The sequence below is a fragment of the Bos indicus genome, chromosome 2 (genome assembly GCF_029378745.1).
Source record: "Bos indicus isolate NIAB-ARS_2022 breed Sahiwal x Tharparkar chromosome 2, NIAB-ARS_B.indTharparkar_mat_pri_1.0, whole genome shotgun sequence".
Classification (NCBI taxonomy): Eukaryota; Metazoa; Chordata; class Mammalia; order Artiodactyla; family Bovidae; genus Bos; species Bos indicus.
This window is the reverse complement of record NC_091761.1, coordinates 81,282,562-81,354,650: the sequence shown is the minus strand read 5'-3', so window position 1 is coordinate 81,354,650 and position 72,089 is coordinate 81,282,562.

Below are 72,089 nucleotides of genomic sequence, written 5' to 3'. Positions count from 1 at the left end.
GGAGGCAGAGCATGGGGATCCATAGGACAAAGGGAAGGTGAGTCAGAAAAGCCAGTCTGCTGGTTACTGTATTCCTGTGGACAGTGACTGTAGCTGTGAAAACCACTATGGGTAGTGACTGCAGCCGTGAAATTAAAAGATGCCTGCTCCTTGGAAGGAAAGCTATGACAAACCTAGACAATATGTGAAAAAGCCAAGATATCTCTTTGCCAAGAAAGGTCAATATAGTCAGTTCAGTTCAGTCACTCAATAGTGTCCAACTCTTTGTGACTCATAGACAGCAGAACGGCAGTCTTCCCTGCCCATCACAAACCCCCAGAGCATGCTCAAACTCATGTACATCAAGTTAGTGATGCCATCCAAACAACTTATCTTCTATCATCCCTTTCTCCTCCTGCCTTCAATCTTTTCCAGCATCAGGGTCTTTTCCAGTGAGTTGGCTCCATCAAACGGCCAATGTACTGGAGCTTCAGCTTCAGCATCAGTCCTTCCAATGAATATTCAGGACTGATTTCCTTTAGGATTGACTGGTTTGATCTCCTTGCAGCCAAGGGACTCTCAAGAGTCTTCTCCAACACCACTGTTCAAAAGCATGAATTCTTTGGTGCTCAGCCTTCTTTATGGTCCAAATCTCACATCCATATATGACTACTGGAAAAACCATAGCTTTGACTGACAGACCTTTGCTGGCAAAGTAATGTCTCTGCTTTTTAATATGCTGTCTAGGTTGGTCACAGCTTTTATTCCAAGGAGTAAGCATCTTTTAATTTCATGGCTGCAATCACCATCTGCAGTGATTTTGGAGCCCCCCAAAAATAAAGTCTCTCACTGTTTCCACTGTTTCCCCACCTATTTGCCATGAAGTGATGGCACCAGATGCTATAATCTGTATGATTAGTGTTTTGACTGCTGAGTTTTAAGCCAACTTTTTCACTCTCCTCTTTCACTTTTATCAAGAAGCTCTTTAGTTCCTCTTCACTTTCTGCCATAAAGGTGGTGTCATCTGTGTTCTGAGGTTATTGATATTTCTCTCAGCAATCTTGTTTCCAGTTTGTGCTTCATCCAGGTGGCATTTCACATGATGTACTCTGCATGTAAGTTAAATAGCAGGGTGACAATACACAGCCTTGACGTACTCCTTTCCCAATTTTGAACCAATCCATTGTTCCATGTCCGGTTCTAAACATTGCTTCTTAACTTGAATACAGATACCTGTATAGTTAAAGCTATGGTTCTTCCTGTTGTCATGTACGGATGTGAGATTTGGACCATAAAGGATGGGCACTGAAGAACTGATGGTTTTGAACAACTCTCATGATATGCAAGAGCAAAGTAAGAATGTGTGGATAAAAAAAAAAAAAACCCTAATTCTTTATGGTATCTCAGATTCTATCATTTCAATACTCATTTTGCTACATATTTGAAATTCAGTTTTAAAACCAAATTACTCTCTTTGGAACTTTTCTTTTATCTATTTTTATCTACCTTCTTATTCTCATTAACTGGTCTTATTGTTCATTATCTCAGTTTTATCTGCATCTCATAATGGAGACTTGATGCCCTACTTAAAACTGTGAACTTGGCTCTTCTTGATATTTCTGGTTCCTTTCTTTAATAATGCTTTTCTTCTACTCACTTTGACTAGAATAGGAATCCCACTGTCCTACTGCCACCATTTCAAGAAAAACTCATGTTTCCCGAACATATGGAAATGTTCAAATTGAGGGATTTGAAAAAAAAAAAAAGACGTCAATTTCCAGGAGCCAAGTTAGTACAGAGATCATTTTTAAAAGGGCCTATATATTATTGAGTATTCAAATATGAATTATGAAACATTCACTATAATTCTTAATATTTCTGAGGAGATATAGAACAAAAGTAAATCATAAAAAATAATTATGTCATAAAAAGAAAGCATTTATTCACTCAGGGAAAAATATCTGAAAATGAGGATATATAATTATATTGCAGAACATAACACCCTAAAATAAATTTACTTTACTGAAAAAAATGAAGGTTTAGAGCTTTTTAAAAATGATTTTAAAAAGGCTGTAAATCACAAATCTGGAATACAGATGCAAGAATCCAGATGGCTCATGCAAACGATTGCACAGAATATACATGGTACCTGGAATCTAAGTTTCTGAGCTTTCCAAATAAGTGTAGTTGTAAACCACTCTTTATCACCTAAGTGTTTAGTTTTTAAAAGAGCAGCTATTACTTCTCCCTTAGAAATAATATGTTAAAAATAAAGGGATGTTTCCAATAGATGCATATATATTCCTATTTTACATAATTGTCCAGTCGCTAATGCATGTCTGACTCATGTGACCCATGGACTTCAGCACATTAGGTTTCCCTGTCTTTCACTATCTCCCTAAGTTTGTTCAAACTCATGTGCATTGAATCATGCCATCCAACCATCTAATCCCTTGTTGTCTCCTTCTCCTCTTGCTCTCAATCTTTCCCAGCATCAGGGTCTTTCCTAATGAGTCAGCTCTTTGCATCAGATGACCAAAGTATTGGAGATTCAGCATCAGTCTTTCCAATGTATATTAAGGGTGGATTTCCTTTAGGATTAACTAGTTTGATCCCCTTGCTGTCCAAGGGACTCTCAAGAGTCTCCAGAAATCTTCATTCTTTCTGGAGCTATATCTTTGCTTTTCCAAAGCAACATATGGACACCTACCAACCTGGGCGGCTCATCTCTCAGTGTCGTATCTTTGTGCCTTTTCACACTGTTCATGGGGTTCTTGAGGCAAGAATATTGAAGTGGTTTGCCATTCCCTTCTGCAATTATACACAGTATGTCAAACTAATAAGCTTATCTCAATTTATTCTATAGATTTGTATAATTTTATGTTTTTTCTGCTAGAATCTAATAAGAATAATAGTTTGCACTTTTATAACCCCTGCTATCTAACAAAAGCTCTTCTAAATGCTTCATATGCATTGACTAATTCAATCCTCATAACTTATTTAAGAAACTAGGTGCCACTGTTACTCTTTTCCAAAGGAAGAAACTGAGAAACAGATTAATCAACTGTAAAATCAAAATGGAGATAAAAGCTCCCCCATATTTGGCATTCTTTGTTGCTTTCTAGAAATCTTTGATCTAATTTAAATATAATTTAAATTATTTCAACAGGACATTAGAGGCAGGCTGGCATGAGGTTACAAACAAAAAGTATTCTCAAACTCGCATCTTAAATCAGAATTCAATAGCATATCTCACTTATATCAAGGTAACAGTATGTGTACAGTTCTCTATGTATTTCAGAACTTCCCCCCGTTTCAATACTTTCATAGACTGTTTGGAAGACAATTAGATTTTGAGATGTTGACTTGAAACCTGAGTTGTCATACCTAGAAGTTATGCAATAACTTTAATAACCTGTATAAAAAGCCAGTCACATGTTTCTAATCCATTATATGAAATAAAGGACGAATGATGTCTTTATTATGTATACACTATAACAATTATTTTCAAAGATTAAAGAGGTAAAGGAATATAAAGATGTAATAGTGGCTTGAAGCCATGCAATTCACTTTTAAACTTAGAGGTCATTTGCACTATCTGAGTCTATGATCTATGCATTCAATAAAGAAGAACATTTAATTTAGTTTCACAAATTAAAGGAAATAAAATAATGGATGTTAATGGCAAGTAATTTGCATACATATAACAATTATAAACCAAATACATAGAGAAGAATTAATTCCAAAACAGATTTTCAAGCCTGAAGTCTTAAATAAAAAGAAAAAAGAAATAATAATAATAAAGATTCTAGGAATATCATTTTTTTTGGCTGAAGATTAATTCTCACCCTACTCACAGAACAAATCCTATCAATCTTATTGGTAGTTTAAAATACCAGTGTTGTGGGTGGGAGAAAAAAAAGGTTGTCTAATATTACCAAAAATTCAGTTCAGTTCAGTCGCTCAGTTGTGTCTGACTCTGTGACCCCATGGACTGCAGCATGCCAGGCCTCCCTGTCCATCACCAGTTCCAGAGTTTACTCAAATTCATATCCATTGAATCACAGATGCCATCCAACTATCTCATCCTCTGTCATCCCCTTCTCCTCCCACTATCAATCTTTCTCAACATCAGGGTCTTTTCAAATGAGTCAATTCTTCCCATCAGGTGTCCAAAGTTTTGGAGTTTCACCTTCAGCATTAGTCCTTCCAATGAATATTCAAGACTGATTTTCTTTAGGATGGACTGGTTGGAACTCCTTGAAGTCCAAGGGACTCTCAAGAGTCTTTACCACACAACAGTTCAAAAGCATTAATTTTTCGGTGCTCAGCAGATGGTGACTGCAACCATGAAATTAAAATAAGATATACCCATTTGAATGCATAGTTCCAAAGAATAGCAAGAGAGATAAGAAGGCCTTCCTCAGTGATCAATGCAAAGAAATAGAGGAAAATAATAGAATGGGAAAGACTAGAGATCTCTTCAAGAAAATTAGAGATACCAAGGGAATAGTTTATGCAAAGATGGACTCAATAAAGAACAGAAATGGTATGGACCCAACAGAAGCATAAGATATTAAAAAGTGGTGTCAAGAATACACAGAAGAACTATCCAAAAAAAAAAAAAAAATCTTCACAACCCAGATAACCACTATGGTGTGATCACTCACCTAGAGCCAGACATCCTGGAATGTGAAGTCAAGTGGCTCTTAGGGAGCATCACTACAAATAAAGCTAGTGGAGGTGATGGAATTCCAGGTGAATTATTTCAAATCCTAAAAGATGTTGCTGTGAAAGTGCTACACTCAATATGCCAGCAAATTTAGAAAGCTCAGCAATAGCCACAGGACTGGAAAAGGTCAGTTTTCATTACCATCCCAAAGAAAGGCAATGTCAAAGAATGCTGAGCACTCTATGTCCATCAGATCTAATCCCTTGAATCTATTTGTCACTTCCACTGTATAATCGTAAGGGATTTGATTAGGACATACCTGAATGGTCTAGTGGTTTTCCCTACTTTCTTCAATTTAAGTCTGAATTTGGCAATAAGGAGTTCATGATCTGAGCCACAGTCAGCCTCTGGTCTCATTTTTGCTGATTGTATAGAGCTTCTCCGTCTTTGGCTGCAAAGAATATAATCAATCTGATTTCAATATTGACCATCTGGTGATGTCCATGTGTAGAGTCTTCTCTTGTGTGGTTGGAAGAGGGTGTTTGCTATCACCAGTGCGTTCTTTTGACAAAACTCTATTAGCTTTTGCCCTGCTTCATTCTTTACTCAAAAGGCCATAATTTCCCTGTTACTCCAGGTATTTCTTGACTTCCTCCTTTTGCATTCCAATAATGAAAAAGACATCTTCTTTGGGTGTTAGTTCTAGAAGGTTTTGTAGGTCTTCATAAAACTGTTCAACTTATTCAGCGTTACTGGTCAAGGCATAGATTTGGATTACAGTGATATTGAATGGTTTGCCTTGGAAACAAACAGAGATCATTCTGTTGTTCTTGAGATTGCAACCAAGTACTGCAGTCTGGACTCTTTTGTTGACTATGTTGGCTAATCCATTTCTTCTAAGGGATTCTTGCCCACAGTAGTAGATATAATGGTCATCTGAGGTAAAAGCCCCCATGTCAGTCCATTTTAGTTCACTGATTCCTAAAATGCTGATGTTCACTCTTGCCATCTCCTGTTTGACCGCTTCCAATTTGCCTTGATTCATGGACCTAATATGCCAGGTTCCTATGCAATATTGCTCTTTACAGCATAGGACCTTGCTTATATCACCAGTCACAACCACAACTGGGTTTTGGTTTTGCTTTGGCTCTGTCTCTTCATTTTTTCTAGAGTTATTTCTCCACTGATCTCCAGTAGCATATTGGGCACCTACTGATCTGGAGAGTTCATCTTTCAGTGTCCTATCTTTTTGCCTTTTCATACTGTTCATTGGGTTCCCAAGGCAAGAATACTGAAGTGGTTTGCCATTCCCTTTTCCTGTGGACCATGTTTTGCCAGAACTCTCCACCATGACCCATCCTTCTTGGGTGGCCCTACACAGCATGGCTCATAGTTTCACTAAGTTAGATAAGGCTGTGGTCCATGTGATCAGATTGGTTAGTTTTCTGCAAGTGTGGTTTTCTGTCTGTCTGCCGGCTTATGGAGAAGGATAAGAGGCTTATGGAAGCTTCCTAATGGGAGAGACTGACTGAGGGGAAAACTGGGTCTTGTTCTGATGGGCAAGGCCATTCTCAGTAAATCTTTAAACCAATTATATTTTATCAAAAATACTCATAAAAATAAATAGCTTTCAAAGTGCAGTGCATATCCAGACTTGATAGCAAGAAATAGATTTTTGGATTAAAATGATACTCAGAATTCAAGAATAAATATCTTCTTTACATATGTGACATATTAAGAGTATCTGGACTTACCTGGTGGCTCAGATGGTAAAGTGTCTGTCTACAATGTGAGAGACCTGGGTTCGATCCCTGGGTTGGGAAGATTCCCTGGAGAAGGAAATGGCAATGCACTCCAGTACTCTTGCCTTGAAATCCCATGGACAGAGGAGCTTGGTGCAGGCTACTATCCATGGGGTCACAAAGAGTCAGGCACAACTGAGCAACTTCACTTTCTGAATATTAATCCCTTTAACCAAAAATAAAAGTATGTTTTTTTTTTTCCCCAGACTTTCTGAACAGTCTCCATATTTAATAATTTCAAAAGTCAAAGATACCATAATATTTTATTTGTTAAAATAAGTTACACTCATGAATTGAATGGAGTTCTCACAGGCACCATAACAGGTTCTTTAAATATATTTTTTATTATTCATTCAGTTCATTTCAGTTCAGTTCAGTCACTCAGTCGTGTCTGACTCTTTGCAACCCCATGAATTGCAGCACGCCAGGCCTCCGTGTCCATCACCAACTCCCGGAGTTCACTCAAATTCATGTCCATCGAGTTGGTGATGCCATCCAGCCATCTCATCCTCTGTCGTCCCCTTCTCCTCCTGCCCCCAACCCCTCCCAGCATCAGAGTCTTTCCAAAGAGTCAACTCTTCGCATGAAGTGGCCAAAGTACTGGAGTTTCAGCTTTAGCATCATTTCTTCCAAAGAACACGCAGGACTGATCTCCTTTAGAATGGACTGGTTGGATGTCCTTGCAGTCCAAGGGACTCTCAAGAGTCTTCTCCAACACCACACTTCAAAAACATCAATTCTTTGTGCTCAACTTTCTTCACAGTCCAACTCTCACATCCATACATGAGCACTGGAAAAGCCATAGCCTTGACTAGACGAACCTTTGTTGGCAAAGTAATGTCTCTGCTTTTGAATATGCTATCTAGTTTGGTCATAACTTTCCTTCCAAGGAGTAAGCATCTTTTAATTTCATGGCTGCAGTCACCATCTGCAGTGATTTTGGAGCCCCCCAAAAAATAAAGTCTGACACTGTTTCCACTGTTTTCCCATCTATTTGCCACGAAGTGATAGGACCAGATGCCATGATCTTAGTTTTCTGAATGTTGAGCTTTATGCCACTTTTTCACTCTCCTCTTTCACTTTCATCAAGAAGATTTTTAGTTTCTCTTCACTTTCTGCCATAAGGGTGGTGTCATCTGCATATCTGAGGTTTTTGATATTTCTCCCGGCATACCAATAAAGCAACTGAAGGGAAAACACATCCATGGAAGGACAGGGAAAACACAAACTTTGCCACCCTTTTCCTTAATTCTAGGACCCTCAATGTGCAATTCTTAAGGAAGTTCTAAACAATGTTTTCTTTCAAACTGGATTCTTCTTTTATTATTTAATGCAACCACAGATCTACTAACGCTTGTTAAAACAAATCCTTAATACCAGTTTATTATCCAAACTTGATCTGACACTTATTCCATTTAATACTGTGAATACAAAATTTTTATGCCTTTGTCCTCTTCATTTTTTATTTTGTTCAATATCATATTCTAAACATAAATGCTTCCTACATTAACTTAATAAACATGTGTGGAGCACCATATACCAAGTTCTGAACCTGAATAAAGTATAGTGCTTTAACTAAAGAGCTACACCATTGTTTCATTCCTCCAATATAAAAGGTGGTTGAATGTTTCCATGAATGTTATTTGTGTTCAATTAACTTCAAGTGATGAGGACAATCAGAATACCTACTAAATCAGTGGTATGTTGCCTATTCCTTAAATAGAAGGTTAAATCTCATGAAAACCTGGAACAAATAGTGTCTGTGAAAGCTGGAATATAATTGAGAAAGTGGAATCTCAGCTCTAACACCTAAATTTAGATCCCTATTCTAGTAATCTTACTTTCAGCACGATTCAGATGCCCATAACTTTTCCCTCTTTCTCTGCCTCATACTCCATTTATAACCAGTTAGCCAGTTCTATGTTAATCTAGTCCAAACTCCTGAGAGGGAGAATCCAGTAAATGAATAACATTCTTCTTGTGCATACACTTGTGATTTAAGGATTTATTTTCAGGAAATTCCTTTGAATCATATTAACTTGTGAAGAATTCATTGCCTCAGCTTATCCAGGGCACTGTAGGAGATTTCATGCTTACAAATTCACGGCCAGTCCTGTATTTTCCAAAAGCCAAATATACCTATGTAATACTCTTTGACTAATTACTATTGAGATTTTTGTCCATTCTCCTCCAATATAAGCATAAATTTATTTACTTGTTTTGCATGACCCCCTAAAATCTATTACCATGCTCTTGGAAAGTGTTCATTTCAACAGTCAAGTTTTAATCAATAAATTATAAAGGTTTCCTGGTCATTTTCATTTATTAGCTCCAACTAGCCTTAAGTAAGTCATGGACTATTATATATGGGGAAAATAGGAAAATACACCTATACTATACATTACTCACACTATATAATCAGCCTTGGATAGCTGCCTCTTATTTCTTCTTTGATTGCAGTAAAACTACCAGGTAACTGGTACAGCTATATCTTCCAAAAAAAAGTTTACTATGAAAAGCTATATTTTAACAAAAAGTAATTGTTTAATGATTTGTTATTTGGTTTTTGGCAGAATTTGTGAGACAACTTGTTCTGAACTGAATGACAAACTGGTTACTAGAGTTACTTCCATTTTTTTCTCTTCAACTGCATTTCTCCAATGTTATATATAAGACAGAATTATTTGGTCAAAAATCCTTTGTACTGTGGTGAAAATAGATACTGTGAATAAAAGTGAAGAAAAAAATCCTAATGTGAGCATTCCAACAGCTGTCTGCATTATACAAAATCATAAAGTTAATCACTTAAGCAGGAATAAAATTCTATCCAAATAAGTCCCACAAAAATAAAATTTTAAGATGAATAACTGGCATATTTGTAATATGGAAACTGTTAGGACATAAACTATTGAGGTAAAAATAAGAGTCACAATAAATATAAAGACTATATTTTATACCTTTACAAAGTAATTTTAAAACAAGCTTCAATTTTTCCTCAAAAATTATCATATATCAAACTTCTGCATTTGATATCAAATTTGCTGCTATTTCCTCCAATTTTATAAATGCAGCTTGAACATCTGGAAGTTCTAGGTTGACAAACTATTGAAGCCTCACTTGGAGAATTTTGAGCATTACTTTGCTAGCATGTAAGATGAATGCAGTAGTGTGGTAGTTGGAACATTCTTTAGAATTGCCTTTCTTTGGGACTGGAATGAAAACTGACCTTTTCAGTTTTGTGGCCACTGCTGAGTTTTCCAAATTTGCTGGAATATCAAGTACAGCATTTTCACAGCACTATGTTTTAGGATTTGAATTAGCTCAGCAGAAATTCCATCACCTCCACTAACTTTGTTTGCAGTGATGCTTCCTAAGGCCCACTTGACTTTGCATTCCAGGATGTCTGGCTCTAGGGGAGTGATCACACCATTATGGTGTGATGAGATCACAGATGAGATGAGAGGAACCAGAGATCAAATTGCCAGTGTCTGTTGGATCACAGAAATAGCAAGAGAATTTCAGTAAAACATCTGCTTTATTGACTATGCAAAGCCTTTAACCGTGTGGATCACAACAAACTGTGGAAAATTCTTCAAGAGATGGGAATATCAGATCACCTTACCTGCCTCCTGAGAAATCTGTATGCAGGTCAAGAAACAACAGTTAGAAGTGGACATGGAACAACAGACTGGATCCAAATTAGGAAAGGAGTACATCAAGGTTATATATTGTCACCCTGCTATTTAGCACATGTATAGTACATCATGTGAAATGCCAAGCTGGAATCAAGATTGGTGGAAGAAATATCAATAACCTCAGATATGCAGATGACATCACCCTTATGGAAAAAAGTGAAGAGGAACTAAACAGCCTCTTGATGAAAGTGAAAGAGAAGAGTGAAAAAGTTGGCTTAAAACTTAACATTCAAAAAACTAAGATCATGGCATTCAACACCATCACTTCATGATGCAAATAGATGCAGAAACAATGGAAACAGTGATGGACTTTATTTTCTTGGGCTCCAAAATCATTGCCAATGGTGACTTCAGCCATGAAATTTAAAAACACTTGCTCCTTGGAAGAAAAACTATGACCAACATATCAGAAAGAAGAGACATTACTTCACTTACAAATGTCTATCTAGTCAAAGCTATGGTTTTTCCAGTAGTCATATATGGATGTGAAAGTTGGACCATAAAGAAAAGCTGAGCATGGAAGAATTGATGCTTTTGAACTGTGGTGTTGGAGAAGACTCTTGAGAATCCCTTGGACTCCAAGGAGGTCAAACTAGTCAATTCTACAGGAAACCAGTCCTGAAGACTGATGCTGAAGCTGAATCTCCAAAACTGTGCCCACCTGATGGGAAGAGCTGACTCATTGGAGAAGACCCTGATGCTGGGAAAGACTGAAGGCAGGAGGAGAAAAGGGACAACAGAGGATGAGATGGTTACGTGGCATCACCAACCTGATGGACATGAATTTGAGCAAGCTCAAGGAGTTTGTGTTGGACAGGGAACCCTGCCATGCTGCAGTCCATGGGGTCACAAAGAGTTCGACACACCTGAGCTACTGAACTGTACTGAACGTGTTGCTATTTCAAAAGGTGTGTTATGTCTCTGTCAAAAGTTGGTTGTAAATATGTCACTACAATGGCAGTGCTGTCTTAAATTAAGGGGATAATTGATTTAGTAATGATCTGAAATGAATTAAGTCTGAAGATATTATATCTCAAAACAAAGATAACTTATTTTGAATTCAGGCTAAAATGGGGGGAAAGTGAAAGTCGCTCAGTCGTGTCTGATTCTTTGTGACCCAAAGGTCTATAAAGTCCATGGAATTCTCCAGGCCAGAATCCTGGAGTGGGTAGCTTTTCCCTTCTCCAGAGGATCTTCCCAAGCCAGGGATCGAACCCAGGTCTCCCACATTGCAGGTGGATTCTTTACCAACTGAGTCACAAGGGAAGCCAAAGAATACCAGATTGGGTAGCCTATCCCTTTTCCGGCGGGTCTTCCTGCCCCAGAAATCAAACTGGGGTCTCCTGCATTGCAGGCGGATTCTTTACCAACTGAGCTATCAGGGAAGTCCTAAAATGGGGTGGGGGTGGGGGTTAGGTGGTATTAATATACCTTCTACCATTTAACTTTATAATTTTTTAAAATTTCTCTGAAACAATCCTGTAGCTATAGATAAGAAGCAAACGCTGATCTATTCTAAATTTATGCTTTCTGCATTTAGTTTTCTTTTCAAAGTTACTGGTCATAGACTTTTTTGAGACTGGGATAAAATTGTTTTTCCCTCACCACAGAAAAAATGCAAATAAGTATGCCTTCTCAAAATTTTGCCTGTAATTGATTAGGGTCATGTTGTAGACCATTATGCAGATCAATATACACTAGATTAATTATTCCTGCCCCAGAACTTTGTATTTAAGGATATAGCCATTCTGTTCCCACTGTAAATTTTTCTTTCATTGATTCAACATGCACTCAGTAAAAACATATTGCCTGTCTTCATATCAGTTAGGACTCTCATGGCAGAAAATCCAACTCAGTCTCTGAAAATTTCAAGGGCAGACTTTAGCCATAATCAGATGTAAGACCTCTAACGTTACAGGAGTTTTTCTCTCTATACCCTAACTCCTTTTCTCTCTGTAGAACTCCACTTTTACACAACTCTCTTCAAGGTAAAAGGTAGCATCAACAGCTTAATGCTTTCTACTCTCATTCTATTTTAATTCTAGAGAGAAAAAAGTGAAATGTTTTTTTCTCAGAAGTCACAGAAACATTCTAATGCATCCCACTGGCTCTGATTATAAACCATTTATTATAGTTATATCCTGATTTTCCAAGCCTGTGTACCCATCCTTTCTCCTATATATCCTCAAGATTAGGGAAAGAGCCAAATCCATCAGAAACACTTGAGAGAAATACATTAACACCTGCAGGTAATCTGGACTATGCTTTTCTGAAGAAAGAGTGAATGGCTATGTAAAGTAAAAAATAAATAAATATACTGATATTTACTCTCTGGCACATATGCCTTTAGGTGATAAATAAAATCCTAGGCCTCAAAGAGATCTCTGGTTTAGACTGAACATCCCATACACCATAAGTAGAACAAAAACAAACAAACACCTAGATAACAGGCCAGTGAATTCTCTTATCACTGCATAATTTCTTATACCTCCTAACTGGTGACCCTGCTCTTCAGTTAAAACTTTTCCAAATGTAATTTCTAGTGAAAAGTCTTCTTTATAAATCTAATCCAAATGATGTTAAAAAATAAAACACTTCCAATAAATATTAACTATTTGCATAAGCCTTACCTTTTAAAGTAAGAATAATCCTCCCAATAAATGCCACTTTTAAACGTCTTTACCTTTTTCTGACAGATTCCTCAAAGTTATTAATGAGAATCTTAAATAATTATGGTGCAATAATTATGGTTCATGTTCTGAAACCTCCAATTCCGCCTACTCTGAAAAAAACTTTTGATTTTCTGGACACCTTAGCCATTGAGCCACTTTATTTGTTCATTTACACATTTTTTCCCACTTTAATTTCCAGTACATGTTTATTGTTACTGAGACCTGTGCTTAAATCACAATTTCTCTTTCAGTAGATATGTGGTATGCATAACTTTTCTATTTCTTTATTTCTATAGTAAAAAATTACATTTGTCAATCTATAGAATCATTGCAATATTTATAAAAATATTGTATATGAAAGCAACATGTAAGTAATAGTTGCTTAGTCAATATTAGGGCTTCTTTGGTGCCTCAGTGATAAAGAATCTACCTGCCAATGCAAAAGACTTGGGTTTGAACACTGAGTCAGGAAGATCCCCAGAGAAGGACACGGTAACCCACTCCAGTATTCTTGCCTGGAAAACGCATGGACAGAGGAGCCTGGCATGCTACGGTCCATGGGATCACTAAAGAGTCAGACACGACTTAGCAACTAAACAACAATCAACATGAATTTTCATTTTCTCCTCATTTGTATTTGCATCAATGTCACTCTCTATTTTCATCAATTTATTGCCAACCACCTTACCTGCTTTGCTCAAGCAATCTTTTTAATGTATTCATGGCCATTCAGTCACCTTCTACTAATACTGTAAATCTTGACTTTTCAGATTTTTGTAGAGCTCATTTTATTTTATTTATTTATATTTTTTCTTTTTGAAACAACTGTAATTTACTTTTCCAAACAGACCCTACACTCCATAATTTTTAAAATGTTGATGAGAAAAGCTTAAAAAAAATAGGACCAAGCTTGGCACAGATCCAATAGCCAACCTATTAGTGACACTATATATTTTTTTTAATTACACAGCCCAAACTTTGAGCAATGTATTGCCAATCTACTGCATTTTTTTTTTTTTTTTTGCATATGTAGCACACAGTATAAAAACAATCAACCAAATCTGAGTCCATGGGTCAGCTATCTTAAAATATAAGGCATGTATATACTCAGGAAAACTGGTCCACTTAAAGGTCATAAATCCAAGATGGCCGGTGCCATTCTAGGAAGAAGGAAATCTGAATACAGAAATATAGGCACACAGGAGAATGCCAGATGAACACAGAGGCATAAACTGGTGTTGTGTGTGCTTAGTCATGGGCAACTCTTTGCAACCTCATGGATTATAGCTCACCAGGCTCCTCTGTCCATGGGGATTCTCTAGACAAGAATACTGGAGTGAGTCACCATGCCCTCCTCCAGGGGATCTTCCCAACCCAGGGATGAACCCAGGTCTCCTGCATTGCCGGCAGCTTCTTTACTGTCTGTGCTACCAGAGAAGCCCTACCACAGATCAAGAAATAGCAAAATTGGCAGCAATTACCACAATCTAGAAGAAAGGTTTTTGTTAGGAAACTAATACATTAACTATCAGAATCTTAACCAAAGAAGTTGAGGTGGGAAATTAAGTTTTGAACATTAAATGATTTGTTCTGGTGTATAGATTTGTATGGAGTGAGGCTGTAACTGTAACTAAAGCATTGTTTTCGGAACAGAACTCATGTTATTAACATTGGGAGAGGGCAATGGCACCCCACTCCAGTACTGTTGCCCGGAAAATCACATGGATGGAGGAGCCTGGTAGGCTGCAGTCCATGGGGTCGTTAAGAGTCTGAGCGACTTCATTTTCACTTTCCACTTGCATGCATTGGAGAAGGAAATGGCAACCCACTCCAGTGTTCTTGCCTGGAGAATCCCATGGACGGAGAAGCCTGGTAGGCTGCAGTCCATGTGGTCGCACAGAGTCGGACACGACTGAAGCGACTTAGTAGTAGTAGTAGTAACTGGCTGAAATTTTTCAAATATCTAAGTTTATGATGTAGAGGGAGGTCAATTAATTCCAAAATTTCCCTGAATATGGAATTCACACATAGGTGTGCTGCATGCATGGACACATACACATGAACACACTTTCAAACTTGTCACTTCATACCTAATAACATGAGTAGTTAAATTAGCCTTATTAAAGGACCCGGTTTTATAATTACAAGACAAATCATTAGGATAAAGAACATAACATCAGACCATAAGAGTAAAATAGTTGAATAACTGATATACATGACAGATTATGGGATAAAGTGATTAGATATAATTTATATTATATAAATAATAATAATATATAAATTATAATTTGTATATTATATAAATTGTATCTAATATGTATTTAGTATATATATTATTTATATATTATAACTTATTATGAATTAAATATAATTCAATATATAAATTATATCTAATATATAATAAATTACATAAGTGGTTAGATATAATTATAGATATGGTTAGATATAAAATAAGATCAATGCCAAAACTAAGTCATAAAACATGGAAGCAAAGTTGGTGTAGCTGATTCATATCCATTATAATTAATCTTAAGTTATGGTGGATCAGATGACACTCCTGTCCTAGAAAGAAAGGAAAAAAAAAATCCTACCTCTATCCAATATTCTTTTGGTTTAAACCACAGTCTCCTCTAAAGTGAGATTATTAACATACTGCAACTAGCACTTCTCAGCCTTATGCATGAAAGTTTTATCAAGATTTTCTTTAAGAGTTTCTGTAAAGCTTGGGAAAAAGGGAAGTGAATGAGGAAATGGAATGGAGACACCAAGTTCTAGCCTGCTTCCTGATTTTGTACACAGCTGCTATTGGGGAGAGCATTTAAAGCACTGGTTTGCCAGTTCTTTTAAGTTTTCTTATAGCTGCCATCAGAAGGTTTACAGCATTGCCCTAATATTTGTGTATATCTCTTCAGACTCTAATTTATTCCATATCTGCAGTACTTATAATATGTACATTAAATAATACAGAATTTAAAATTTTTTCTCTTGCCAAAGGATAAAATGACAACCTACACACTGGAAAATAATATTGGCAAAGCACTAATGGAAAAAGACTCATATTAAGAATACATAAATAACTCTGAAATCTCTACCATAAAAAGAAAAAAATCCAATGGACAAAAGAAACGAAAAAATATTTCACAAAAGAAGACATACAGATAGCAAATAAGTTCATGAAAAGATGGTTCACATCATTAGCTATTAAGGAAATGCAGATTAAAATCATGGTATCATTTCACTCCTTTGAAAATGGGTAATATAAAAAAAAAAAAATAGTAACAGCTCCAAATGTTACAAGTATATGGAAACATTAAATCACTCACATACTGCTGGTAGAAATATAAAATGGCAAGGCCACTCTGGAAACAGTTTAGTTTATAAACCGTTTTAAATGTAAACAGTTTATATTTAGTTCTTGTAAAATTTAATATACTACTACTGAATAATCCAGCAAAACACAATCTCACACATTATCCAGAGACATAAAAATAGGTTTTCATGCAAAAATCTGCAAGTGAATGCAGGTAGGAATGATCAGGAACTTTATTCACAATGGCCCCAAACCAGAAGCAACACATTCACCCTTCAAAAGGTGAATGATTAAACACACTGGTAAGATATGGTACACATCCATATCACGGAATGCTCAGTGCTCAGTCGCTCAGTCGTGTCTGACTCTTTGCAACCCCATGGACTACGGCTCACCAAGCTTCTCTGTCCATGGAATTTTCGAGGCAAGAATACTGAAGCAGGTTGTCATTTCCTACTCCAAGGCATTTCCCCAACCGAGGAGTTGAACCCATGTCTCTTGAGCCTTCTGCATTGGCAGGTGCATTCTTTACCATGGAATACTTCTCTGCAATAAAAATGTTATTGAAAAACACAATAAACTGAATAAATTTTTAGGGAATAATGTAGAGTGAAAAAAGTCAGTCCTCAGTGTTCACATACTATATGATTCCATTTACATAATGTCCTAAAATTATACAGTTATAGAAATAGAGAACAGATTAATGGTTGCCAGAGGTCAGAGTCAGAGAAACTGAGGAATAATGGGTATGGCTTTAAAAGGGCAACAGGAAGTATCCTTATGATGACAGATTGTCCAGGAAGTGGACAAAATCAGTGTCAACATCTTGGTTGTAACTTTATGGTAATATAATTTCATAATATGTTATCAAGAGAGAAACTGGGTAAGAAATACAAGGAATCCCTCTGTATGATTTCTTAAAACTGACTCTGTATCCATATTTAGGCAAAAATAGCTTAATTAAAATTTTGATTTTTAAAAAACCTTGAATAAGAAATCAGCCTATTTTAGCATATCAAAATAAGCATTTAACTAGATTAATTTACTTAAATTAGTGTTTCCTTTCAAAGTTAAACCACCTGCTCGTCAAAGAGAAATTAGCACATCTTTTGTAATTCATTTAAAATCAATGCTATCTGAAAAAAAATAATTTCTATCTTAACATATAGCATTTTATAAAAAAAAAAATGTTAACTTGTCCATGTCCTTTGACAGGCTGCTTTCAGAACACTATTTTCTTTATCTTAAATACCTAGAACAGGGGCTAGCATTTAATAGAATAAAAATTAAATTAAACCAAATGACTGAATAAATTATAGGTTGTCAACTCAATATTACAAGCAGAAGTAAATTATTAAATTTACTTTGTTAGGAGTACAATGAAAGACAATCATTTAGCTGAACAACATGTCCTCTTTCCCCCCATTACAGCCCTTGCTTGCTTAATATTGGGTTTGGCCAAAAAGTTTGTTTGGGTTTTTCTGTTAACAGCATATAGAAAAATCTGAATGAACCTTTTGGCCAGCCCAATATATTCATTAGTTGAGTAATTCCTCCTCTTCTCTAAACAGTTGGTGCACATTTAGAAGATGCCCCTCATCTTATGTTAATTTAGAGCACAAATCCATATGGGCAATTCAGGATACAATAGGACTGTAGACACTACAGTGGCTATGCTTTATATATATATACTTTGCCAACAAAGGTCCATCTAGTCAAGGCTATGGTTTTTCCCGTGGTCATGTATGGATGTGAGAGTTGGACTGTGAAGAAGGCTGAGTGCCGAAGAATTGATGCTTTTGAACTGTGGTGTTGGAGAAGATTCTTGAGAGTCCCTTGGACTGCAGGGAGATTCAACCAGTCCATTCTGAAGGAAATCAGCCCTGGGATTTCTTTGGAAGGAATGATGCTGAAGCTGAAACTCCAGTACTTTGGCCACCTCATGCGAAGAGTTGATTCATTGGAAAAGACCCTGATTCTGGGAAGGATTGGGGGCAGGAGGAGAAGGGGACAACAGAGGATGAAATGGCTGGATGGCATCACTGACTCGATGGACGTGAGTCTCAGTGAACTCCGGGAGTTGGTGATGGACAGGGAGGCCTGGTGTGCTGCGATTCATGGGGTCGCAAAGAGTCGGACATGACTGAGCGACTGATCTGATCTGACATATATATATATATATATATATATATATATATATATATATATATATGATGTTTATATATAAAACTTCCAACTTAAAACTGATCAAGTCAGCGTATAACAGTTGATCTACTTGCAGTTAGTGACACACTGCATATCTTTCCATGGGTAAGGATAAAGGATGACATCCCAAGGATTTACTTTTACTTTTCTAAACATGTAAAATTGTAGTCAATATATATTTACTAAAACGTCAAAACAGTAGTCCTAACTCTGTTAAGGGAATATGTGTGTCTCTGAGGGTATAATACATAATTTTCTTTGTAAGCATCTTTCTTAGTTCTAGGAAAATGTCAGAAAAAACAAGGTCTATGTACTATCTGATTTGGTGCCTAACTTAAAGAATCAGTAGGATCTCATGAGAAAGGACAGTCTTTATTATACTAGTCTTTTAACTTCTTGAAATGTGTATTAATTAACTTAAAGGGAAGTGAATGGAGAAGTCACAGTATAAAGGGAATGGCCTCAAACACTGAGTATAATTAAAATTAGAATAAGGATGAATAACTGACTGACATTAAATTTTTAGAATTCTTAAAAGGAAACATTATCAAGTAAGAATTTATTTGATACAAATACACTAGGACACAAACACCAGAACACTTTTTAAAACATAAGACAGAAATATTTTGAACATTTTAGATGTGGATCAATAATACAACTGATGACTCATTCCAGTTTAAGAAAGAATGCACTGGTAGAAGTGAGAAGATAGCTTCAAAACCAAAAATCATACTTCCACTTCCCCAAGCCAGAGAATCAGTTTCTTACACGTACTCCCCAGATCCAATGACACGGTCATTGTAACAGGGTAGGATATGATATATCCTTGAGTGTACTGTGGAGAAAAAAAGATTGAGAACCACTTAAATAGAGTACAGAACTCTATATGATGATTAATAAATGGAATATAATTCATTTTTCTGACAAAAGAAAAACTATGTTGAATAGGATTATCTTGTATTTAATATTTCATATAAATTTCTAAAATACGAAGAAAATTATTTTAAAGCCCTTCATTTCAACTAATCCTCAAAATGAAAATATTAAAAAATTTTAGATTTAAACATAATTAGTATATACTTGTTTCAGAAAATTATTTTATTACTGAAAAATGTATCTATTACTAACTTTAAAAATAACAATGCAAATACAACTTAAGGTTGTTTTGTGGCTGTGTACTGAAAATAATGTCTAAATCATACCAAAGGAAGTGTTAAAACAATAGTATAGTACCATAATTCTATTAATACCATTTACTAATGAATAAGAATGCATTGTCTTTCTTTATCATAGATGGATACTGAAGAGCTGTGATGTTTATTCAGTTAAGTTCAGTAGGGCACAGGATACTTTCCACTTTTACTGATCTAAATACAACAGGAACCATATGTTCAAACTGTGACACATTGACTGGCTATTACAATAGCATTCTTCACATCAATATGTTGAAGCCCTGCCTGTTAGTCTTTCCATTATGAATTATAAATTTAGAGACCTATACGTCAGTGAAATTATTACTACTTACTTTGATATTATCTTATAAATTATAAATCCACAAATATAGAATCATGATTTCTATGTCTAATTATACAAAAATATAAATATTCACATATACATGCATGTTAAAATACAGATTTCAATTATATTTAAAAAGACTGACAGATAACATAAAATTCAGTAAATAGATCCATAGATCTTGTTTTTTCCACTGATTTCAAGGTCCAACATTACTAAATTATAAAAGGATACAAAGTTATAAATTTCATCCAAAAATACAGAGAACTATCACTGAAGTCATTTAGTTATTTGAAATTAGTTATAATCAGGTTGATTCATCTTCTCTAAAGCAAATCTTTCCTCAACATACAGAAAGAAAGAGAAAGAGCGAGAGTGAGGTAGAGAGGGAAGGAGGGAGGGAAGGAAGAAGGAATAAAAAAAAAAAAAAAGAAAGGAAGGAAGGAAGGCTGATAGAAGATATATAACAAGTATCTGTTTCCTATTTCCATGGTTTCCAGTTTCTAACAGTCACATTTTAAACTTTTTTTCATGTTTCTAACTTAACTGTTTTTCCTATTTTCAATTCTACTCAGTGAAGCTTTGTTTTGTTCTGTTTTTTTAGTTTCCCTCTATATTTACTTATACATTTAACTATACACAATTCTTGTTTGTGCACTAAAATAATCTGGTCAAGTGTGGGATTTTACAGTTCAGCCTCTACCTTGACTTTAACCTTCTTTCAGATTCCTGATCTTTAGAAGCTGCTCACTGAACCACTTGCTCTCAGCTCCAGCACATTTTCTACTGCTCCCTCATCATTCCTGTCCCCAGTAATCCATTGAAATCCTAGATAATTATTGTGTACAACACTTTCATATCATTGTCTTTTGATGACTCCTCTTCTTTCAGAAAATGACACAAAAATGTTATTTTCCAAACAAAGAAAATGTCCCACAAGAGGAATTCTAGTGCTAGCTGTTAATTACTTTGTTTTTTGGGACTTCCCAGGTGGCGCTTGCCAATGCAAGAGACATAAGAGACACCAGTTTGATCTCTAGATGTGGGTTAGGAAGATTCCCCTGAAGAAGGGCATGCAAAACCACTTCAATATTCTTGCCTGGAGAATCCCATGGACAGAGGAGCCTGCCTAACATCCATAGGGTCACTAAGAGTGCATGCTAAGTTGCTTCAGTTGTGTCTGACTCTTTGTAACCTCATGGACTGCAGTCTACCAGGCTCCTCTGTCCATGAGATTATCTAGGCAAGAATACTGGAGAGGGTTGTCATTTCCTTCTCCAAGGATCTTCCCAACTCAGAGATCCAACCCCTGTCTCTTACTTCTCCTGCATCAGCAGGCTGGTTCTTTACCACTAGCACCACCTGGGCATACTATACACTATTACCTTACTGCTTCCAAACTCAGAGCGAAACTAGTTACATTTCTTCTCTCTTATCTTTTACTTTATAGGTAAAGATGAAGACAGGAAGTAAAATGATCAAAGGCCATTTCAAATCAACAGTGTTCAACTTTGGCATTTGGAAGCCTGGCTTCAAATAAATGCACAATAAATTCTTGACCACTCCTTTCTTCACTAACTATTAGCTTTTAAAGATACAAAAAAGAATTCATATTCTAATAAGTCACATTTATATAAAAGGGATATACTTTTGTCATAAGAGTTTGTGTGCTTAGTATTTTTTTTTTGTAATTCTGAAAGAAAACATGAAATTCTTCTGCATCAAATTGCTGAATTTTCAGAAATTACCTAATTCATGTTCTTATCAGATGTGATACCATGCCCTAGACCTAGTGCACTGTAAATCTCTGGAAGTAATTAGGAGGATTGAAGCTGACATTTTATGAATGGAGTCAAAGATGCTAGATTACCTAAAATCTATAGATCTCTACTACCTATAAATCTTAAAGAAAAGATTTATACTATGTTCTTCCTTAATCTTCGAATATTCAACTGTAGCATTCATGAAATAAAAAACATGCATATAAATATCCAAGCACAGAACCTAACCTAACCATTTAACATAAACACAAAGGCTTTTTTTTGCACAGAATGCATAGTAAATTTGAGAAGCACTGTTCTAGAGTACATATTGAAGTGGGTAGCCATTCCCTTCTCCAGGGGATCTTCCTCACCCAGGGACTGAACCAGGTGTCCTGCATTGCAGGCAGATTCTTTACTGTCTGAGCCACCAGGGAAACCCCTAAGTTGAAAGAGATGAGTGAAAAAGCTGGCTTAAAAGTAACTCAACATTAAAAGAAATGAAGACTGTGACATCTGATCCCATCACTTCATGGCAAACAGATGGGAAAAAAGTGAAAACAGTGACAGATTTTATTTTGTTGGGCTCCAAAATAACTGTGGATGGTGACTGAAACCGTGAAATTAAAAAACACCTGCTTCTTTGAAGAAAAGCTATGACAATCAAGCCACTGTATCAAAAATCAGAGACATCACCTTGCCAACAAAGGTCCATACAGTCATAGCTATGGGTTTTCCAGTAGTCATGTATGGATGTGAGAGATGGACCATAAAGAAGGTTGAGGACCAAAGAATTGATGCTTCTGCACTATGGTACTGGAGAAGACTCTTGAGAGTCCCTTGGACTGCAAGGAAATATAACCAGTCAATTCTAGTGGAAATCAACCCTGAATATTCATTTAAGGACTGATGCTAAAGCTGAAGCTCCAAAACTTTGACCACCTGATGTGGAGAGCCAACTCATTGGAAAAGACCCAGATGCTGGGAAAGATTGAGGGCAAAAGAAGGAGGCGATAGAAAATGAGATGGTTGGATAGCATCACTGACTCAATGGACATGAGTTTGAGCAAATTCGGGGAGAGAGTGAAGGACATAATATTTCAAGATAGTGAAAGTAGTACGACAAAAATCTATGCTATACAGAGTGGCAATAATAAGTTCATGACGTGAAAAGACTAATCCAGACCTTTGTCAATCTTTCAGAAATTATATACTTATAGGCTTTTACTGAATTAACTCAGGTTTTGTTTTTTTTTTTTTTTCCAATTTTGCTTCTTCTTCACCATGGGCAAGTTTCTTAGACACTTTATGACTCAGTTTCCCTATCTACAAAATAGCACCCATTTCATGGACTTATTGTAAACATATATATGCTAATATGCATAAAACGCTTAGAACTTATAAGCACCAAATAAATATTCCAATCATCATTACTATTAAAACTGACAAAACAGGAATAAAAAGTGTAAATTGCAATGACAGCTTTTTTCAGGAAAGACTGAAGAGGATTTTCCTAGGGAAGCATTATAGTTAACTCATGAGGAAATGATGGGGATATTAAGTTGCTGACAATGATGTTAGAAATATATCAGGGAGAAGCAAGCTTCAATTTACAAAGTATCAGGATAGACAAGGAATATATAATGTGGTCATATAACTGAATAGAAACTTGAGCTTACAAGAATAGTTCCACACGTGGTATGGGGAATCTATGGTCATATCTATAGGAATGAACAAAGGAAAGGTACACAGAATGCATTTTCACATAATTTTAGTATAAAGAAAAAATATTAAAAGGTATATCAAGAATAATCTTCAGTGGGAAATTATTACAGAAAACATAAAAAGCTAAAATGCATATGTTAAAATGGGAGGGGAAAGCCCAGCCTAATACCAGTATGTATATGTTATTACCCATAGAAAATCACACCACTTGATAGTCATCTTTTTCCAACCAGAAATTTACCTAAATCATTATTCCAAAATCCTTGAAGTTATTAGTCTTATGTAATAACAGTCATCATTCAGTAATAGCCATAGTAATAATATTAATGACAATGATAATACTATTAATAATAATATAGCCAATGTCTAACAGTACTTATTATTTTTGACACCGAAGAAAAATTAAAGTATCAATTATATATAAGAAGACAAATGTACAAAGCCATTAACAAAAAGCTGTATTCTAAACACAATGCTTTTGACATACAAAACAATGACTCCAAAAGTCAGTTTATGAAACAAACTTAAGTTTAAGTTGGCTTATAACTCTTTTCACTCAACTTTGTTTATAAATGTTACTGGATATTTCAGTTTCTTCCCATCCATATCAGAAATGTGTCTTTTTGACAAGTTTACTTCTTAAAAAATTAGTACATAGTTATTTCTTGCAATTAATGTCAGCAAATACAGGAAGATAGTCTTTAAGTCACAAGAATTCAGTATTTTGCTTCTTTGGAAATACTTGTCAGTGGGGTTATCTACACTGACACTTATGTATCAGAAGTCAAAATATCAATGTCCAAAATATTAGATTTGAGAGCAGAGTAACAAAAAAGTCTTAATAAGAAGGATTAATAAAAGGTTAAATAATAAAGAATATTTTTGAACTTCTCTTGAATTATCTAATCTTTACAATTACCCAGTGAGAAAATATTCATATCACCATTTTTATGAAGAATATAAGACACAGAGAACCAATATTCTGAGGATGACTTTGAGAATAAAACCTTAATGAAATAAGTTAATGTACCCCTGCTGCTGCTGCTAAGACACCTCAGTTGTGTCCGACTCTGTGCGACCCCATAGACTGCAGCCCACCAGGCTCCCCCTCCCCTGGGATTCTCCAGGCAAGAATACTGGAGTGGGTTGCCATTTCCTTCTCCAATACATGAAAGTGAAAAGTGAAAGTGAAGTTGCTCACTCGTCTCTGACTCCTAGCGACCCCATGGACTGCAGTCTACCAGGCTGCTCTGTCCGTGGGATTTTCCAGGCAAGAGTACTGGAGTGGGTGGCCATTGCCGGCTTCCCTGCTGGCTCAGACGGTCAAGCGTCTGTCTGCAATACCGGAGACCCGGTTTCGATCCCTGGGTCAGGAAGATCCTCCGGAGAAGGAAACGGCAACCCACTCCAGTACCCTTGCCTGGAAAATCCCATGGACAGAGGAGCCTGGAGGGCTGTAGTCCATGGGGTCGAAAAGAGTCAGACCTGACTAAGCGACTTCACTTTCCTTTCCTTTCTCCAAATGCACCCCTAATCTAATTATTTTTCCATGTAATAACATATTTTATATTTCTCAATTTTTTCACTCTATCTTTAGTTCATCATCCCATACTTTTAATAAACTATGGTAGACAAAAGTAGGAGGGTGGCACAGCCATAAAAGGAGCCAAATATACATGAAAGCAAAATCTATAGATTTAGAAAGTTCACTAACGAAATTTTCAAACTATCCTTTTTCTGAAATATAATAAGAATTGCAAAATGATATTAAAGAAATGGACTGTCACATTCAGTTCAGTTCAGTTCAGTCACTCAGTTGTGTCCGACTCTTTTCGACCCCATGAATTGCAGCAGTCAGGTTTCTCTGTCCATCACCAACTCCCGGAGTTCACCCATGTCCATCAAGTCGGTGATGCCATCCAGCCATCTCATCCTCTGTCGTCCCCTTCTCCTCCTGCCCCCAATCCTTCCCAGCATCAGGGTCTTTTCCAATGAGTCAAGTCTTCTCATGAAGTGGCCAAAGTATTAGAGTTTTAGCCTCAGCATCAGTCCTTCCAATGAACACCTAGACTGTCACATTACTAGTTCAAAAATAAATATTATTTTAAGCTTAAGTTTAACTTTAATCATTTTTGAGTGCTTTTTCTTTATCATGGTATTACTAATATATAAGTTGATAGACTGAATTAATAATTAAACAGAATAATGTCCAAAATAAAAATCTAACTGCTGCTACTGCTGCTGCTAAGTTGCTTCAGTCATGCCCGACTCTAGTGGGTGCTAAATCAATCTTTGTTTTTTACTTATATATCCTTTCAAGACAATGTTTTAGTATTTATAACAGTTACTGACTATAATTAAAAATAAAGATAATTTTCTAGAGAGATATAATAGGCATTCAACCAGTTCAAAAGATGAGTAACTCACATACACTTAAACTCTAGGCCACAGACTAAATCCATTGTAAGTACAAGGAAAAGAATTTGAACCCAATTTAAGACACCTATTTTATACCATGTGAAGATATCCAGTTAATAGTCCAATAGCAATAATCTACAAGAATCTTCCATCCAATTTGATTAAAAAGAATGATTAAATTGAAACTACTTTTCTATTATTGCTAAGGTTGAGTGATCTCTGGTAGTGTGAGCATACACTAGCACTTTTCTGTTTTTCATAAAGAGAAAGTAGTCAAAAGGATCTGAGAGAAACAGAAGATATTAAGAAGAGGTGGCAAGAATACACAGAAGAACTGCACAAAAAAGATCTTCATGACCCAGATAATCACAATGCTGTGATCACTCACGTAGAGCCAGACATCCTGGAATGTGAAGTCAAAGGAGCCTTAGGAAGCATCACTACAAACAAAGCTAGTGGAGGTGATGGAATTCCAGTGAAACTATTTCAAATCCTGAAAGATGATGCTGTGAAAGTGCTACACTCAATATGCCAGCAAATCTGGAAAACTTAAGAGTGGCCACAGGACTGGAAAAGGTCGGTTTTCATTCCAGTCCCAAAGAACGGCAATGCAAAAAAATGCTCAAACTACCACACAATTGCACTCGTGTCACACCCTACTAAAGTAATGCTCAAAATTTTCCAAGCCAAGCTTCAGTGATATGTGAACTGCGAACATCCAGATGTTCAAGCTGGTTTTAGAAAAGACAGAGAAACCAGATATCAAATTACCAACATCCGCTGGATCATAAAAAAGCAAGAGAGTTCCTGAAAACCATCTATTTCTGCTTTATTGACTATCTCAAAGCCTTTGACTTTGTGGATCACAATAAATTGTGGAAAATTCTGAGAGAGATGGAGTACCAGACCACCTGACCTGTCTCTTGAGAAATCTGTATGCAGGTCAGGATGCAACAGAACTGGACATAGAATAGGCTGGTTTCAAATTGGGAAAGGAATACATCAAGGCAATATATTGTCACTCTGCTTATTTAACTTATATGCAGAGCACATCATGAGAAATGCTGGGCTGGATGAAGCACAAGCTGGAATCAAGATTCCCAGGAGAAATATCAATAATTTCAGATATACAGATGACACCACCTATATGGCAGAAAGTGAAGAGAAACTAAAAAGCCTCTTCATGAAAGTGAAAGAGGAGAGTGAAAAAAAAAAAAAAAAAAGTTGGCTTAAAGCTCAACATTCAGAAAACTAAGATCATGGCATCCTGTCCCATCACTTCATGGCAAATAGATGGGGAAACAGTGAAAACAGTGAGAGATTTTATTTTGGGGGGCTCGAAAATCACTGCAGACGGTGACTGCAGCCATGAAATTAAAAGACACTTTCTCCTTGGGAGAAAACTTATGACCAACCTAGAGAGCATATTCAAAAGCAGAGTCATTACTTTGCCAACAAAGGTCTGTCTAGTTAGGGCTGTGGTTTTTCCTGTAATCATGTATGCATGTGAGAAGTGGACTATAAAGAAAGCTGAGCACCGAAGAATTGATGCTTTTGAACTGTGGTGTTGGTGAAGACTCTTCAGAGTCTTTTCGACTGCAAGGAGATCTGACCAGTCCATCCTAAAGGAGATCAGTCCTGGGTTTTCATTGGAAGGACTGATGTTGAAGCTGAAACTCTAATATTTTGGCCACCTGATGCGAAGAACTGACTCATTTGAAAAGACCTTGATACTGGGAAAGATTGAGGTCAGGAGGAGAAGGGAACGACAGAGGATGAGATAACTGGCTCAATGGACATGAGTTTGAGTAAACTCCGGGAGTTGGTGATAGGGAGGCCTGGCGTGCTGCAGTCCATGGGTTTGCAAAGAGTCGGACATGACTGAGTAAATGAACTGAACTGAAACATTTAGCTCAATGGCAATTCAGAACACAATTATATTCATAATTGGTTTCAACTGCCAAATTATTATTAAGATGTCTATCTACCTTTATATCTATCTATAAAACAGAATTATTTTTGTTTTAATAACTCTTACAAATTTATTCATGAATGATTTTAACCTATAAATGTCAAGATTAATATGAATTCAGCTTCTCCTTCTAGTACAGAATTTCAAAAGCAAAAATGTATATTAAAGTGCTTAATAAAAAAACAAAGAACTTATTTTTATTCTTACCTTAGAGTCTAAATGAAATGTGGCAGGAAAACAAATAATTAAATGAATTAATTCAACCTTATTCTTAACAAAGAGCAGGTATTCTTATGCCATATATCCTTTGAGATGGTATTTTTACTTTGGAGAAAACATGAAAGAGGAGATTGACAGAATAGCAGTAAGTACTTTTTTCTCTCCAATATTTTTATTTGATTTAATCTAGTTTTATTGCACAATGATATTTACATTAAATCAGGTTGCTATGGAAATAAGAGATCAGGCATCTACATGACATGACATTACCTGATTTATTCCCCCTTAATTTAATAGGACATAAATTGAATTTACATGCAAGATGCTTAAGGAAATCAATCACTGGTTTTTGTGGTTGAATTTCTGTATATGCCCCTTTTACTTGACAACAGTAATAAATTCATGTCATAGTAAGACTAGTCTACGAATCATTCCTACTATCCATTGTCCTTGATTATGAAGAAGTTAAGTGAAGTGAAGTTGCTCAGTCTTGTCCGAATCTTTATGACCCCATGGACTGTAGCTTACAAGGCTCCTCTGTCCATGGAATTTTCCAGGCAAGAGTACTGGAGTGGGTTGCCATTTCCTTCTCCAGGGGATCTTCCTGACCCAGGGATCGAACCCGGGTCTCCGGCATTGCAGGAGGACACATTACCGTCTGAGCCACCAGGGAAGCCTTTGATTAAGAAAGCATCTATGTATTTATTTATACATGACTGTTTTGCACATTGTGCAAAATATTAAAATTTGTAACCAATAGATATATACTTGATCTTCACAGAGTTTACAATCTAGTGAAGAAGACAAAATAGCTGTATAGAAAAAACACAACTATAGATTTTAAAATGTTCAAACTAATAAAATAGATAATAAAATATGGAGGCAGGAAATCTATCAGCTTGTGAGTAGGTGATTTTGGAGAAGTTTAAAATAGTTACACTTTTAATAGTTCACTCAATATACAACTGAGAATGTCACGGTATAAATGATGTTTAACACGATGTTTGGGTTTCTGAAAGTATTTGAAACAAGTAACATTCACAACAATGGAGTTTTACATACTGTTTAATAATAATGAATATTTAAAAATATTATACAATTGAGATGATAAGGCTATAGAACACTTCATAAATCAATTCTATCACTTCATACTCCACAAAAAGTGAAGCTCAAAAAGCTTTCACTTGCCCAAGGTGATCAAGTTAGTTAGCAACAAATATAAGAATACAAATTAAATTCCTGATTTTAAGACCAGGAACTTACTATTCTATATCTCTGTAGAATAGATTATGATGTCTGCCATAAAACCTTAAATTCAGAAGGTACTCAGGATACTGTAGAGCTTTGGGAAACAAAAATGTAAGCACTATTTCTATCAGCCCACTTCCTACAGAGTAAAAAAAAAAAGTGATTTATTTGTTTTTAAAACCAGATGGAGATCTTATATTTGAAAGAAAAAAATAGAAGAAAAAAGATATCAGGCACATAGATGTGTATTATCTGGCAGACATACTCAGTTGCAAAGTCATATCCAACTCTGTGACCCAATGGACTGTAGCCTGCCAGGCTCCTCCGTCCATGGAATTTCACAAGGAAGAATACTGGAGTGGGTTGCCATTTCCTTCCCAGCCCAGAGACTGAACTCACACCACCTGTGTCTTCTGCATTGCCAGGTGGATTCTTTATCTAGTAGCTACCTGTTTATTATCTGAATGAGCCTATATCACATAAAAATTCACAAATTAAGGCAAAATGTGATTTGATGTAATATCTTCTATAAATGAGGTTTGAAAACACACACAAAGAGGACTAGAACAAAAGCATTTTAAAAATTTGAAAGTCCAAGAATCTGTTGCTTAACTCTAACAAATATGTACATGTATATGTTTTGTTTTGTTTCAGATTTAACCTTCAGTTGAGTTCAGTCACTCAGTAGTGTCTGACTCTTTGCAACCCCATGAATTGCAGCACGCCAGGCCTCCCTGTCCATCACCAACTCTCAGAGTTCACCCAAATCCATTTCCATTGAGTCGGTAATGCCATCCAACCATCTCATCCTCTGTTGTCCCCTTCTCCTCCTGCCCTCAATCTTTCCCAGCATCAGGGTCTTTTCAAACGAGTCAGCTCTTCGCATGAGGTGGCCAAAGTATTGGAGTTTCATCTTCAACATCAGTCCTTCCAATGAAAACCCAGGACTAATCTCCTTTAGGATGGACTGGTTGGATCTCTTTGCAGTCCAAGGGACTCTCAAGAGTCTTTTCCAACACCACACTTCAAAAACATCAATTCTTTGGTGCTCAGCTTTGTTTATAGTCCAACTCTTACATCCATACATGACCACTGGAAAAACCATAGCCTTGACTAGATGGACCTTTGTTGACAAAGTAATGTCTCTGCTTTTTAATATGCTGTCTAGGTTCGACATAACTTTCCTTCCAAAGAGTAAGCGTCTTTTAATTTCATGGCTGTAGTCACCATCTGCAGTGATTTTGGAGCCCCCGCCAAAATAAAGTCTGCCACTGTTTCCACTGTTTCCCCATCTATTTGCCATGAAGTGGTGGGACCAGATGCCATGATCTTAGTTTTCTTAATATTGAGCTTTAAGCCAACTTTTTCACTCTCCTCTTTCACATTCATCAAGAGGCTCTTTAGTTCTTCTTTGCTTTCTGCCATAAGGGTGATGTCATCTGCATATCTGAGGTTATTGATATATCTCCCAGCAATCTTGATTCCAGCTTGTGCTTCATCCAGCCCAGCGTTTCTCATGATGTACTCTGCATATAAGTTAAATAAGCAGTGCGGGGAGCGAGCTCCACCCCTGGCAAAGGTCATGAGAAAGGAGGCTTGTCATACGCAAAAGTGGGATCAAGCCTCAGGAGTCTCCCTGGAAATTCTCGAGCAATCTACCCCCAAAACCAGAGTCTGCCTACTTTCTGCTTTGTGCTTTCACCTACACCTCTGACTTTACGGGGGGCTGTCCCCCACTACCTCTCTGAAAAAAGAGTTAGCTTACAGCTCCAGTTAATAATTCCTGGGTGTGACAGTGTTTAACCTACAAACCCCTTTGGAAATCCTCTAGCCTGCCTGAATAGGTTTTTCCGGCCACATGTGATTGTTCAGAGCCTCCCAACTGTGAGAGGCAGGAGATGTTCTAAACTGTCTAAACACAGATTCTTTGAGCAGTTAAAAGATTGATTAGAAATTGTATTGGTGAAGGGATTTTCACTTATTGGGCCAATGTTTGCTGCTAAGTTTCCATATCCCTTACCTGCTGTGTCCCTGGCAGTGTATTGATTAATATAATTGGTGTAAGTAATAGCTTTAATGTTTGTGACCTGGGACCCTTGAGTTAATTCTTTTTCTTGTTATAGCCCACCACACCTTTGCTCTGTAGGAATGCAACTTTATCTAATGCTTTTGGAGGGTGGCGCTTGACTTATCACCTTTAGAGAAAAATAAGTTTTCTGAAGAAAGGGTCTTAAAATGTTAACAGGCCTCAGGGCCAGAAGATGATGCAAATCACCTAAGCTTTTGCATATGATAAGTTTGCAGGAAGAAAGCCTGGCTTGCTGCATGACTCTACCCCTTCCCCCATTATCCTCTATGCATAACTTAAGGTATAAAAACTACTTTGGAAAATAAAGTGCGGGCCTTGTTCACCGAAACTTGGTCTCACCATGTCGTTCTTTCTCTTACCTTCTGGCTGAATTATTTAGCCTCTTTTCTACACTGAATTTCCTCACTGAGCTATCCTTATTTCAGCCTCTTTTCTCCACTGAATTTCCTCACTGAGCTATCCTCATTCTATTACTCTTTATATCCTTAATTAACATTTAATTAAGCAATTGTTTCCTGATCTTCGCCTACGCCGTCTTCTTCGAATACCCTGGATCAGCCGGGGCTGGTCCCCGGCAAAGCAGGGTGACAATATACAGCCTTGACGTACTCCTTTTCCTATTTGGAACCAGTCTGTTGTTCCATGTCCAGTTCTAACTGTTGCTTCCTGACCTGCATGCAGGTTTCTCAAGAGGCAGGTCAGATGGTCCAGTATTCCCAACTCTTTCAGAATTTTCCACAGTTTCATCTTGTAGGTCATTATATAACCACTGAGACATGCTGTGCCATGCTCAGTCACTTCAGTCGTGCCCAATTCTTTAAAACCCTTTAGACTGCAGCCTGCCAGGCTCCTCTGTCCATGGAATTTTCCAGGCAAGAGTATTAGAGTGGGTTGCTACTTTCTACTGCAGGGGATTTTCCCGACAGGGATCGAACCCGTGTCTCCTCCATTGGCATGTGGATTCTTTACCACTGAGTCACCTGGGAAGCCACCACCACTTAAAACAAAAACAAAACACATTAAGAAAAAAAAACACAAAAGCTAAACATATCAGATATCATTTAGGAAGATTATGTATGAAAAACTGGAAGAAATTCAAAGCAGATCTCAATATCACTTCTGAGATTCTTTAGTACTTCATCATTTAAATCCTTAAAAAAAACATTGAATTTAAATATGTTGTGTGAGATGTATATGGACATTTTCATCCTGAGCTTCAGCACCTTATATTGAAAATTTCTATGTGGTTACATTTTTAACATGTTTTCTGATCTCAATATCACATATACCTTGCTTCTTAATTAACATTTTTAAGACTTGTTTGGGGAAATAATGTATTATCTAGTAGAATTTCTGTGAGGATTAACACTCCAAGGCTTTTCCCACCTCTGGGCTATTTTTAAATGCTTTTCTTTTGTTTGGGAATGAACTCCAATAATCCTACTGCTTGCTTCATTCAGGTCTCTGCTTGAACTTTCACTAATCTGAGTTTCATTCCTTAACATTCTATTTAAACTAATACCTTCCTCTCAATTTACATCTTCCTCTCTCTTAGACTACATAATCCTTCTTCATCAAACATCTTAGCACCTGAAATATTAATATGTTACTTTATCACCTGACTGTTGGCTTATATTTACTGAAACAGAAACTCTACAAGAAATGGAAATTTATTTTATTCACTCTTTTATCCATAGTGCCTAGAAAAGAACATGACATGGAGTAGAAACTACAGATTTTTGAAAAATCAAAAAAATACATAATTTTTACTAAGTTCCTCAAAATTATTAATGACTTAAAAAACACTAAGTGAATGTGATCATTTATTAAACACTAATTTCTTGAACCACATGTTTAGAAATAGACCAGGCTATGTGCTATGCACTAATTATTTAATTCCCACAGCATTCTGTGAACTTTTCACACATGAAAAAAATGAGATTCAGAGATATTAGGCCACCAGCTGAGTTAACATAACCAGTAAACGGCAGAACCTGGATTGAATTTGGCTTATCTAATTTGGAATTCCAGGCTCTTTTGGTAGATATCTCATGTAATAATTAAGAGCATCAGCTGGCTTTTATTTTTCCATTTCTGGATGTAAGTGAAATGACTAATTCTGCATGTGCATAGTGGTCATATAGTAATGATTAAAGATATAATAGAAAACTATCACACTTTAAGGACTTTTTTCTGTCTCAGAGAAACAATAAATTCTAGGCTTTTCCCTCTAAGGAATGATGAAAGGATCTAAAAACAGTTGCGGAAACATAAGATGCTAGGGTTAATTATTGCTCTGGACACTCCAAAATCTAATGTGCAGACACTTTTATGAGGATAATCTGCTTCGAAATATATCAGCCCCCAAATTCTAACTCTTTCCTGAGGCTTTCTGAATTACAAATTTTCTGAAGCTGAAATACAAGAAAGGGTGATTGTGAATCAGACACTCTACAAAATGCCCTTTTCCACATGCCATATTTTAGAAGCCTCTCCATATTCAAACCATTGCACTAAAATTAAATGAGCAAAATGACAAACTGATGTTAAAATCCATTCCTGAATTCACTCATATGAGGTTTGTGTCCATGCCCTGACACACTTGGCCAAGTCTTACAATATCACTCATTTTACTAAGTAGGTAAAATGTTTTTACTGTCAGAACATAGCAGATGCGGTAAGAGAAGTAACAATTTTATTATACAGGGCTTACAGCAATGAAGGGCTTCCCTGATAGCTCAGTTGGTAAAGAATCTGCCTGCAATGCAGGAGACCCCAGTTCAGACCCCAGTACAGACCCCAGTTCAGACCCCAGTACAGACCCCAGTCTGTAAGATCCCCTGGAGAAGGGATAGGCTACCCACTCCAGTGTTCTTGGTCTTCCCTTGTGGCTCAGCTGGTAAAGAATCTGCCTGCAATGTGGGAGACCTGGGTTCAATCCCTGGGTTGGGAAGACCTCTGGAGAAGGGATAGGCTACCCACTCCAGTATTCTGGCCTGGAGAATTCCATGGACAGTCCATGGAGTTGCAAAGAGTTGGACATGACTGAGCGACCTTCACTTTCACTTTACAGCAGTGAAACCAATGTGTTTGGACACTTCGAGTATATCTTACAATGCAAACAAAGGTGACTGACATCAGTTTGTTCAGTGTCCACTCTAGTTGAGCATGTAATGGGACATGCGGAGTACAAATACTTCCATTTGTTTTCCTAAGTCATCTGAAACTTCGATATTTTCTTTCACATACTTTTGTCAAATAACTAAAGGATTAGGTAGAATTACTGAATTAATTTTAGATGATGTAAACTTTATTGTTTAATTAATCTCCCATTTTAAAACAATTCTACATAATGAGAAAAATACATATCTAACCAAAGGAATTTGCACTTTATTCGTGATAGTCTCCTTCAGCTTAAATTAGAAGTATAACACAGTTCTTCAATGTTTTACCTTTCTTTTGATTCCATTTAGAATCAAATTCACAACTTTGTTTACTTACATTTTTATTCAAAATCTCAGACCTGGTTTCCCCACCTCCAGATTGTTTTGGCCTTTCAGTTCAAAACAGTTCATGTAGGCAGATAATAACCATAACACGTTGCTTTAAATGTCACTCTTCTATTAATAATTCTTCAGTGATAGTTATACCCTAAGATAAAATTCAACTTCCACAACTTGGCTTCATAGGCCTCTGTTTGGCCTCAAACTGCTCTATCAGTAATAACTTCTACTTCCCTCCATCTCTGTGCCTGATCCCCCTGTCTGAGTAGACCTCTCAATCTTTCAAGACTATTTTAATATTTATTTCTCCCACAATGCCTTAATTTACAATTAGATTTAAATATTAAAGACACCTTATATATAGTTAGAAGTGACCTCTTATTTCTTTCCTCAAAACTCAAAGTTGGTCTGATGGTAATAAAAAAGTGAAATATTTGAAACAAACAATTAGAAAGTAAAATTGTCAGGAACTAGCAACTGATTAGAACAGGTAAGTATTTGGGATAACATATAAGTTTCTAACTAATTTAGTTTAGTAATACTAGTAACTGGCAACATATAGAATACAAAGAAAACCACAAGATGGAAGAGGGTAGAGTTGGCTAACAGAGATGCTGAGCTCAGTATGAGGGAGAACAGATTTGAAGAATTACAGGACATAGGAGGAGTGAACATTTGGATGCATCATTTTTAGCTCCAGAATAGGCCAGACTTAGAAATTACAGTTAGATCATTTAGCATAAATGTAGGTTTAACACTAAAAGGGAATGAGATCAATCAAAGAAGTACATATAGAGAGGAAAGACTATGGAAGACCATAAAGGTTATAAAAGCAAAATGAGAAACTCAAGAAAGAGACTAAGAATAAATAGTAGTAATAAAAGAATGCCAAGGAAGATAAAGACGTGAAACACCAAAAAAGCTAAAGAATAATAAGTCATTCATTAGGCAATATAGCTTATATTTATATTTATGCTGCTGCTAAGTCACTTCAGTCGTGTCCAACTCTGTGCGACCCCATAGACGGCAGCCCACCAGGCTCCCCCATCCCTGGGATTATTCAGGCAAGAACACTGGAGTGGGTTGCCATTTCCTTCTCCAATGCATAAAAGTGAAAAGTGAAAGTGAAGTTACTCAGTCATGCCAACTCTTAGCAACCCCATGAACTGCAGCCCACCAGGCTCCTCCGTCCATGGGATTTTCCAGGCAAGAGTACCGGAGTGGGCTGCCACTGCCTTCTCCAATTTATATTTATACCAAGATATAAAACCAAAAAGTATTTATTATATGTGTCCATGAACAGACTACAGTGTCTTTTTTAAGAGAAGCTTCTGTGGAGTGATATTATCAAGGCATGTGGCCACTAGAAGAGAAGTGATTGGTACCCAGGAAGTAAAGAAGAGGGGTTTGCACTATTCTTTCAAGGAGTTCAGTTAAGAAGGAAAGGATATAGAATGTTAAAAAAGGGGAAAGGGAGATTGTTATATATTGCTATATTGTGTTATAGTGGACTTAGACATATTTATAGTCTTTGGGAAAGAAAAAAGGAAGAGATAAAGATATGAAGATAATGGAGAGAAAGAGAAACAACATATATCTAACATAAGCCTGTATTTGTTTTTAAAAGTGTATGTTTGCATGTATACATACATATATATACATACATGTGCATATTTTGTTGCTGTTCAGTTGCTAAGTCATGTCCAACTCTTTGCATTCCCATGGAATTCATCACACCAGGCTCCCCTGTACTCCAGTATATTCCAGAGTTTTCTCAGATTCATGTCTATTGAGTCAGTGATGTTATCTAGCCATTTCATCCTCTGCCATCCCCTTCTCCTTTTACCTTCAATCTTTTTCAGCATCAGGGTCTTTTCTAATGAAGAGGCTCAGCATCACGTGGCCAAAGTATCAGAGTTTCAGCTTCAGCAAGTCCTTCCAACAAATATTCAGGATTGTTATACTTTAGGATTCACTGGTTTGATCTCATTGCTATCCATGAGACTCTCAAGAGTCTTCTCGTTGTTGTTCAGTCACTCAGTCATGTCCAACTCTTTGCAGCCCCATGGACTGCAGCATGCCAGTCTTTTCCATCCTTCACCATCTCCCATCTCCTAGAGCTTGCTAAAATTCATGTCTGTTGAGTCAGTGATGACATACAACCTTCCTGCCCTCTGTTGTCCCCTTCTCCTCTCACCTTCAATCTTTCCCAGCATCAGGGTCTTTTCTAATGAATCGGCTCTTTGCATCAGGTGGCCAAAATATTGGAGCTTCTGCTTCAGCATCAGTCCTTCCAGTGAATATTCAGGACTGATTTCCTTTAGGATGGACTGGTTGGATCTCCTTGCAATCCAACAGACTCTCAAGAGTCTTCTCCAACACCACAGTTCAAAAGCATCAATTATTTAGCACTCAGCCTTTATGGTCCATCTCGCACATCCATACATGACACTGGGAAAACCATAGCTTTGACTATATGGACCCTTGTCAACAGAGTAATGTCTCTGCTTTTTAATATTCTGTCTAGGCTTGTCTTAGTTTTTCTTCCAAGGAGCAAGTGTCTTTTAATTTCAAGGCTGCAGTCACCATCTGAAGTGATTTTAAAGCCCAAGAAAATAAAGTCACTCACTGTTTCCATTGTTTCCCCATCTATTTGCCATGTAGTGATAGGACCAGATTCCATGATCTTAGTTTTTTAAATGTTGAGTTTTAACTACTTTATTCATTCTCATCTTTCACCCTCATCAAGAGGCTCTTTAGTTCCTTTTCACTTTCTGCCATTTAGTAGTATCATCTGCATATCTGAGATTGTTGATATTTCTCCCAGCAATCTTATTTCCAACTTGTGATTCATCCAATCCAGCATTTTGCATGACGTACTCTGCATATAAATTAAATAAGCAGTGTGTATGCCCAGCAGTGGGATTGCTGGATCATAAGGCAGTTCTATTTCCAGTTTTTTAAGGAATCTCCACACTGTTCTCCATAGTGGCTGTACTAGTTTGCATTCCCACAAACAGTGTAAGAGGGTTCCCTTTTCTCCACACCCTCTCCAGCATTTATTATTTGTAGACTTTTGGATCGCAGCCATTCTGACTGGCGTGAAATGGTACCTCATAGTGGTTTTGATTTGCATTTCTCTGATAATGAGTGATGTTGAGCATCTTTGCATGTGTTTGTTAGCCATCTGTATGTCTTCTTTGGAGAAATGTCTATTTAGTTCTTTGGCCCATTTTTTGATTGGGTCGTTTATTTTTCTGGAGTTGAGCTGTAGGAGTTGCTTGTATATTTTTGAGATCAGTTGTTTGTCAGTTGCTTCATTTGCTATTATTTTCTCCCATTCTGAAGGCTGTCTTTTCACCTTGCTAATAGTTTCCTTTGATGTGCAGAAGCTTTTAAGGTTAATTAGGTCCCATTTGTTTATTTTTGCTTTTATTTCCAATATTCTGGGACGTGGGTCATAGAGGATCCTGCTGTGATGTATGTCAGAGAGTGTTTTGCCTATGTTCTCCTCTAGGAGTTTTATAGTTTCTGGTCTTACGTTTAGGTCTTTAATCCATTTTGAGTTTATTTTTGTGTATGGTGTTAGAAAGTGGTCTAGTTTCATTCTTTTACAAGTGGTTGACCAGTTTTCCCAGCACCACTTGTTAAAGAGATTGTCTTTAATCCATTGTATATTCTTGCCTCCTTTGTCAAAGATAAAGTGTCCATATGTGTGTGGATTTATCTCTGGGCTTTCTATTTTATTCCATTGATCTATATTTCTGTCTTTGTGCCAGTACCATACTGTCTTGATAACTGTGGCTTTGTAGTAGAGCCTGAAGTCAGGTAGGTTGATTCCTCCAGTTCCATTCTTCTTTCTCAAGATCGCTTTGGCTATTCTAGGTTTTTTGTTTTTCCATACAAATTGTGAAATTATTTGTTCTAGCTCTGTGAAGAATACTGTTGGTAGCTGGAGTATTACTCAGCCATTAAAAAGAATACATTTGAATCAGTTCTAATGAGGTGGATGAAACTGGAGCCTATTATACAGAGTGAAGTAAGCCAGAAGGAAAAACATAAATACAGTATACTAACGCATATATATGGAATTTAGGAAGATGGTAACAATAACCCAGTGTACGAGACAGCGAAAGAGACACTGATGTATAGAACAGTCTTATGGACTCTGTGGGAGAGGGAGAGGGTGGGAAGATTTGGGAGAATGACATTGAAACATGTAAAATATCATGTAAGAAACGAGTTGCCAGTCCAGGTTCGATACACGATACTGGATGCTTGGGGCTAGTGCACTGGGACGACCAAGAGGGATGATATGGGGAGGGAGGAGGGAGGAGGGTTCAGGATGGGGAACACATGTATACCTGTGGCGGATTCATTTTGATATTTGGCAAAACTAATACAATTATGTAAAGTTTAAAAATAAAATAAAATTAAAAAAATAAAAAAAATTAAAAAAATAAATAAATAAGCAGGGTAACGATATACAGCCTTGTCGTGCTTCTTTCCCAATTTTGAACCACCCAGCTGTTCCATGTATGGTTCTAACTTCTGCTTATTGACCAACGTACAGGTTTTTCAGGAGACAGGTAAGGTGATCTGATACTTCCATCCCTTTAAGAATTTTCCATAGTTGGTTGTGATTCACACAGTCAAAGGCTTTAGCATAGACAATGAAGCAGAAATAGATGTTTTTTCTGAAACTCTCTTGCTTTCTCCATGATCCAATGAATGTTGGCAATTTGATCTCTGGTTCCTTGGCCTTTTCTATACCCAGCTTGTACATCTGAATGTTCTCTGTTCATGCACTACTGAAGCCTAGTTTGAAGGATTTTTAGCATAACCATACTAGCACGTGAACTGAGCACAACTGTATGGTAGTTTCACATTCTTTGGCATTGCCCTTCTTTGGGATTAAAATGAAAACTGACTCAAGTCCTTTGGCTGCTGAGTTTTCCAAATTTGCTGTCATATTGACTATGGCACTTTAACAACATCATCTTTTTTAGGATTTGAAGTAGCTCAGCTGGAATTCTATCACCTCAACTAGCTTTGTTTTTAGTTATGCTTCCTAAGGCCCACTTGACTTCTACTCCAGGATGTCTGGCTCTAGATGAGGTTATCCAAGTCATTAAGACTTTTTTTAATAGTTCTGTGTATTTTGCCGCCTCTTCTTAATCTCTTCTGCTTCTATTAGACTCATCATTTCTTTCCTTTACCCTGCCCAACCTTGAATGAAATGTTCCCTTGGTACCTCCAGTTTTCCTGAAGTAATCTCTAGTCTTTCCCATTCTATTGTTTTCCTCTATTTCTTTGCTAAGGCTTTCTTTATCTCTTTCCTCTTCTCTGGAACTCTACATTCCATTGGGTATGTCTTTCCCTTTCTCCCTTGCCTTTCACTTCTCTTCTTTCCTCAGCTATTTGTAAAGCCTCCTCAGGCAACCACTTTGCCTTCTTGCATTTCTCTTTCTTTGTGATGGTTTTGGTCACTGCCTTCTGTACTGTGTTATGAACCTCCATCCAGGTATTCTGTCTACTAGATCCAATCCCTTGAATCTATTTTTCACCTTCACTGTTTAATCATAATGGATTTGGTTTAGGTCATATCTGAATTGCCTAGTGATTTTCTCTACTTTCTTCAATTTAAGCCTGAATTTTGCAATAAGGAGCTCACGAGCTGAGCCACTGTCATCTCTAAGTCTTGTTTTTGCTGACTGGATAGAGCTTCTCCATTTTCAGCTGCAAAGAACATAATCAATCCAGTTTCGGGATTAACCATCTGGTGATTTCCCTGTGTAGAGTCATCTCTTAGGCTGTTGGAAAGGTGTTTGCTATGACCAGCGTGATCTCTTGTCAAAACTGTTAGCTTTTGTCCTGCTTCATTTTGTACTCCAAGGCCAAACTTGCCTGTTATTCTGGGTATCTACTGACTTCCTAGTTTTGCATTCCAATCCCCTATGATGAAAAGGACATATTTTTTGGTGTTAGTTCTACAGGTCTTATAGGTCTTCACAGAACCAGTCAACTTGAGCTTCTTCAGCATCAGTGGTTGGGGCATAGACTTGGATTACTGTGTTGTTGAATGGCTTTCCTTGGAAATAAACTAAGATCATCCTGTCATTTTTGAGGCTGCAACCAAGTACTGCATTTCAAATGCTTTTACTGACTATGAGGACTACTTCTCAGGGATTCTTGCCCACAGTAGTAGATTCAATGGTCATCTGAACTAGATTTGCCCATTTCTGTCCATTTTAGTTCACTGATTTCTAAGATATTGATGTTCAATCTTGCCATCTCCTGCATGACCATGTCCAATTTACCTCGATTCATGGACCTAACATTCCAGATTCCCTGTGCAATATTGTTCTTTAGGGCATCGGACTTTACTTTCACAACCAGACACATCCACAACTGAACATCATTTCCACTTTAGCCCAGCCATATCATTCTTTCTGAAGCTATCAGTAATTGTCCTCCACTCTTCCCCAGTAGCATACTAGACACCTTCTGACCTGAGGGCCTCATTTTCTAGTGTATCTTTTTGCTTTCCCATACTGTTCAGATTTTATGGGTGTACATTTAGACAGCTGTATGTTCTGATAAACTGTTGTTCAGTCGCCTAGTCGTGTTCAACTCTTTGTGACCCCACGGACTGCAGCACATCAGGCCTCCCTGTCCATCACCATCTCCCAAACTATGCCCAAGTTCATGTCCATTGCGTTGGTGATGACATCCAGCTATCTCATCCTCAGATGCCCTCTTCTCCTTCTTCCCTCAATCCTTCCCAGCATTAAGGACTTTTCCAGTGAGTCGGTTGTTTGCATCAGGTGACCAAAATACTGGAGCTTCAGCTTCAGCATCAGTCCTTCCAATGAATACTCAGGGTTGATTTCCCCTACGATTGACTGGTTTGATCTCATACATAGTTCCATGTTTTGTTTTGTTATTGCAAAGAAATAGTCCAGAAGGATGCATAACAAACTGAAGATTTGTAATCTATGGAGCTAGAGGAAATTCTGATGGGATGTTTATAAATTCTTCCTTTTTTCCTTGTTTCTTATCATTTTCATAAAAACAAACTAAAAGTTTAGCAAGAATAAGAACTGTTTCAGGATTAAGAAAAGAGGACAAACACCTTTGGAATTTTGAAAACATAAAGAAATCTAGACATTAGTCCAGGGAGCTCCTCATTTGATGAAGTGGGTTCCTAACACCTGTTAAAGAAAAAAATATAATGCTCCATGGGAATGTATGGCCAGGGAAAGACAAAGAACTCCTGCTCATCTAGACAACTGGACATTGATCCAGAAAGAAGGAATCATGTCAATGCAATAACTATGTGGCACGTTGGAATTTATGGAGTTAAATCAGTTTTTTTATGACTATAATTTTCTTAATGACCTATGGTGAAATGAAGCTGTTCATCATTCATTGAATGAATGAATGAATACATAAATGAAATGAAGATGCTACAATTACTAATTTCTTAATGCTTATTATCACCATGCGTTTAGGCGTCACATTTCATTTGGTACTGGTTATTGTTGTTCAGTCACTAAGTCATGTCTGACTGTTTGCAACTTCGTGGACTGCAGCACGTAAGCCTTCCTTGTCCTCCACTATCTCCCAAGATTTGCTCATGTTCATATCCATTGACTGGATGATGCCATCTAACAATCTCATCCTCTGCTGACCTCTTCCCTTTTGCCTTCAATCTTTCCCAGTATCAGGGTCTTTTCCAACGGAGCTGGCTCTTCACATCAGGTGGCCAAAGTATTAGAGCTTCAGCTTTAGCATCAGCTCTTCAGTGAATATTCAGGGTTGATTTCCTTTAGGCCTGACTGGTTTGATCTCCTTGCATTCCAAGGGACTATTAAGACTCTTCTCCAGCACCACAGTTAAAAACATGGGGTTAATAGCAAGGACAGAGAAGGCAATGGCATCCCACTCCAGTACTCTTGCCTGGAAAATCCCATGGATGGAGGAGCCTTGTGGGCTGCAGTGCATGGGGTTGCTAAGAGTTGGACACAACTGAGCGATGTCAATTTAACTTTTCACTTTCATGCATTGGAGAAGGAAATGGTAACCCACTCCAGTTCTTGCCTGGAGAATCTCAGGGACTGGGGAGCCTGGTGGGCTGCCGGCTATAGGGTCGCACAGAGTCGGACATGACTGAAGCGACTTAGCAGCAGCAACAGCAGCAGTAGCAAAGAAGTAGCATGGATAAATAGTAAGGAAGAAGGATCTATTAGGATAACTCTAAAGCAGGACATGCCTGACATTTTAAACCACAAAATAGTAATGTTAATGTTTTATAATTCAGGACCCCATGAGAATCTATTCATTTGATCATTTAGGTCCTTTTAAAAAAAGGATTTAACCAGCCTTATATTTTTAAAAGAATATGTAACAGTCAGACTACTTGAGACTACTAATTTCCTGTTTAAGAGTTTAATGTCACTAGCGTAGATCTTTCTTCATCTTTTTTCCCACTGCTATATCTAGACAGACCTAATTTTGATCTTCACTCTACTTTTTACACATAAACTAGTCTCCCTTCAAACATGACTAGACTTGTTTTTTCTGGTTTTTCCAGTAATCATATATGGATGTGAGAGTTGGATTATAAAGAAAGCTGAGCACTGAAGAATTGATGTTTTTGAACAGTGGTGTTGGTGAAGATTCTTGAGAGTCCCTTGGACTGCAAGGAGATAAAATCAGTCAATCTTAAAGGAAATCAGTCCTGAATATTCACTGGAAGGACTGATGCTGAAACTGAAACTCCAATACTTTGGCTACCTGATGCGAAGAATCAATACTCATTGGAAAAGACCCTGATGCTAGGAAGGAGAAGGGCACTGCAGAGGATGAGATGGTTGGATGGCATCACCGACTCGATGGATATGAGTTTGTGGATGCTCCGGGAATTGGTGTGGACAGGGAAGCCTGGCATGCTGCAGTCCATGGGGGTTGCAAAGAGTTGGACACAACTGAGGGACTGAACTGAACTGAGGCTACCTTTACATTTGAGATAATGACAATCAATATAATGGTCATATTCTTAGAAAGGATTTGTTATTTTAAGCATTATTCTCTTATAAGAAGTTTTTCAGAAATAGATTTAATATTTAAGAGTAAAAAAGAACTTTCAAAATGTAAAAATTCTTCACAGTTCAGTTTGAAGTTTTGGTTTTGGATTTCAGTTCTCAACAAAAAATATAGCCCTTTGAGCTATAAGAAAAAACAATATATCAAAGACACAAATATGAATAGCATAAAATATAAACTAGTGAAAATTTTAAGTAAAATCACATTTGTTGTTAATAAAGACCAAAACCAGTTCTTATTCAATGTTAAGAAAAAAAGCAAAGAAAATGTCAGCCCCACTGATTCCTGGATAAATGCCATACATTCAAAATACCGTTGACTCTCTTACACACTTTTACATAATTCTCTTACATAATTATGCTATCCTAACTTACTAATTTGCAGTAATTATCTAATTATAGTTTATTCATTCAAAAGTCTTAAAAATGATAATGCTAGTTGCTGGGATGTCATTAGCCCCTTTTCAATATATTTACTGCACCTTTTATAGCTAGACATGAGAAGAGTAAGGAAATGTTTTTTAGTTTTTAAATTATCAAAGATTTCAATATATTAATATTATCTTTAACCAAAATTCTTCCTATTACATTCTGTCAAAATATTGGATTTTTCCAAAGCCTCATTAAAATGTTAGGTGATTTTCAGTGGGGTATATCAGAGAGAGATCAGAGATTAGTCGCTCAGTCGTGTCCGACTCTTTGCAACCCCATGAATCGCAGCACGCCAGGCCTCCCTGTCCATCACCAACTCCCGGAGTTCACTCAGACTCACGTCCATCGAGTCAGTGATACCATCCAGCCATCTCATCCTCTGTCGTCCCCTTCTCCTCCTGCCCTCAATCCCTCCCAGCATCAGTCTTTTCCAATGAGTCAACTCTTCACATGAGGTGGCCAAAGTACTGGAGTTTCAGCTTTAGCATCATTCCTTGCAAAGAAATCCCAGGGCTGATCTCCTTCAGAATGGACTGGTTGGATCTCCTTGCAGTCCAAGGGACTCTCAAGAGTCTTCGCAAACACCACAGTTCAAAAGCATCAATCCTTTGGTGCTCAGCCTTCTTCACAGTCCAACTCTCACATCCATACATGACCACAGGAAAAACCATAGCCTTGACTAGATGAACGTTTTTTGGCAAAGTAATGTCTCTGCTTTTTAATATGCTATCTAGGTTGGTCATAACTTTTCTTCCAAAGAGTAAGCGTCTTTTAAGTTCATGGCTGCAGTCACTATCTGCAGTGATTTTGGAGCCCAGAAAAATAAAGTCTGACACTGTTTCCACTGTTTCCCCATCTATTTCCCATGAAGTGATGGGACCGGATGCCATGATCTTTGTTTTCTGAATGTTGAGCTTTAAGCCAACTTTTTCACTCTCCACTTTCACTTTCATCAAGAGGCTTTTTAGTTTCTCTTCACTTTCTGCCATAAGTGTGGTGTCATCTGCATATCTGAGGTTATTGATATTTCTCCCAGCAATCTTGATTCCAGCTTGTGTTTCTTCCAGTCCAGCGTTTCTCATGATGTACTCTGCATATAAGTTAAACAAGCAGGGTGACAATATACAGCCTTGATGAACTCCTTTTTCTATTTGGAACCAGTCTGTTGTTCCATGTCCAGTTCTAACTGTTGCTTCCTGACCTGCATACAAATTTCTCATGAGGCAGATCAGGTGGTCTGGTATTCCCATCTCTTTCAGAATTTTCCGCAGTTTATTGTGATCCACACAGTCAAAGGCTTTGGCATAGTCAATAAAGCAGAAATAGATGCTTTTCTGGATATCTCTTGCTTTTTCCATGATCCAGCGGAATGGGGTATATATTACATTATAAATTCATATCTATATTTATTATAAACAATATATATATTAAATAACAATTTTACCTTTCACTAATTCAAATTACTAGTTCTTTACATTTAAAAAGAATGCAGAAATTATATCTCCACACTGACTTAACATGCAAATAATTTTCTTAGTTTTTATATATCAAAATTACTAGCTGGAATTATTATTCTTCCTTGAATCTGTCTTCCTTGAGTCTATCTTTCTAAGAGACACCTAACCTCACCTCTGAATTTCAAATCTTGGCTGAAAAAGAAAAGATGCCTTTGAAATATAAAAGCCATTTTAGAGGCAGCAGGATATTGGACATTATTGAAGGTCATACTGTCACTGGAATGAACTTATGTGTGTGTGTGCTAGCTAAATCTCTTCAGTCATGTCCAACTCTTTGTGACCCTATGGATTGTAGCCCATCAGGCTCCTCTGTCCATGGGATTTTCCAGGGAAGAATATTGGAGTGGGTTGTCATGCTCTCCTCCAGGGGATCTACTGACCCAGGGATCGAACTGTCATCTTCTGCAACTCTTGAATTGCAGGCAGGTACTTTACTGCTGAGCCACCAGGGAAGCCCAAAATGAGGTTATACTTCCAATTTTTATTTTTTAACATTTAAGAAGTCACTCAGTCATGTCCGACTCTTTGCAACCCCATGGACTGTAGCCTACCAGGCTTCTCCATCCATGGGATTCTCCAGGCAAGAATACTGGAGTGGGTTACCATTTCCTTCTCCAGAGGATCTTCTTAACCCAGGGATCAAACCCAGGTCTCCTGCATTGGAAGCAGACGCTTTAACCTCTGAGCCACTGGGAAGCCCTTCCTTTTAAAACAACAGTGTCTTGCATATAACTAATTTTTTTACTAGAAAATAAGAAAGCACCTACATTTCCAAGTTCTGACTACTGTTCTAATTTAACTGATAGAGGGGACATTTTTTTTTTTTTCATATCTGATTTAGCCCCAATCACATATTAATAAGTCTAGACTATGAAATATATGTGTTTGTATGTGTGTGCGTGTGTGTTGGTATTCATTTATTTTATTCTCATAGAATGGTCAAACTCACAGAAGCACTTGCTGTCATGATTTTGATGACTATATTCAAATAATGGATGACAGGACTTAATGAAAACATTCTCCATAACAGCAACCCCAGCTGTCACTGCTTTAGGGCAAGAGTCCTGTTAGGGTAGAAACCTAGTGATTGGTTAATACAACAAGTGAGATTAGATTTAGAAGAGATCAATAGAACAATCCTGTTTCACAAATTTTATTATTATTTTTCCACCAGCTGAGCTGAAATGTAGGATCTGATTGATTCATTATATTACTGTGTCCTCAAACATAGGTCACTAGACAGAGTGTGTAAAGCATAAAAGAGAGCCTTAACTTTTAATCACTATAACTACCTAAGTAAATTCCATATATCTTATTGTTTTCTTTAGCTTCAAGATTTATTCTATGTAAAACTGTCATTTGTCTTATGATTCCTTCATGGTTTAACTGATATCAGATGGAGACAGTAAATAGTAGCCTTTTAGCATTTTAATTTTACCAGTGAATTTGTACTTCTGAAAAAGAATAGTGTTGAATATTGTGAAAGCTAGAATGTCTATGAGTCTTTTTCATGTTGAAAGATTTTCCTTTATTCCAACTTTACTGAACTTTAAAAATTCTTTCTATGAATTAGAATACAGTCCTTTATCAGATGTGTCTTTTGCAATCTGTTCTTTTCCAATCTGTGCCTGTCTCCTCATTTTCTTTACATTGTCCTTTGTGGAAAAGTTTTTAATTTTAAGAAAATCCAGCTCATCAATTATTTTTTCAAGGACCACGTGTTTAGTATTGTATTTTGAAACTCATTGACACACCCAATGTTATCTAGCTTCTTTATTATTTTCTAGGAATGTTACAGTTTTGTCTGTGATCCATTTTAGTTGTCAAAAGAACTTAGTTACTGATTCATTGTTACTAACTCAATGCTATACCAATCATCATTTTAGTCTTTTCCATATACTTATAAATGACACTAACTTAAAATGATACAATATAATTGTTCCTCTCATAATGATTTTATCTTCACACTTACCTTACATGTCCATTTTCTATTGTTATACAAGGTATTTTGTTATTGCTAATAACTGTGACACCACTCGGAGAAGGCAATGGCACCCCACTCCAGTACTCTTGCCTGGAAAATCCCATGGATGGAGGAGCCTGGTGGGCTGCAGTCCATGGGGTTGCTAAGAGTCGGACATGACTGAGCGACGTCACTTTCACTTTTCACTTTTATGCATTGGAGAAGGAAATGGCAACCCATTCCAGTGTTCTTGCCTGGAGAATCCAAGGGATGGGGGAGCCTGGTGGGCTGCAGTCTATGGGGTCACACAGAGTCGGACACGACTGAAGCGATTCAGCAGCAGCAGCAGCAGTGACACCACTAAAATCTCAGTTTCAAGCATCTCAAATCACCACTTCTTTTCTTTTCAGCTGACTATCATCCAATACCTCCATATCAGGAATATTTCAACCCTACTGGGATGCATAATCTATTGACCACTTTTTCAATGTCTCTTAAAGACTTAAGTTCACTTCTTTTTCATATATCCTAAAATATCTTTCATCTTCCTTGTTTCATGTTAAGTACTTGACTAAAAATCATTATTAATTCTGTTTATTTTCCCAGTTTATTTACCTTTGCAGCTGAATATGGACAACCAAAACCATGCTGATTGGCCCATTACTTCCCCACTAAAAAAAAAATAAAAACAAATTACCACCTCTTAAGCTAGGATCCTCTCTATCTACTCACTATATAACAAATTCTTAGAAGAGTCATTAATCATCACTGTTTAGTTTTTCACATTCTTTCTTGAATCTCCAATCAGGTTTTTGCAATCCCCTCCTCTCCCCCACACAACACTACCCCTACCAGCACCACTATAAATACCTCTAATGTGTCAATGACCTCAGTCTTAGTCTAAGGTGCTTCAGTCATATCTGATTCTTTGCCATCCCATGGACTGTATGCCACCAGACTTCTCTGTCCATGGAATTTTCCAGGCAACAATGTTGGAGTGGGTTGCCATTTCCTTCTCCAGGGGATCTTCCCAACTCAAGGATCAAACCCATGTCTCTTATGTCTCCTGCACTGCCAGGTAGGTTTTTTACCACCTGGGTGTTAAATCCAACAGTAAAGTCTCAGTTCTCCTTTAGTCAAATAAAATTTTCACAAAATAACCTAAAATTTGGCTACCATGATCTGGTTCATTATAAATTTTATAATCTAATTTTCTGCTACACTTCTAACCCTGCTTCAGCTATCCTTTCTCTTGTTCTTCAAATTATGAAGCATGTTCCCATACTAGAATATTGCACTTGATGTCCTTCTGCCCTCAGAATTTTTCCTCTTATCCTCTTCCCCTGAGAAGTTGTGCCAATTTACTTTTCAATAAGCCATGTCATTGATGATCAGAATTACTTACTTTTCATGTAGGCATATTTGCAGTCCTTTCACCTACAATTAGGATTTTTGTTTCCTGCATATAAAGTCTTTCTCCACCCCAAGATTATAAAAATTCCCTCATATTTTATCTTCTAAAATCTTTATTATTTCACATTTAGTTTTACAAGCCACCTTGATTTAACTGTAGCATAAGGTATGAGTCAGGGTCAAGTTTTCATTAACTTGGATTTCTAATTGTCCCAGTATCATTGACTAGAAATAACAATTTTCTAGTATTCTTCATTTCCACCTTTGACATTAGTTAATAATCCAACATGCATAGTTCTCTTTTTGAATACTACACAATTCTCAAAAGCTGCACTATTACCATTTTAGACTGGTTTATTTGTATCCACAAGGAATCGTGTGTGAATTTTAGGATATTTAGTAGCATCTCTGGCCTTTACCCACTAGACCCCAGCCAATCTGCCCACTCTTCATTCTCCCCACCTCCAACCTCAACATTCAAAATGTCCTCACACATGGCAAAGTGTTTCCTAGAGGGTCAAAATTGCACCTAGCTGAGAACTACCAGTTCCTAATGTTTGTGTTTTTACCTTAGACGAATCATTCTGCCATAATAGCTGTCAACTTACAATAAACTGTACTATATAGTAGACCTATGGTTCTCATCCTGTTCTTTAAGAGTGTCTTGACAATTCTTGCCATGTTGAGTCTCTATACTTTTCAGAATCAAACATGATACATCACAAACATATTTTGAATTGAACTAAATAATTTTGGATAAAGGCATCTATAAACAATATAAAGCCTGTCAAATCGTGAATATTGTACACTCTTTTATTTATCTAAATCTTATACAGTTTGCTTTAGTACTCATTCATAAGTTTATACAAGCTTCCCAGGTAGCACAGTGAAGAATCTACCCCTCAGTGCAGGAGATACAGGAGACATGGGTTCGATCCTTGGGGACACTGACTTACAACAAAATAAAACAAAAAAGACTTGGTTCTTTCACTAACAGTCCAACATGTAATATCTGTAGGGTTATTAGGTTTGGCAATAGAAGTTAGTTAACCATAAGAGATTAGAGGATGGATAAGAAATGTGTGGGGTTTCCAGGAGACACAGGACTTGTGGGTTCGAATCCCAGGTCAGGAAGAAACCCTGGAGAAAGGAAATGAAAACCCACTCCATTGTTAAGTTTAAAAATAAAATAAAATTAAAAAAAAAAAAAAAATGAAAACCCACTCCAGTATTCTTGCTTGAAAACTCCCATGGAAAGAGGAGCCTGGTAGGCTACAGTCCAAAGAATCAAAAGAGTTGGACATGACTGAGTGACTAAACATGCATGCATGCAAGGATTGGGATCCTGAAATTAGTTCTTGAAAATATCCAACTATCTAAAGACCTGTTGCACCAATTTCCCTGCAGCACAAAGTGCTTCATTCTCCACCCTGAACTCCCTTCAGGGCATATCTAAAGACAACAGCTGCAGCAGCACAAGATTCAATCTCCTAAGAGGCAGATGGCAAACGCCCTTGTTGCTGTTGTTCAGTCACTGGCAAATGCCCTTGGCAAGTGCCAAATTGTAGTTGACAAACCTATGCATATATGGTCAACTGACTTTTGGACATGGAACAACTGACTGGTTCAAAACTGGGAAAGGAGTATGACAATGCTGTATATTGTCATCCTGCTTATTTAACTTATATGCAGAGTACATCAAGGGAAATGCTCAGCTGGATGAAACACAAGAACGGCAGGAGAAATATCAATAACCTCAGATATGCAGATTTCCACCTTATGGTGGAAATTGAAGAGGAACTAGAGAGCCTCTTGATGAAAGTGAGAGAGCAGAGTAAAAAAGCTGGCTTGAAACTCAACATTCAAAAAACTGACATCATGGCACCCAGTCCCATCACTTCATGTCAAACAGAAGGGGAAACAATAGAAATAATGACAGACTTTATTTTTTCGTCTACAAAATCACTGCAGATGGTGCCTGCAGCCATGAAATTAAAAGATGCTTGTTCCTTGGAAGAAAAGCTATAAAAACCTAGACACCATATTAAAAAGCAGAGACATTACTTTGTCAACAAAAGTCCATATAGTCAAAACTATGGTTTTTCCAGTAGTCATGTATGGATGTGAGAGCTGGACCATAAAGAAGGCTGAGTGGCAAAGAACTGATGCTTTGGAACTGTGGTGTTGGTGAAGACTCTTGAGAGTCTCTTGGACTGCAAGATGATCAAATCAATCAATCCTAAAGGAAGTCAATCCTGAATATTCATTGGAAGGAAGGACACTGAAGCTGAAGCTCCAATACATTAGTCATCTGATGTGAACAGCTGACTCACTAAAATAGACCTGATACTGGAGAGAATGAAGGCAGGAGGAGAAGGGGATGACAGAGGATGAGATGGTTGGATGGTATCACTGACTCAATGGACACACATTTGAACAAACCCCAGGAGATGGTGAAGGACAGGGAAGCCTGGCATGCTGCAGTCACAAAGAATTGGACATGAAGTCGCTCAGTCGTGTCCAACTCTGTGATCCCATAGACTGTAGCCTACTAGGCTCCTCAGACCATGAAATTTTCCAGAGTATTGGAGTGGGTTGCCATTTCCTTATCCAGGGGATCTTCACGACCCAGGGGTTGAACCCAGATCTCCCACATTGCAAGCAGACACTTTACCGTCTGAGCCACCAGGGAAGCCCAATGTAAAAGCCCACATGTAAAATATGGAGGCATCTCCTTATATCTATAAAAGCACTAAATCCCTTCAGGATGACATCAGCTCCTCATGACTAATAAAAAACCTTTTGTAAAATAAGCCCTTGATTGCACTGAATTCCGCCTTCACCAAAATCATATAGCAGTCTGTCATAGCTAACTGAGGTGCTGTCTCTCAGGCTGCAGTCCTCATTTCGCCCCAGACAAAACTTAACTAGCAACTCTCAAGTTGTGCATCTACTTTCAGTCAAACGTTTTATATCTGCCTCTCTATTCTGACTCACTGGTCTGTGTGACTGTTTTTAAGCTAGTACCATACTGCTTTGCGCTCAGTCGGTAAAGAAACCTGCCTGCAATGCAGGAGACCCGGATTCGATTCCTGAGTTGAGAAGATCCCTTGGAGGAGGCAACAGCAACTCACTCCAGCATTCTTGCCTGGAGAATCCCCTGGGCAGAGGAGCCTGGCAAGGTACAGTCCATGGGGTCGTTAAGAATCGGACGTGACTTAGTGACTAAACTACCACCACCATACTTTGATGACTATAGGCATATCTTTGTACTGTAGCTTAAAATCAGGCAGCGTGATGCTTCTAGCTCTGTTCTTTCCCAAGACTTCTTTGGCTACTGTGGTCTTTGTGGTTCCATACAAATTTAAATTTTTTTTTTCTATTTCTATCAAAAATTCCATAGGGATTACATTGAATCTGTAGATCACTTTGTGCAGCATGACATTTTCACAATATTATCTAAATCCAAGAACACATAATATATTTCCATTTACTTGTGTCAATTCCATCAATTTGTTTCATCAGTGTCTTACAGTTTTCAGTATACAAGGATTCACCTACTTAAATTTATTTGTAAGTATTTTATTGTTTTGGATATTATTTCCTTCTTAATTTCCCTTTCAGATTGTTAGTCTTTGACTCATAGACTATTTAGGAAGATTTCTTAATTTAAAATCATATACATTTAAAATTTTTTTTAAATTTGTAGGCAATATGCATTTCCAATGGTGAAAAACCTGTATGATTTTGATTCACTGAATTCTGTTGAGACTTTCCTCACGTCCCACACATGGTCAATCTTTGTAAATATTTTATGTAAACTTGGAAATTTTATATTTTTTTCTTAATCTATTTTTATTGAAGCAACATTGGTTTATAACATTATATAAATTTCCTATGTACAACATTCTACTTCTACTTCTGTATCTAGAGCGTGCTCATCTGCCCATTTTGCCCTCTTCCTGCCCCTTGGCTTCAAGTAGCCACTACTTAATTCTCTGCATCTACCCATGTGTTTGATTTGGTTTGTTTTAGTTTTGTTTTGCTTTTTTTTTGCTGTTTATATTCCACACCTGCATGAAATCATACTCCATTTGCCTTTCCTTTCTTCATATGATTCATTTCACTTAGGAGAATACCTGCAAGGTCCATCCATGCTGTAGCAAATTGCAAGATTTCAACTTTTCTTTTTCATGGCTGAGCAGTTATCCATTGCATATATATATATATGCAATATATATATATATATATATATGTATACACACACACATATATATATATGACATCTTCTTTATCCATTCACTTGAACATAGGGGATGCATATATCTTTTTAGTGTTTTTATATTCTTTGCATAAGTACTCAGACATGACATACTTATATCTTATGGTAGTTCTATTCTTAATTTTTAAAGAAATCTCCATACTGTTTTCCATAGTGACTGTACCAATATAAACTCCCACCAACAATGTATATACATTCCCGTCTTTTCATATCCTCACCAACACTGCTCTCTCATTGAAATTAATTATATTCCTTTTATTTGAATACTCTGTGTATATCCATTATAGTTAGCTTTGTAAGAAGATTATCAACATTTTTACTTCCTTATTTATTTAAAATATTATTTTAAATGTTCTGAAATCATTGGGGAATTTATGAGTTTTTTTCAATCTTTGCTTTATGCATTTGACTCTATGTTATTCATTGCATAAAAATGTACACTTACTTTACCTTTCTGATTAATCAAAGTTTCAATTATTTAGAATATACTACCTTATTTCTAATAATATTAGAAATTTTTGTTTTTACAAATACATAATATTTGCTTTTACACTTGCTTTGTCAAATATTGATGCATTATTCCATATTTCTTTTAGTTATATTTAAATGTTACATAATTTACTGTTTCTTTGAACTTGTATTAACATATATATATGTTCATACACATACATATAGCTTTGCTCTCAATGTGTCCCTTTGTACTGCTTACAATATTGGCAGTTATTCAGTATTTTTTCCCTTACATTTTAATTTCAATACTCAGTTCACTTATTTTATGAATTTCTGAAATACTTGTTTCTAAATGTACATTTATAATGATTCTATATTTGTCTTTCTTGTTCAATGTTATTTTAAAATTCTCCTCTTTTTTCTTACTTTATTTGAACTGTGAATTGGATATTTTCACTTATATTCCTTACTTGCTTGTCACCTGGTTTGATATTCTTTTAGTGATTATCCTTCAGATTATAACATGAATCCTTGATTTAACAAACTTGATTATTAGCAGGTACCTTTCACCTTTCCTTGTATGCCTGGAAGACACAAGGACCTTAATTTCTTTAATTTTCTTTAGTACCCTATCATTGATCACCCTATCATATACTATACTTATCATATAATGCATGTATCTCACTCAAATGAGATATATATATATATATGTATATAATATATATTTATCATTTTCATAACTCATTAGTGCTTCCTGCATTTCTGACCTTCCATTGGGGTCCACATTCCCCATGTAATGAGATGCTTAAATGTCTTTAATACGAATTTTGTTAAGAAATTCTCTAAGAATTCTTTTTTTTACTTCTGTCGGAACATTTCTTTATTCCACTTTTTAAGTGCAAAAGTATAATAATAAAGTGTGAGTGGGGTCTCATCTTACTGTTTCTATACAATCTCAGGTACAGAGCCAGCAGATATGAATGTATATTAATTCATGGAGACAATGGCTTCTATAATCCAAAAATTCATCATCTATAATCCAGTGTGAAACAAATTTGCCAACTAGGGTAAAATGTATGTGGACAGTTATTTGTGCCCCTTAGCCTTACCATATCAACTCAAAGTATTGTTTTCCAAACATCTTCATTCAACTTCTGTCATTTCCTTTCCCTTAAGTCAAGTAATATATTTCATTTGCAGTACAATTGGATTCTTTTTCTCACATGCACATTTGAGTTTCTCACCTTCCTCATATTCTGTCTTTTATTTATGTACATACATAGAATATTTACATACAGGAAAATATTCCCAGTGGTTTGTAGTTGTATGGATTTTGACAAATGCATTAAGTCATGTATTCACAGTCACACTTCCATACAGAATAATCCAGTTAATCCAGTTACTGGTAATTTTTACCTTTACTTTTTTTTCTAAGTCAGTCTTATTAGAAGTTTGTCATTTTTACTGATATTTCCTAAGAATTACTGTTTTTAATTATTTTCTTTGTTTATGTTTTATCAGATTATGCTCTTATCCTTAATATTTTCTTTCTTCTGTTTGCTCTAGATATATATATATATTTTTTTTTTTAATTTCCTAAAGTGGAAGCTTAGATTACTAATTTAAGTAAATTCTTCTATTTTAATGTATGTCCTTAATGCTATAAAGTTCCCTCCATTTGACAGGACTCTAGTAGTAATTGAGAGTGTCTTGCTTTCTAGTATAACACTCACCTTTTACATTTCCTGACCCAGCCCTGGAATCAACCATTTCTCCAACACACACTGCATTCATTTAGGAGGAAATTATATGGTATTAGAGACTACATTGGATCATTAATGTTTGCTGCTATTGTGTTGCTCTTTGCTTCTAACCATTTTCAATTGGGAAAAACAAAATATTTTATGTAACCACAGGGCTGTTAATTTGACTCTGATTAGCTAGCTGGATAGATAAGATAAGACATGCAGGCAGACATAGATAACCATTTTATCCTGATATAATTTTCATTTATTTCAATGACCAGTATGTTTATTTATTAATTTGTTCCAAATTACCACCACAGTGGTCTCAAGATCCTAAATTATCACTTATCACTACGGAAAAGAGTTTTTAAAGTTTTTTTTTTAAATAATTCTTTATGTTCTTAATGTTCCTACCAGGTATTTTAAGTCCAATTACTGTGTTTTAAAGCTATATTGAATAGTTCCTTATGTGTGAATGCCACTAAGCACAGAGGCTCACGTGACTTACTTCACTTGTGAGTTTTGGATATTTTATTAGATCTTACTGTATAATTATAAAAACTATTTTTCAGTTTGAAAGTCAAATCCACCAAGCATGATCGATTGATAGAAATCTTGCCTCCATTTCTGAGTCCTTTATTTTCTCTTCTCCAAAAGGTAGCAATTTATTTTAATAACCTTACATTTTTTTAGTCCATATTTGTCCACAGTTTGTTAGCTGTACAGATATTTTACTACATAATAATATATATTCATTTTCTTTCTTTGTCTTGTACTTTTTATTATTTAGAACGGCTAATATTTGCTCTGATGTAGATATTTATGTTATTATTATATATCTATTTCCTCTTTACTTGAACTTATGTTTGGATTTGTTTCTACAAACAGTGAAAGTGGAGAGTGAAAAAGTTGGCTTAAAGCTCAACATTCAGAAAACTAAGATCATGGCATCTGGTCCCATCACTTCATAGGAAATAGATGGGGAAACAGTGAAAACAGTGTCAGACTTCTTTTTTTTGGTCTCCAAAATCACTGCAGATGGTGATTGCAGCCATGAAATTAAAAGATGCTTACTCCTTGGAAGGAAAGTTATGACCAACTTAGATAGCATATTCAAAAGCAGAGACATTAGTTTGCCAACAAAGGTTCGTCTAGTCAAGGCTATGGTTTTTCCAGTGGCCATGTATGGATGCAAGAGTTGGACTGTGAAGAAGGCTGAGCACCAAAGAATTGATGCTTTTGAACTGTGGTGTTGGAGAAGACTCTTGAGAGTCCCTTGGACTGCAAGGAGATCCAACCAGTCCATTCTGAAGGAGATCAGCCCTGGGATTTCTTTGGAAGGAATGATGCTAAAGCTGAAACTCCAGTATTTTGGCCACCTCATGCGAAGAGTTTATTCACTGGAAAAGACTCCAATGCTGGAAGGGGTTGGGGGCAGGAGGAGAAGGGGACGACAGAGGATGAGATGGCTGGATGGCATCACGGACTTGATGGACGTGAGTCTGAGTAAACTCCGGGAGTTGGTGGTGGACAGGGAGGCCTGGCATGTTACAATTCATAGGGTCGCAAAGAGTCGGACACGACTGAGCGACTGAACTGAACTAAAAACAGTATAAGATTTGCTAGTGACCACTTTTTCCTTCCTGTCTCTTTTTGCTAGCTTCTAATTTGAAATAATACTTGTGTTATTAATACACATAAGGTTAAGAGCAAGATGACTATATTTTATAGTCTTCAAATTCTTTTCTCACTTTTTAATTTAATTTAAACTTATAGATACTTTCACAATTTTTGGCAGTTTAAATGCATCTACTGGGGCATACAGCCATTATACACTGTATTTCTTACTCATAACTGTTATCTAGCCTTAATCATCTATATAAATCTACATTCAATGCTCACCATTAGTTCTTAGGTTTTTGTCATTCTAGCCATTTTGATCATAACCAGTGTATTCTTGTGAAGGGCAATGAATCAATATTTTAAAGACCTTGCATGTTCCTAAAAGTCTGATTGAAACATTTACACTGGAAGGTCATCTTAATGGATAAAATCCTTGGCTCACATTTTCTCTCTTTGTATACTTTAATTATGTTACTCCCTTGACTTCTTGTATAAAGAACTGCTGTCAAAAGTTCTGCTAATAATCTAATTTTGTTTTCTATTACAAGAAAATAAAAACTTATGAATTGATCTCTTCTTCCCTTTCATGATACTAAAAGGATCTAACTTTTTTTAAAGTACAAAATGTTAGCCATTTTATATTGTTCTAGGATTTGGGAATTACTTTTTAATTTGTGGTTAAAATTTCTGTCTCTATTTTTATAATTATTTTAAAATTTTAATGGCAGAAGACTTTTCTTGAATGATACTGTTTAGCAGTTATTTTGTTCTATTGTTGTAATTTCATTATTCATGGTCTACTATTACACGTCATCTGCATATCCGAGGTTATTGATATTTCTCCCGGCAGTCTTGATTCCAGCTTGTGCTTCTTCCAGCCCAGCGTTTCTCATGATATACTCTGCACAGAAGTTAAATAAGCAGGGTGACAATAAATAGCCTTGACTTTTCCTATTTGTAACCAGTCTGTTGTTCCATGTCCAGTTCTAACTGTTGCTTCCTGACCTGCATATAGGTTTCTCAGAGGCAGGTCAGGTGGTCTGGTATTCCCATCTCTTTCAGAATTTTCCACAGTTTATTGTGATCCACACAGTCAAAGGCTTTGGCATAGTCAATAAAGCAGAGATAGATGTTTTTCTGGAACTCTCTTGCTTTTTCCATGATCCAGTGGATGTTGGCAATTTGATCTCTGGTTCCTCTGCCTTTTCTAAAACCAGTGTAAACACCTGGAAGTTCACACTTCACGTATTGCTGAAGCCTGGCTTGGAGAATTTTGAGCATTACTTTACTAGCATGTGAGATGAGTGCAATTGTGTGGTAGTCTGAGCATTCTTTGGCATTGTCTTTCTTTGGGATTGGAATGCAAACTGACCTTTTCCAGTCCTGTGGCCACTGCTGAGTTTTGCAGATTTGCTGGTGTATTGAGTGCAGCACTTTCACAGCATCATCTTTCAGGATTTGAAATAGCTCCACTGGAATTCCATCATCTCCACTAGCTTTGTTCGTAGTGATGCTTTCTAAGGACCACTTGACTTCACATTCCAGGATGTCTGGCTCTAGGTGAGTGATCACACCATCATGATTATCTTGATCGTGAAGATCTTTTTTGTACAGTTCTTCTGTGTATTCTTGCCACCTCTTATATCTTCTCCTTCTGTTAGGTCCATACCATTTCTACCCTTTATTGAGCCCATCTTTACATGAAATGTTCCCTTGGTATCTCTAAATTTCTTGAAGAGATCTCTGGTCTTTCCCATTCTGCTGTTTTCCTCTATTTCTTTGCATTGATCGCTGAAGAAGGCTTTCTTATATCTCCTTGCTATTCTTTGGAATTCTGCATTCAGATGCTTATATCTTTCCTTTTCTCCTTTGGTTTTCACTTCTCTTCTTTTCATAGCTATTTGTGAGGCCTCCCCAGACAGCCATTTTGCTCTTTTGCATTTCTTTTCCATGGAGATGATCTTGATCCCTGTCTCCTGTACAATGTCACAAACCTCTGTCCGTAGTTCATCAGGAACTCTGTCTATCAGATATGGCAGAAAGTGAAGAGGAACTAAAAAGCCTCTTGATGAAAGTGAAAGAGGAGAGTGAAAATGTTGGCTTAAAGCTCAACATTCAGAAAACTAAGATCATGGCATTTGGTCCCATCACTTCATGGGAAATAGATCGGTGAAACAGTGGAAACAGTGTCAGACTTTATTTTTGGGGGTTCCAAAATCACTGAAGATGGTGATTGCAGCCATGAAATTAAAAGATGCTTACTTCTTGGAAGGAAAGTTATGACCAACCTAGATAGCATATTCAAAAGCAGAGACATTACTTTGCCAACAAATGTCCATCTAGTCAAGGCTATGGTTTTTCCAGTGGTCATGTATGGATGTGAAAGTTGGTCTGTGAAGAAAGCTGAGTACCGAAGAACTGATGCTTTTGAACTATGGTGTTGGAGAAGACTTTTGAGAGTCCCTTGGACTGCAAGGAGATCCAACCAGTCCATTCTAAAGGAGATCAGTCCTTGGTGTTCTTTGGAAGGACTGATGCTAAAGCTGAAACTGCAGTACTTTGGCCACCTCATGTGAAGAGTTGACTCATTGGAAAAGACTCTGATGCTGGGAGGGATTGGGGGCAGGAGGAGAAGGGGACGACAGAGGATGAGATGGCTGGATGGCATCACTGACTCGATGGACATGAGTTTGGGTGAACTCTGGAATTTGGTAATGGACAGGGAGGCCTGGCGTGCTGCAGTTCATGGGGTCGCAAAGAGTCGGACAGGACTGAATGACTGAACTATTACATGTATGCATATATATACCAGAAGAATCCTCTTAAAACTTTAAATATATTAATTTTTGATTTTCAAATTCTTCCTTTTAAACCTTTCTGTAAATTTTTTTCACGTGAACATTATAAGCACTTGTTTCCTTCTAGTTTATTTCTTGTTACGGAAATAAAGAGTCAGACACGACTGAGCGACTTCACTTTCACTTTTCACTTTCATGTATTGGAGAAGGAAATGGCAAGCCACTGCAGTGTTCTTGCCTGGAGAATCCCAGGGATAGGGGAGCCTGGTGGGCTGCCGTCTATGGGGTCGCACAGAGTCGGACACGACTGAAGTGACTTAGCAGTAGCAGCAGGATTCTGAATGTATGAAATATATTTTCAGAAATCAAACAGATACACATATCAATATAAAAAGAGAGTGTGTTCATGGGTCCCTGGTAGCTCAGATGGTAAAGTATCTGTTTGCAATGCATGAGACCCAAGTTCAATCCTTGGGTTGGAAAGATTTCCTAATGAAGGAAATGGCAACCCACTCCAGTATTCTTGCCTGGAAAATTTCAGTGGACAGAGGATCCTGGTGGGCTACAATCCATGAGATGGCAATGAGTCGGACACTAATGAGTGACTAACACTTTCACACACATATATTTATAAATAAAAAGTAAAGTCTTCCTTTCTCTCTTTCTCTCTTCTGTGTTCTTTTCTCTCTTTTTAAAAAACTATCCATTTCTGCCATTCACCACATCATCCTAATTAATATCCTCTCTGGCTTTCCTGCCCTCATGACTTCATCACCTCTCCTGTTTTTATGTAAATTCCCTCTTTCCTTAATGCTGACTTTCTCCTTTATGCTCCATTTGGAAAGGACTATTTTTCTGTTTTCTTTTATATATATTTGGGTGTATGTATATATATCTGTGTATGTGTATATATATATATATTCATGTATATATATATATTCACATATATAGTTTATATGCATATATATAGTTTATATGTTTGTATATATATATAGTTTATGTGTGTGTGTGTGTACACATCTCTGTGTGAGTACTGTTGTTCAGTTGCTAAGATGTGTCTGACTCTTTCCAACCCAATGAAGTGCAGCATGCTAGGCTTTCCTGTCCTTCATTATCTACTGGAGTTTGCTCAAATTCATGTCCACTGAGTTGGTGATGCCATCCAACCATTTCAGCCTCTGTCATCCCTTTCTTCTCCTGCCTTCAATCTTTTCCAGCATCACGGTCTTTTCCAATGAGACGGCTCTTTGCATTAGGTGGCCAAAGTACTGGAGCTTCAGCTTTAGCATCAATCCTCCCACTGAATATTTGCAGTTGATTTCCTTTAGGAATAACTGGTTTGATCTCCCTGCAGTCCAAGAGACTCTCAAGATTCTTCTCCAACACCACAATTCAAGAGCATCAATTCTTTGGCAATCAGCCTTCTGTATGGTCCAACTCTCACATCCATACACTACTACTGGAAAAATCATAGCTTTGACTATACAGACCTTTGTCAGCAAAGTGCTGTCTCTGCTTTTTAATATGCAGTCTAGGTTTGTCATAGCTTTTCTTCCAAGGAGCAAGTGTCTTAATTTTGTGGCTGCAGTCACCGTCTGCAGTGATTTTGAAGTCAAAGAAAATAAAATATGTCTCTGTTTCCACTTTTTCCCCATCTATTTGACATGAAGTGATGGGACCAGATGCCAGGATCTTAGTTTTTTGAATGTTGAATAAAACCAGCTTTCTCTCGCCTTCATCAAGACACTCTTTATTCCTCTTTGCTTTCTGAAATTAGAATTGTATCATTTTCATATGTGAGGTTGTTGATATTTCCCCCAGCAATCTTGATTCCAGCTTGTAGGTCATCCAACCCAGCATTTCCTATGATGTACTCTGTGTGCTAAGACACTACAGTCATGTCTAAATCTGCAATCCCATGGACTATAGCCCACCAGGTTCTTCTGCCCATGGACTTTTCCAGGCAAGAATACTGGAGTGGGATGCCATGCCCTCCTCCAGGGGATCTTCTTGACCCAGGGATCAAACCCGTGTCTTTTATGTCTCTTGCAATGGCATTCTTCAACATTAATGCCACCTGGGAAGCCCCAGGATGTACTCCTCATAGAAGTTCAATAAGTTGGGTGACAATTTACAGCCTTGACATGCTCCTTTCCCAATTTTGCACCATTCCATTGATCCATGGCCAGTTCTAACTGTTGCTTCTTATCCTGCATACAGGTTTTTCAAGGAGAGAGGTAAGGTGGCCTAGTATTCCTGTTTCTTTATGAATTTTCCAGTTTTTAAGTGAACCACACTGTCAAACGAAGCAGAAGTAGAATTTTTTTTTTAATTCCCTTCCTTTTTCTATGATCTGCAGTTGTTGGCAATTTGATCTCTGATCCCTCTGCCTTTTGTAAATCCAGGTTGTACAGCTGGAAGTTCTTGGTTCACATACTATTGAAGCCTAGCTTGAAGATTTTGAGCATTACCCTTGCTACCATGTGACATGAGCCCAATTGTACAGTAGTTTGAACATTCTTTGGCATTGCTTTTCTTTGAGATTTGAATGAAAACTGACCTTTTCCAGTTCTTTGGCCACTTCTGAGTTTTTCAAATTTGTTGGTATATTGAGTGCAGCACTTTAACAGCATCATCTTTTAGGATCTAAAATGGCTCAGCTGGAATTCATCACCTCCACTCTCCACTAGCTTTGCTCATAGTAATGCTTCCTAAGACCTACTTGACTTTGCATTCCAGGATGTCTGGCTCAAGGTAATAACCATCATGGTTATTCAGGTCATTAATACCTTTTCTGTATACTTCTGTGTATTCTGGCCGCCTTTTCTTATTCTCTTCTGCTTCTGTTAGGTCTTCGCTGTTTTTGCCCTTTATTTGCCCATCTTTGCATGAAATATTTCCTTCATATCTCTAATTTCTTTGAAGAAATGTCTAGTCTTTCCCATTTTATTGTTTTCCTCTATTTCTCTGCACTGTTCACTTAAGTAGACTTTCTTATCTCTCCTTTCTATTCTCTGGAACTCTGCATTCACTTGGCTGTATCTTTCCCTTTTCTCCTTTGCCTTTTGCTTCTCTTTTCTCAGCTATTTGTATGGCCCCCTCAGACAACCACTCTGTCTTCTTGTATTTCTTTTTCTTGGAGATGATTTTGGTTACTACCTCTGTACAATGTTATGAACCTCCATCCATAGTTCTTCAGGCACTCTGTCTAGCATATCTAATCCCTTGAATCTATTAATTACCTCCACTGTATAATCATAAGTAGTATAATTTAGGTCATACCTGAATGGCCTAGTGGTTTTCCCTACTTTCTTCAATTTAAGACTGAAATTTTGCAATGAGGAGCTCATGATATGAGCCACATGAGTGTGTGTGTATATAGAATTTAAAATATCAGGTCCAAGACACTCTGGTCACTCTAGTTCATTCAGAATTTCCCAGTTATCTCCATACTCACCTTCAAATTCAAGAAAGCAAATACTTTCCCAGTTTTTGCTGATAGCCTCACTAGCCCATCAGAAATTTCCAAACATAATTATTCAGAAATTGATGAATTATAATGCTTTTCAATAAAAACATATGTAAAACATAACTGTTGGTGTTTTATCTCCATGTTCATATATTTAGATTCATAGAAAGATCTTGTCAATTTTGATATTTTTTTTTAACATGCTTTATTCTGTTTTACAGAAAATTCAGGTAACCTATGACAACACTACCACCATCTCGCCAGAATTCCCACTGTCATTCTTGAACATTTTTTTCAAATATTAAAATTCTAGCTTAACCAATTTGTAGTGTATATAAGTTCTCTAGCAACAAATTCTTTATTTAATATAATCTGTCTTTTTCATCCTACTGCTTTTAAAAATATCTACTTGTCTTCGATTTTAGCAACTTTATTAAAATGTTTCTAGTTCTGGATATATTCTTTTATTTATTGTGTGATATATATATTCTGTATATAGCATATATAAGACTATATACTATATTATAAATTACTTTGTACAGTTGCATTAACTTCAAAATGAAAGATATAATAGTTAATATCAATGAAATGAGAATAATGAGTAAAATATTTGCAATGTAATAACAGTATCATTTTTATGTATATTTAATAACTTCACAGCATTTTCAAAAACAGGCAACATTATATATTTCTTTGGTGGTACTCAGTGGCAAAATGTATTCAGGAAAGTACATTGCTTGGCATATAAAAGAGCTTCAATAAACTGTGTTGGATACTTTAAAGGAACAGACTATGTGAAGATATAAAACTAAGAAAGGAGGAAAAGTATTTGAAAGTCTGTGAACACTTTTTCTATTGTAGTTGTATACAGTGGTGGATTGTTTCTACTTCTCTACTTAATTCATTGAATGTATATGTAATGTAAACAGGCCCAGGCAACTAAGCTTCATGAAAACTTTTTACTTTATTTGTTTGCTTACAAAAGTTGAAAAAAAAATTCATTTATATACAATTTTATCTCAGACTGTAACATATAGGATTCTTGCTTTTCTCTGTTTCCTATTTTCTATCCAAATTTTCTTTATATTTTCTTCATATTTTTAATCAGAGAGCTACATTATTAACAAAATAAAATAACTGATTAAGATGTGAACATCTGCTTTTTTATGTTTTTCAACTATTAAGGAAGAGTCAGGAATTATATAAACAGTCTTCTACAAGAAAGTCAAACATATCTTAGAATAAAAAACATTGGTTTAAATATTTTTAAGTTATAAAAATATTATCTATAGTGAGGTCATAATATTTTAGAGTTATCAAACTTAATGCATTTACATTAGGGATTCAGAGAATTTTTGAAGGAAGGGTAACTTTAAAGATCATCTAATTTAGTCCTTATTTCACATAAGATGTACTGGAAGCCCAGAAACAATAAATGATTTACTAATTTCTAACAGCTTACTTAGCATTTAGAAAGAGATTATATCACTTCAATAGAGAATTATTTCCTCCTAAAAAGGCAGCCCTTCTCCATATTATGTGGAATTACTTTTAAACATATTTTCACATTGAAATATTTGCTATGCCTTTATCATATCTAAATTTCAAATTTTTAAAATAAATTCAAATATGAATCTGGGTTATTATTTATTCTGAAAATTAATAAACTCAAATGTGAATGATGCATTTTGAGCAAAACTACTCTATATGAGATAATCATCCTAAACCATATGATTTAGAATAACAGTGATTTGTATAATAAAAGATTTATTTAACAAACACATATAGAAAACCTTTAAAGATGTTCTAAGCATCTTATAAATAATAATTTATATAATTTTATAATATCCTCTGAGCATTTTTAGAGTTACCATTTTATAGATAGGGGATATAAAGACAAAGAAAAGATAAATAACTTGCTCAAGTTACTAAAGCTAGTAACTAGAGTAATCAAAGTTCTGTGTCAAAACCACAACTTTCAGCTGCATTTCTAAGTATTTAATTTAACTTTTAAACTTCTCTAATCCTTAATCTGCTCCACTCCTTGTTGCCAAGATTTTATAAAAAGCCAAAAGGTGAGAAGATTCTTCAGAAAAACACTATTTTCTAAAACAAAAGCAGCTATGTTGCCAATGGTCATTGAAAATTTTGGCTAATGCCCAGAAAACATGAACTTAACGTGCAAATATTAACACACTACAAAAGACTCTTTAGGGTAGAAATGATAGCAAATAAGATGTGTATTTTAAAACATTATGTGGGAATTCTACCTCTCTAGATATGGTATTCATTTTGGACTTATCTGCCTCAGAATTCTTTCTTATATCATGCCCTCCATAAGTGAAAGTTCTGATGGCCATGTAGGCAATTTAAGAGACAAATATAAATACATAGAAATTTATGCCTTAGAGACTACAATTATAATCCCAAAACAAAATGACTGCCACTTAAAGCTGTCAAAGTTATTTTGTTCTTTGCTTACTCTGCTTATAACAGTATAAAGACAAATGATTAAATCTAAAATGTTGGCTTATCACAATAAACTGTGGAAAATTCTGAAAGAGATGGGAATACCAGACCACCTGATCTGCCTCTTGAGAAATTTGTATGCAGGTCAGGAAGCAACAGTTAGAACTGGACATGGAACAACAGACTGGTTCCAAATAGGAAAAGGAGTACATCAAGGCTGTATATTTTCACCCTGTTTATTTAACTTATATGCAGAGTACATCATGAGAAACACTGGACTGGAAGAAACACAAGCTGGAATCAAGATTGCTGGGAGAAATATCAATAACCTCAGATATGCAGATGATACTACCCTTATGGCAGAAAGTGAAGAGGAACTAAAAATTGATTGATGAAGGTGAAAGTGGAGAGTGAAAAAGTTGGCTTAAAGCTCAACATTCAGAAAATGAAGATCATGGCAACCAGTCCCATCACTTCATGAGAAATAGATCAGGAAACAGTGGAAACAGTGTCAGACTTTATTTTTCTGGGCTCCAAAATCACTGCAGATAGTGACTGCAGCCATGAAATTAAAAGACACTTACTCCTTGGAAGGAAAGTTATGACCAACCTAGATCAGATCAGTCATTCAGTCGTGTCCGACTCTTTGTGACCCCATGAATTGCAGCAAGCCAGGCCTCCCTGTCCATCACCAACTCCCAGAGTTCACTCAGACTCACGTCCATCGAGTAAGTGATGCCATCCAGCCATCTCATCCTCTGTCGTCCCCTTCTCCTCCTGCCCTCAATCCCTCCCAGCATTGGAGTCTTTTCCAATGAGTCAACTCTTCACAGGAGGTGGCCAAAGGACTGGAGTTTCAGCTTTAGTATCATTCCTTCCAAAGAAATCCCAGGGCTGATCTCCTTCAGAATGGACTGGTTGGATCTCCTTGCAGTCCAAGGGACTCTCAAGTCTTCTCCAACACCACAGTTCAAAACCATCAATTCTTCGGTGCTCAGCCTTCTTCACAGTCCAACTCTTGCATCCATACATGGCCACTGGAAAAACCATAGCCTTGACTAGATGAACCTTTGTTGGCAAAGTAATGTCTCTGCTTTTGAATATGCTATCTAGGTGGTCATAACTTTCCTTCCAAGGAGTAAGCATCTTTTAAGTTCATGGCTGCAGTCACCATCTGCAGTGATTTTGGAGCCCAGAAAAATAAAGTCTGACACTGTTTCCACTGTTTCCCCATCTATCTCCCATGAAGTGGTGGGACCGGATGCCATGATCTTCATTTTCTGAATGTTGAACTTTAAGCCAACTTTTTCACTCTCCACTTTCACTTTCATCAAGAGGCTTTTGAGTTCCTCTTCACTTTCTGCCATAAGGGTGGTGTCATCTACATATCTGAGGTTATTGATATTTCTCCTGGCAATCTTGATTCTAGTTTGTTTTTCTTCCAGTCCAGCGTTTCTCATGATGTACTCTGCATATAAGTTAAATAAACAGGGTGACAATATACAGCCTTGATGAACTCCTTTTCCTATTTGGAACCAGTCTGCTGTTCCATGTCCAATTCTAACTGTTGCTTCCTGATCTGCATACAGATTTCTCAAGAGGCAGATCAGGTGGTTTGGTATTCCCATCTCTTTCAGAATTTTCCACAGTTTCTTGTGATCCACACAGTCAAAGGCTTTGGCATAGTCAATAAAGCAGAAATAGATGTTTTTCTGGAACTCTCTTGCTTTTTCCATGATCCATGACCAAACTAGATAGCATATTCAAAAGCAGAGACATTACTTTGCCAACAAAGGTTCGTCTAGTCAAGGCTATGGTTTTTCCTGTGGTCATGTATGGATGTGAGAGTTGGACTGTGAAGAAAGCTAAGCTCTGAAGAATTGATGCTTTTGAACTGTGGTGTTGGAGAAGACTTGAGAGTCCCTTGGACTGCAAGGAGATCCAACCAGTCCATTCTGAAGGAGATCAGCCCTGGGATTTCTTTGGAAGGAATGATACTAAAGCTGAAACTCCAGTCCTTTGGCCACCTCATGCGAAGAGTTGACTCATTGGAAAAGACTCTGATGCTGGGAGGGATCAGGGGCAGGAGGGGAAGGGGACAACAGAGGATAAGATGGCTGGATGGTATCACTGACTCGATGGACATGAGTCTGAGTGAACTCCAGGGGTTGGTGATGGACAGGAAGCCTGGCATCCTGCAATTCATGGGGTCGCAAAGAGTCGGACACGACTGAGCAACTGATCTGATCTGAATATTAATAATTCAGGGAAAGTGGCTGATGCATACCTGATAAATAGAGGAGACAGAGTGTAGAAAAGTGTTACCTGATGAGCAGGTCTCCTATTATATCCTGTCCAGACTTCGAGGTTACCAGGTTGTTGTTGTTCAGTCGATAAGTCCTGTCTGAATTTTAGAGACCCCATTGACTACAGCACACCAGGCTTCCCTGTCCTTCACTATCTCCCAGAGTTTTCTCAGATTCATGAGGAACCTTAAATAAACTGGACAGCTGAGTAGCATGGTCTGAACACCTTCTCTTTCACCCCTTCTTTGTTACTTTTTTCCTGGTTTAGGTGGAGAAAGATCTCTTGGTTTAGTTAACACGTAGATTTTATTCTGATGAGCTACTCAGCATAAGTAGGAGCAAGGTTTTGTTTTTCTTGTAGATGTTCCATTCTGAAGACTTTGAGTGTTAAATCTACTTTAAAAAAAGTGCAGAGTCACCAACCTACTTTATAGAGAACCAGGTAATATGGTCTCTGAGGGCTTGGCCTCCCTCAAATGAGGACTCTGAGAATGGAAAGGAGTGAAGCAGTGTGGGAGATAAAAAACAGGAAAGTCAAATATCTACCTCAGCCTGTAGATGATAAAAGATACTCAGTAGGAAGAGTACAGAAATATTTGGTAAGTACTTCTGAAAGGTTTCTGAAAAGATGTTTTTCCTTTTCAAGTACAGTATTGTCAAACCTCTAGATATCTGTACAAAACAGAAAACTTACACCTAACAATGTTTATGTCCCACTTTCATGAATGAGATAACATAATCATATAAAGAGTGCTTGAAGATAATTTGATTATTTGATATCTGGAATGTTAGTTAATTAACATTTATCTGTGTATTACTCATAACGTTTATATACTTTCATATTAATTATCTTCCTTTAACGTTAGAGAAATAAGCAGTAAAACACAATTCACAAAACCAGGAGGGAAAACTCAGTTCTCATTTTATAGATAAATTCTGACGATGAGGTGCTCAGGGATGTTAGCTTAACTATCAATGACATTTAATGAAAACAAAGCAAGGACAGGCCAGAAAATAGTATGGGTCTCACACTTTTCAGATCAAGTGAATGTTTAGCCTGTCACTGAAAAATATGTTCCTAGGGAATCCCATTTTTTTTTTTTTAAGAAGAGAGATATCACTAGGAAAAAAATACAGCTTTGATGGTAATACCAACTGAGATAATTTCGCAGTGCATAGTACTACTCCAGCAACAACTTGATCATCTTTGAGCCTGTTCTTGGCATCAAAATTCCTGGAAGCACGTCTTTAAGAAAAGAATGTATAAAAAGGAATTCAGTAAATGCTAATCATGAGTAATACATGAAAGTTCAATTTGTTTTCTTTCATGTTTTAATAATTTATTATATACAAAAATGCTAATGTATTACTTTGGCATTCAGAATTTTATATAAACAGAATCAGAAGATGCAAATTACACTCTCTAAAAATATCCAATGGAACAAAATATAAATGTATGTTATGCCGATGGAAAAATCTGCAGTATTTTCATACAGATTGAAGCTGGCACTATCGTAAAGTATGTGTGTGTGTGTGTGTTTGTATGTGTACATGTATGTTTATGTGTATGACTGTGTATGTCAGTGTGGTGGTTGGGATAAGAGTATAATTATACGTTGTATATAAATTCATTAACAATTTATGGTCAGAATTTCTCAATAACAGTGTATTGAAAAATAAAGAAAACCAACATTTTGCATAAATTAACTAGATTAATTGAATGTCATTGATATGGTTAATATTCATTCCATTTGGGGGAAAATAAAAGTGTACTTCTTATGCTTGTACAAGGAAAATAATAAAATGTCCTTTTTCAGAGAAAAACTTAGTAAAAGAAGATTCTGCTCATATAGAGAAAAAAGTGTTGAGAATTTATGGTCAAGTATTGTGAACATTTTTCACAAGAGAATTAGAATAGAATTGTCAATCACAAAGCTGAAATTCACATTACACTGGAAAATGTAATAAAGTGGGCTAATGCAGTGCAAATAGAATTGCTAATAAACACCTAAAATATATGCAGAATGATCAGATGCTAACTGATGCTAACTAAAGTCTGACTATTTCTCCCCGCCAAATTCTGGCCTGTTAAAAGTTAACAGCCATCTTTCTTAATCTAGCAAACTAAATATGACACTCAACAATTTTTAATGATACTGACTCTTCCACAGAAATGATATGAAGCATGACATTTGATTTTTTATGTAAAATATGAAGGTACCCAAAGACATGAATGATGCATAATATGGGAAGATGACAAAAAATAAAAATACTGTTGGGGAAATAAAACATTAGAGAAATGTCACTAGCTTTATTTTAATAGAGTCTCTCAATACACTTAGGACAGGAGTAAATTTTAGATTTCTGCAGGATGACGAAATTTTTAAGACAGGTAAAAAAGTCAAGGAGTACCTACTGGGTGTCTTCTACATTACAAAGATCTATGAGAAATCAACTAATTACTTTACAATATTGTATGGCAAAAACCACTATAATATTATAAAGTAATTAGCCTCCAATTAAAATAAATAATTTTTAAAAGGCCTTTCAATTCCTGTGCTAGTATATTCTTTTACCTCACTTTTTCATCTAATACGTTCCTACCACTCTCATCTACAGATATACCCAAGAATCCAGCTTCATTACAGCAATCACACTCATGCAACCAACAATTATATGAAAAAACAAATTTTTCAGCCCACCAAATTCCTATTTATGCCCTCTCAAAGCAACTACCCTAGAAAATGTGCTCGCTACTCTGATTTCTACTACTATTAAGCAATTTGCCTATTTCAAACTTCATATGAATAGTACCATATTGAATGCATTATTTTGGATCTGGATATTTTGGAGGCACTGCGAGATCAATTCTTGTTCTTAGAGATAAAAATTTTTGTTCACTTTTGTTACTCTCTGTTATTCCATTTTATAAATGTACCATAATTTATTGATGTACTTTAATGAATATGGATCCTCAGGTTTTGTCCATTTGGGGGGTATTAAGGATATTGCCACTATGAGCATGTTTATACATGTCTTTTGTGTACATATGTATATCCAGGGGGTTTAAATCTAAGAGTAAGATTATTGGTTCAAGTTCACTAATTTTTTCATCTGCTGTGTCTAATCTGCTATTATCACATTCAGCGTATTTTCATTTCAGTCACTGTAATCTACTAGTTTTATTTTTCTCTCTCTCTCTCTCCCCCTATATACATACATATCCCTTCCATGTCTCTACTTATCTTTTTGAAAAGAAAGTACATTATAATGTATTTAATATCCTTGTTTACTAACTTTAACATCCATATCAACTCTGGGCTCTTTTTGAAATACCTCTAGGTTATTTTGGAAATACTTCTTTTTCTTTTGCTTAAGAGTCATATTTCCTCCTTCTCTACATTCTTAGTAATTTTTTGACTGAATGTCAGACACTGTTTCTTATCTTTTTGGTGGATTTTTTTTTAATCCTTGACCTTTATCCTTTAAAATTTGATAACTTTGAATCTTGATTTTAAAATCTGTTAGGTAGAACCAGAGCAGTTCCCAGTCTAGCATTTCTTAATCTACACAATTATTTCCAAGTGAAGCAACCAAGAAGGGATTAATCTCGAAAATATAAAATCAGCTCATGTAATTCAGTTATCCAAAGACAAGCAACCCAATAAAAAAAATGGGCAGAAGACTTAAGCAGACAGTTCTTGAAGAAGACTTACAGATGGCTAAACAGC